General features: G+C 44.9%; 2 protein-coding genes and 1 non-coding gene across 4 annotated transcripts in view; 1 reads left to right on the plus strand and 2 right to left on the minus strand.

Moving 5' to 3' along the window:
* The window catches only part of GOLGA4 (golgin A4), a 107121-nt gene extending 104353 nt beyond the window's left edge, over positions 1-2768 (minus strand). For both annotated transcript variants that reach the window (XM_007462695.1, XM_007462696.1), the window contains exon 1: positions 2423-2768. In XM_007462695.1, coding sequence (XP_007462757.1) covers positions 2423-2494 — 72 coding nt within the window. In that variant the 5' untranslated portion in view covers positions 2495-2768. The remainder of the gene's footprint in view (positions 1-2422) is intronic.
* Positions 2769-29640: 26872 nt separating this feature from the next.
* On the minus strand, positions 29641-60487 carry DCLK3 (doublecortin like kinase 3). Its single transcript, XM_007462721.1, has 5 exons — positions 60439-60487; positions 43329-45157; positions 34127-34259; positions 32690-32857; positions 29641-29834 (listed from the first exon to the last, which is right to left on the minus strand). The coding sequence occupies exons 1-5, from the start codon at positions 60485-60487 to the stop codon at positions 29641-29643; spliced, it is 2373 nt and encodes a 790-aa protein (XP_007462783.1).
* Positions 41262-41334, plus strand: TRNAE-UUC (transfer RNA glutamic acid (anticodon UUC)). The gene has a single exon. It is a non-coding gene; the product is annotated as a tRNA-Glu (tRNA).
* Positions 60488-68234: the final 7747 nt, after the last annotated feature.

Genomic DNA, 68234 nt, shown 5'->3' on the forward strand with positions numbered 1-68234 from the left:
CGTGCGACAACGAAGACCCAATGCAGCCAAAAATAAATAAACAAAATAAATAAATAAACAAATAAATCCAGAACTTCTCAACTTGAAGGGTTCTGAATAGCCGAGGATCAAAACCAGAAAATAATTGTCTATCAGCAGTTGATCACTAACAATTTACTCTGGCATTCTGAATAAATACGTTATCAAAGAGGATTGTTTTAAATCTTTTGTATACAAGGTGATATTATTTGCTCCACATGCACTGTCTCACCAGAGGCATCAACCCATAGAAACTGGGAGCTCTAATACATTATCTTTTAACTAGCTCTCTTACTACTATTCTAAAGACATCCTCCCTTTGTTAAAGCTCATGAAAAAAAGATAATATTACAAATAAGAAAAAGAATGAGCACCTTGGAGCATATTCTTCTTAAACTATTTTCACTATTTCTGTGTGTATACACATACACACATACATACCTTCCCCACAAAGGAAGCCCCTACACAGTTTTTCAATCTGTCTTTTACTACAAGTTAGAGCCTACGTCTCTGTAGGCTCTAATTCTAGCTGTGTGACATCGCGCAGGTTACTTAACCCCTTGGAGCCTCACTCCATGTATGAAAGATTCTCTAAGTTGTAGAGTTATGTGAGAATTAAACAAAATAATACAAGCAAAATGCCTAGCATAGAGGAAGAACCTAATAAATGACGGCATTTTTTAAGGCTGCGAATTAACTAATATAACATGTTTAACCAGTTTCCTAGCGTTGAACATTTTTGGCCAGATTTTACCTATTAAAACAACACTGAATGGGCTTCCCTGGTGGCGCAGTGGTTGAGAGTCCGCCTGCCGATGCAGGGGACGCGGGTTCGTGCCCCGGTCCGGGAAGATCCCACATGCCGCAGAGTGGCTGGGCCCGTGAGCCATGGCCGTTGAGCCTGCGCGTCCGGAGCCTGTGCTCCACAACGGGAGAGGCCACAACAGTGAGAGGCCCACATACCACAAAAAACAAAAAAACAACAACACTGAAGTGAACATCCATGTGGCTAACTGCTTAATACATCCTAAATTTTCTTAGAATAAATTTCTAGAGGTGGAATCCTGGATCAGTGATATGTATAGAGTCCCTTACATTCACTACCACGCCTGTTTCCCCACATTCCTCATCTGTACCTCATTTTTTAGTTTTTCCTTTGTTTCTTAAATAATGGTGTTTTGTAAAATTTAAAAGCTTGTGGTAAATGGTATGAAAAGTAAAATTTTAGTACTGAAATCTTAATCACTATTTACGTTTCACTTGGGAGAATGAACAAGCAAGCTTTCAGTACCATGTACCTATGTATCTCAACCACTGTTTCCCTCTAGGGGAGCTTTACATTTTTAGAGAACAACTTCAATTTACAGTTTCAGAATAAATTCAATAGTTGTTTGATTTAGTAGTTGTTAATTAGTTAGCTATATTTAAAAGCTGTATACGATAAATGTTTGTTAGAGATGTTTAGAAATGCCTCCAAATTAGTCAAAACAGCCCTTCTTGTAGAAACTCTAAAGTTAAGAGAGAGATTTGCTCCATCTGTTGAGACTCTGAAAGGCTGGGAAGGAATTGAGCAGACGCCCTCCCCTTTGCTGAAGGGACCACGTGCTGCCAGCACCCAAACACACGACCACAGCTGCTTAGGAAACTGCTTCTGCTTCTTTAAATTAACACTACTAACACGCCCCCTTTTTCCTGAAAACTGTCACTTCCTGAAGCAACAGCGTTCGTGAAAAACAAATATTAAGGAGACTTTGAAGAAGCAGAGCCGAGCTGCGGACAGGCGCAAGCCCTGCTGGGCCGCGCAGTGTCAGCCCCTCCGCCCGTCCTGGATCAACCAAGTTATGCGGAGTGACTAACTCGTGACAGCCTCGGGCGCTGGACACCGGCCACACCGCCACCTCTTTCAGGTCCCAATGCTCCTGCAAGCAGCCTGGGCAGGAACGGCTCGACCCCTGGCCCTCACGCCTGGACCAGGGTTTGGAATTAGACTTCGTCACGGGCCAGGGGCCCCTCCGTACTCAATCTCAGGTCGGGGATCAGAGAGGGGACTTCAGTCGAGAGATCAGATGTTACAAAGGACCCCGGTTTTCCCATTCCGCTCTCATTCTTGAGTTGGGGTCTCGGATGGTTGGTGGAACCTTCGATATGGGTCAAAAATCATGGAAGATCGGAGCCCTTCTCACTTATTCTCAGACCGGGCTGGGCATTAGGGGAAATTACCAGAGGTCAGGTGTCACGAATCCAGCCTCCCCCAACCAGAAAGGAGTTTTAGGATAGGGGACCCGGGTCAGGAGTCCCGGAGGACCTGGGCCGCCCTAAGCTCTGTCCCAGTCCGGGGTCTGGGGGAAGCCTCAAGTTAGAGGTCAAAGGTCAGGGAACTAGGGGAGCGCGGCGGCCATAGTACCAGAGTAGAGGCCAGCGCCTGCTGGAGCTGCTGCTGCTCCTCGCTGATCTTTTGCTTCAGTTTCTTGAACATGGCGCAACGCGGGTTCCTGAATGTGAATGAGACCTGAGGGCGAGTGCTCTGAGAGACCCGGCCGCGACGGCGACGGAGGGTTCTCTACACCAGGGACCGCGGGGGCCGGGCCTCGCCTCTCCTCCTTGGCCTCGCGGGCGGGTCGGCACACTCGTCCTGCGGGTGTCGGCGTCGCCGCCGCCGCGTCTCTCTCTTCTGGGTGCCACCGGTTGGCCTCGGCCCCCCATCCAGCCCCTGCGGCAGCGGCGGCGGCGGCGACAACGGCACCAGGTGAGCGTGTGCTCAAGGCGCCTGCGCGGCCTACGTGGAGCTCGCCGAGGGAGTGCTACGGAGTGCCGGAGGGGACAAGCTGGAGTCGGGCCCGCACATGCGCGCTCCAGGGTCGCTCCCGGAAGATGCCGGGGTTTGCGCTGCTTATGCTCACTGCGTGCCTAGGTGCCCTCAGATCCGGAGCCCGGGCTCGTCTGAACGCTACGCTGACGCACACCGGGGCTTCGGCGCTGCGAAGTCTGGTGGGGAGGGTGCTGCTTCTGTTGAGGACCGCAAGGCTGTCAATTCTGCCGCAAAGAACCGCATGTGTGGGTGTCCGGGGTGCGAGAAGAGGGGACCCAGGGAACCTGCCGAGGGCTCTGAAGGATAGTGTACTTTTGTTCAGTATTTGTGGTTGGGATTCTCTGCCTTCAGTGTCTCGTACTCCTACTGCTTCCCAGAGGGGCCCTCTTCCCTTCGCTGGACTCATCCAGGGTTCAAGAAGTGCCTGACACGGGGCTCCCAGGGTCCAGATGTTTCTGGCCGATATTGTAAGATTTCAGTCTTTGGACATCGCCTTTATTTATTTTTTATTTCACAGAAATCGTATATTTTCATATATTCCTTCAAAAATCTTTAATTCTAAGTGCCAGGTCCTTGGGGGTCTCTCTCAGTCTTTAATAGAGCAAGTAGACAAAAATATTAGTAAGGATATAGAGAAGTTGGATCAGCTAACTTTGCCTAATTGATCTTTTTCAAAAAGACCCAACAACTGCAGAATACACGGGGTTTTTTGGGAATACTTACAGAACATTCCCCAAGATAGACCATGTGCTAATTCATAATACAGGTCTCAATTAATTTCAAAGGCTTAATATCATGTAGTGTGTTCTCTGACCACAAAGTAATTAAATTAGAAATCAATAGCAGAGATATCTAGAAAGTCCCCAAATATTTGGAAATTATGCTGCACAGTTCCAAATAGTTGATGGGCCAAAAAGCAAAGCACAAGGGAAACTAGAAAATATTTTAAAAGAATGACAATGAGAACAGAGCATAGCAAAATTTGTGAGGTTCAGCTAAAGCAGTGCTTACATGGAAAATAATAGTATTATGTGTTTGTATTACAAAGGAAATAAAGATTGAAAATCAATCATCTAAGCTTCCACCTTAAGAAGTTTGAAAAAGAAGAAAAAACTAAAATCGAAGTAAGTAGAAGGAATGAAATAAAAGATACTGAGCAAAACATCAGTGAAATAGAAAACAGACAATAGAGAAAAACCAACAAGACTAAAATTTGGTTCTTAGAAAAGGTTAATAAAATTGTTAAGCCCCTAGTAAGACTCATAGAAAGAAAAACAGTAATTATTAATATCAGGAGTTAAAGAGGGCTTATTGCCACAGATTCTACAGATATTATAAGGGAATATCTGACACAGATTATCAAAACCCAGATGCCCTTAGGTCAATGAATGGATAAACAAACTGTGGTACTTCCATACCATGGAATGCTACTCTGAAATATAAAGGACAGAGTGTTGATACTCATAACAACCTAGATGGATCTCCTTAAGTTTTGTTGAGTGACCCAAAAGAAGCCATACATATATATCTTGCTCTCTGTACAGTCCCTGCGTCACCTACACCCTACTCACTTGACTGACCTCCCTCTTAATCATAGACCTTCATCAGTAAATGCCTGCATACTTGCCCCCAACCCCAACTAGTGATTGTTCTCATCTTTAGATCAGAATCTCGCCACTTTGATAGTTTACCAAAGGGGAGGTGAGGGGCACGCTCCTCTGCTGGTTTCCTTGGTAACCAATGAGTCAATTCTCCCTATAACTGGTAACCTCCCCTCTGCCTGGAAGCAAAGACTAGTGCCGTGTCCTGCTGCACACAGTGGGGTGTCGCTCCAGGACCTTGTTTCAGACATGTAAGATCCCCCATCCATTAAACCACTGATGTCTCTGTCACTGACTCTGGACTCTCTTTGGTCTTGAAGCTGGGCGAGTACAAGGCTTGCAGGCCTGTGGGATGCAGCCCAACAGATTCCAATTATATGACATTATGAAAAGGCAAAGCTATAGGGAGGGAGAATGGACCAGTGGTTGCTAGGAGCTGAGTGGGCCAGGACTGGCTTGGGGTAGAAGTGGTGTTAACTGCAAAAGGGCAGGATGAGGGAATCTTTGGGATGATGAAACAGTTCATATCATAACTATAGTGGTAGATATCCAACTTTGTGTGCATTTGTCAAAACCCGGAAAACTATATACCACAAACACTAAACTTCACTGTATGAAAACTTTAAAATGGAAATTAAAAACCTGAGGCTCAGAGAGGTTAAGAATTTCACCCGAAGTAACACAGCTTGGACATGGTGGAGGCAGCATTTGAACCCAGAGCTTTCATGGCGCTAAAGCCCATGCCCACACCACCCACCCACACTGCCTCTGGATCCCTTACCATGGTGGCATAGACTACCATTGACATTGATTTCACTATGTTCTCCAATACTTTGCTCCAAAATGATTTACTGATTGATATCCAGTGTCCTCACCAGCATATATTCTTTCCTGGTTGCAAAGAAAGAAAAAAGGAAAGAAAAGAAAAAATATTTTGTACATTGAGAGCACTTATCCACAAATGTGAAAGTGCTACAGCTGTGTTGTTCTTCACATACCAGATTTGCCAACATTTGTAAGGTTGGGGGGGATATATATGTATATAATATATATGCATACATATTTTGGCTATAGCAAGTAACAGATCTGGAGCGGACTGAAATACTTGTATTCCTATCCTGTTTTAATGTACTTCACCAGAACACTTTGAAACACAGTATGTTTTTAATATTTACTTTGCAAAAGAACATCTTATGGCTACGTAAATTAAAATTATATGGGGGGGCTTCCCTTCCCTGGTGGCGCAGTGGTTGAGAGTCCGCCTGCCGGTGCAGGGCACACGGGTTCGTGCCCCGGTCCGGGAAGATCCCACATGCTGCGGAGCGGCTGGGCCCGTGAGCCATGGCCGCTGAGCCTGCGAGTCTGGAGCCTGTGCTCCACAACGGGAGAGGCCACAACAGTGAGAGGCCCGCGTATAGCAAAAAAAAAAAAAAAAAAAAAAAAATTATATGGGGACTTCCCTGGCAGTCCAGTGGTTAAGACTCCACAGGTAACTAAGATCCTGCATGCCACGTAGCACGGCCAAAAACTTATTTTAAAAAATTAAAGTTATAAAACAGTTGGAAGACCTCCCATGGAAGAAAGTTCTGCACATCAGTGTCTAAACTTTGACTGTGACTCTCCCAGGAGTTTAGCTTACTTTTCAGCCTGGGGCCTTTTCTTTAAAGAATTTTTGGGTTTTTTTGGTATCTTTGTTTTTAATTTAATTCCCATGGTAGGCAGAAATAAGGAAACTAAGGAGAAGTGAATGGCTACATTATTATTGCTATTGCAAAACGAAGGGCCAAAAAGTGACCTTCCCAGAGTCATATGATCTCAGTGACCGAAGTGGAAACTGACCTCAGGCTTCTTGCCCTTTATCCTGGTCTCCAACTGTAGTATGTTTCACATTTCCTGTTCTTCTCTGAGACACACCCTGCTCAATTTTTTAACAGTTTTGTAATTGTTTACATATGTCCTAGGGCTGTTTACCCAGCTGATGACTCAACAATCTAATGAGAAGAGTCCGTGGAAGGGAAAACCCAACACCGGGCTGAGAAAAAAAAAATCTTATTTCAAGAATGAGGCCTCTTGGTAACAAAGAGAAGGGCTGAGGGAATGGAGGTGAAGTGTCAAATTCTCTGCTCCTACTGAATAACTATGTGATAATCAGACTCCTAAGTAAACAAATTCACTCTTGCAAATGTTTGGATCCTAGCCTAATGCTCAAGATACTGTGTGGGTGGAAAGGCTGGGTAGTACAATGAATAAGCACAAAGGCATTAAACTCAACTGACTGGGTTCAAGTCACATGTTTGCCATTTATTAGCTCTGTGATGGGGGAAAATGACTGAACTTTTGTATGTGTCAGTTTCTCCATCTGTAAAATGAAGATGTGTCATTGTATCCATCATAAATTTCCCATGAAGATTAAATGACTATTTGGATAATAAGTATCTTGAAAAACAAAAGTTGGATTCATTCCTCACACCTGAAAAAATGAAATTATTAAATCACTAGAAGAAAACATTGGAAGATTTATTTTATAACCCTGGAGTGCTAAAAGCCTTCCTAAGTATAGCACAAAATCCAGAAACCATTACAAAAAAGCAGTTTATATGAAAGGGTTTTTTTTATTCTGAATGCCAAAAAAATGCTATTAAATAATGAAATATTGTGTAATTCATTGTTCTATAGTAATCACAAGAACATGGATGAATCGTACATAATGTTGAGCCAAAGAAGGCAAACAAAAGAATGTATACTCCTTTACTTCATGTAGGCAAAACTAACCTATGGTGTTAGAAGTCAAGAGAAATATTGTCTTGGGGTGTAGGAAAGGCATAACAATCTGGAGGGAAGTTTGAGGTGCCTGCCAGTAGTATTCTTTGTCATTGGTGGTGATGACATAGATATGTTTGAAATATTTCTGTTTCCTGATTGTAGTGGAGGGTACACAGATGTTAGAACACAAAGAACTGTACATCAAAATTAAAATTCAATTTTACTATACATAAATTTAAAAATAATAACAGTTTGCCATGAAAACAAATAAATAGGCACAAAATTAAAAAAGAATGAGGCAGCTCTATGCATACAGTTATGGGGAGATCTCAAGATGTTTCATTAAGTCAGAAACCAAAGCACTCTACAGTGTATACAGCACACTATCATTAATGCGATTAAAAATTATATTCATATATATGTGTGTTAGGTTAAATTGCATGAAGTTGCTGATTTTTAACTTCAAAAATGGCAATTTCATATGGTTCAACATATGTGTATGTATATTTGTAAACACATAGATATTACAGAATATATCTGGAAATACACATAAGAAACCAGTGACAGGAAACAAGGCAGCTGGAAGTATTAGTGGTATCCTTTTTTATCTTTCAAATTCATCCCCCAAGCAAGTATTTACTATTCAAAAATTAATTTTAACATGCAAAAAAAAAAAAGTAGTCAATGGAGCAATACCTTTGAAATTTTGAAGAGAAATTGTTTTCAATCTCATTTTTTTAACATCTTAATTAGAGTATAATTGCTTTACAATGCTGTGTTAGTTTCTGCTTTATAACAAAGTGAATCAGTTATACATATACTATGTTCCCATATCTCTTCCCGCTTGCGGTCTCCCTCCCTCCCACCCTCCCTATCCCAGCCCTCTAGGTGGTCACAAAGCACTGAGCTGATCTCCCTGTGCTATGTGGCTGCTTCCCACTAGCTAGCTATTTTACATTTGGTAGTGTATATATGCCCATGCCACTCTCTCACTTTGTCCCAGCTTACCATTCCCCCTCCCCGTATCCTCTAGTCCATTCTCTAGTAGGTCTGTGTCTTTATTCCCATCTTGCCCCTAGGTTCTTCATGACCATTTTTTTGTTTGTTTTTTAGATTCCATATATATGTGTTAGCATACGGTATTTGTTTTTCTCTTCCTGACTTACTTCACTCTGTATGACAGACTCTAGGTCCATCCACCTCACTACAAATAACTCAATTTCATTTCTTTTTATGGCTGAGTAATATTCCATTGTATATATGTGCCACATCTTCTTTATCCACTCATCTGTCAATGGACACTTAGGTTGCTTCCATGTCCTGGCTACACTTAGGTGCTTCCATGTCCTGGCTATTGTAAATAGAGCTGCAATGAACATTGTGGTACGTGACTCTTTTTGAATTATGGATTTCTCAGGGTATATGCCCAGTAGTGGGATTGCTGGGTCGTATGGCAGTTCTATTTTTTAGTTTTTTAAGGAACCTCCATACTGTTCTCCATAGTGGCTGTATCAATTTACATTCCCACCAACAGTGCAAGAGGGTTCCCTTTTCTCCATCAATCTCATTTTTTTTGAGCCAAATTATTAATCAATCATGTACATGTCCATAAATGCTTAGGAAAACTACTGAAGGATACACATCAAACTATTAGCTTTGGATAGGTAAACTCTGAACACTGGGATTAACTAAAACAGGGGAAGTGCAATATCGCTTTTTGCTTTGTGTGTTTCTTCATGCTTTGAATATTTAAGATGTAAAATATATACAACACCCAGCACCAAAGATGTGGATATTTTACTCCAGAATCTAGAATTTCTAGTCTAGATTTTCTAGGGGGAACAAAAGTCATGGTTTACATTGTTTAGTGCACAGTATTTCACTCCAAATAATCTTATTAAACATCTCTTTTCTCCTCAAACCACCCTACCCGCTGCTCAGTGGTCAGTGTCTTAATCTCCCCTTGCGGACCTCAGCCTTGTTTGCCCCCACCCTCCTCCACCAGCTCCAAGGCCTCTGGCAATCTGTCTCTCCTTTCCTGAAGCAGCGCTTCCCCTGCCCCACATCCCCAGTCTTCCATCCCCACATCTATCACTTAAGTCTGTCCTGGACAGGAGAGGCAATTGTTACAAGAAGTTGATTTTGCACTTAGCCAAAAAAAGTGGTTACTAGGCACTGCCTGCTTTGGAGAAAGAGAGGACATTCTAAACACTAAGTCTTTTTCTGTCATCGATAATCCTGAAAGGATCATACTTTTTTTTTTTTTAATTTATTTTTGGCTGCGTTGGGTCTTCGTTGCTGCGTAGTTGCAGCGAGCGGGATAGCGCTACTCTCCGTTGCAGTGCGCGGGCTTCTAATTGCAGTGGCTTCTGCAGTGCAGAAGCGGGCTTCTCTTTTTTGCGGAGCACAGGCTCTAGGCACACAGGCTTCAGTAGTTGTGGCATGCTGGCTCAGTAGTTGTGGTTTGCGGGCTCTAGAGCGCACTCAGGCTCAGTTGTGGCGCACAGGCTTAGTTGCTCTGCGGCATGTGGGATCTTCCTGGACCAGGGCTCGAACCCGTGTCCCCTGCCTTGGCAGGCAGATTCTTAACCACTGCGCCATCAGGGAAGTCCAAGGATCATACTTCTAATTTAAGAAAATTAGAGCTAAAAAAGAAAGACTTTTTACTGACATTTTCTTAACCATGGAGATTTGTTTTCAACATGTAAGCTAAGGATCTTTAGTTTAACCAGGGGTTCCAGGCACTAGGCTCCTTTAGAAATAGATGAAGAAAATGAAAGTGAATGAGGCATAATTCAAAGAAACAGGCTTGGCTTTTCAACCCAGAGAAAAAAGGAAAGGTGGAACACATTTGTGAGGGTTCGGGATGCTTGCAGCTGCACCTTTTAGACCTTCAGAAGAGAAAGAGCATGTGTGTCCACCTTCTATCAGAGGTCATTACCTGCCAGCTACCCTCCACAGTTCCGATGCCAGCCAGGAGGCGCTGGGTCAACCTCCCCTCACACTGGGCAGACACCAGGGGCCTCTAGACTCAGTCAAAACCTCCACCCACTGCACCTCCAGGCCAAGCTGCATCTTCGCTTGTAAAAGGCTGAAAGGTGGAGAAGCATTCCTTCCCCAGGGAGAGCTCCCACCTCAGACCACCCCAGGCACACCAGTTCCACAGGTCCCCAAAGGGACACCCAGGTGTGGAATCCCCACCTGCCTTGCATTCTCAGCCTCAGCATTGTCTGCACTTCCAGACACAGTATAATTCTCATCCCCTGTTTTGATCATAGGACACTTGAAGGGTGACGGGTTTCAACATACATATACAAACACTCATGAGATATTCTGAATAAATACATTTTCTTTCTCTCAGACTTTGAGATTTACATTTCATTACACAATCATCTCGCAAAAATCATACTCCGTAAACTGCCCTCTCTAAATGTCCCAGAAGTGTGTGATTCTAGAATCCAATTCTTTCTCCCTTTGAAAGGGCATTACTTAGGCTGCAATGGCCCGCTACTCGAACAGTCTTTGAGAGAAAGACAGTCTCTCTCTTGTATCTTTTCCCGTTATATATGAAAGAATTGCCTGTCCTCCTAGGGCCAAGGGACAGATGCCGGGGTGAGATGTAGCTCAGCTGTGTGGGATGACTGTGAAAATATTGACATTCAGAGTCACCAATTGTGACAACTCAGCAGCTGGCCTAACCAAGACTGATCATGGAGGCGGCCAAAAAAATTTGTCCCCAACCTGTTCCCAGATGAATAGGTTTCTGTTGGGGACAACTCCTCTGACCCCCATCCAGCAGCTGCCCGAAAACACTGACTAATTTGTGACTTAACTGACAACCACCAGAGAGAATCGCTCATGTGCAGAGAGAAGGATTGTCCTCTGGAACTGGCCTTTTTCTCTATTCCTAAAACTTGCTCACAATCCCTAGGGTGGAGGACATTGGACTGCAAAGGAAAACACTGTTAGAGTGATGGTTGGTGAGGGCTCATGAACCAGTGGGCTGCCGTTGCCTCCTGGTTTCCAGTATGTTCCCTGATGTGCCTTGTGCAGGTCAAGTAGAGTTCACCTATCTGAGACTGGTGTGCCACCCCTGCATGGTGCTCTGCCTACATCCAGTCCCTCTCCCTGTATATATATCCCTGTACACAGCCTGAGGTTTGGCAACAGAGGGCAGCCCCTGGCCCTGCCACACCTAGCTATTCACTACCCTTAATAAATGTTGCTTGGAATAGAAAAGCAAACATACAAAAGTTCTCAAACATTCTTCCTGCCCCTAACCCCATTTTCTGATACCTCCATGTATCAGTCAGGGTCCACTCAGGAAAACATATCCATGCCAGGTATGAGGAACTGGTTATATAGGTATTGGAAAAACCAAAAAGCCAAACAAGGAAGGCAACCGGGAGATTAGCAAGAGCAGGGAACCGCTACCATCCTTGGGGTTGGAGGAACCAGGGCAGGAGGCAGTGTCAGCATATTCCAGGAGCAGGATTGAAACCAAGAAGGTGGTACCACCTCCCTGGAAACACTCCCCTCCTCCCACTCTCAATCTGCTGCCAGTGCTTTCCCACTGGCAGCACCCAGTTGGCAAGGGAGCCTGGGAAACATAGTTGTAGGGTCAGCCACTTGCAATACGAAGAGTGGAGTGTGGAGCTGAGAACAAACTGGAAAATCACTGGCACATTCTGAAAAAGTCACTTCTGCAACAATTAAGAGCTCAGAATCCTCTATAAGCGGACTCTACACTCTGGTCAGACTGCCTCGCCCAGAGCAAAATTCACAGAGAAAGGGAGTCAGGTGCTGTCTCCAAGGTGGGACCAATGACTTTGCCCATTTGCCCAGGGTTTGCCAAAGAGGGTCCTTGGAAAACGAGTTTGAGGAAATGTTAGCAGTTGCAGAAGCTAGGGAAGGAGGGAAAGTATCTGGGAAAACAGGGTTTTTTAGGGGAGATTAGATAAGAACTGATTTGCATTTTTAGAAGAGAAGCCTGGTTGAGGTTTAGAGCAAGGCTACTCAAGCTTTACTGTGCATGCACATCACCTGGGGATCATGTTAAACTGCAGGTAATTTAGCAGAATGGGGTGGAGCCTGAGATTCTGCATTTCTAGCAGGCTCCTAGGTGATGTCGATGATGCTGGTCCACTGAACACATTGAAAGCAAAGATTTAGGGAGACTCTTGAGTTTGTGTAAATACTGATTGGAGAGATCCATGAGAGAGAAAGTTTTGATCCAGAAAGAGATGAAGATAGAAGAGGCAGTGTGCCTGCGCGTCCCGAGGATCTGTCTCTTGTTTCAAGTACTTGGACAGAACAGACCAGAGATGCCCCTCCTTCCAGCCTCCGACCACCCATCAACTTCTTTTCCATTCTCAACCTCTGGGACTATCTTCTCAGCTGTGCTCTGCCTCAGGGACTAGCCAACACCATTTTTTGTGCTTAGGTTCTCATTGACCAACCATAAGCTCAGATTCGTTAGAATTACTCCACCCAGATGGAGGTCACCATCAACCACCTACTCAACCTACACCTGCAGGCCTCCTTCACCTACCTCTCCCTGGGCTTCTATTTTAGCCACAACGATGCGGTTCTGGGGGGGTGTGGACCACTTCTTTCTCAAGTTGGCTGAGGAGAAGTGTGAGGGCACCCAGCATCCCTGAAGACGCAAAACCAGTGCAGCGGCTGCGTCCTCTTCCAGGACATGCAGAAGCCATCCCAAGATGAGTTGGGTGAGACCATGGAAGCTGCCATGGTCCTGGAGAGAGGAACCTTCCAGGCAGGAAGTCTTTTAAGGCTAATGTCTGCAAAATCTGAGAAAAGAGAATAAGCAATGGCATTTTCCTCTCTGTGGCTTGACAAAGCACAGTGTTGCCCCTTTACAAGCAAGGATAGAATTGAGCTAGTCTTCTAAATATTTGGTGGCAGAATCCATCAGTACCAGCCTATTTCCTTGGTTGTTGTTTCCCTTCTGTCCACAGCTGCAGCCCAGCCTCCTGCTACCAGGTCCCATCAGAGCCTGATAAAGGGGGCAGCTGACTAGTTCCAGACTGACCAGAATGGAGGGTGTTCCTCCATTCTGGATGCAAGGACCCAGTTCTGATCACTGAGCTCTAGGCTCATCAAAAGTATCACATCCCAACATCCCCAGGTGTTCTCATTATTTGGCTTTTGCCTTGTCTGCTTCTGAATTCTTACTCTGGTATGCTGCCTAGGACCTCCTTCTGCCTCTGCCTCTGTGGACCATAGATCTACTCCATCCCTCAGGCCAGTGGCCAGCATCTAACCACCCTCTGACCCAGCTCCTTGGATTTTGCTCATCTAGAATTCCTATCTTTTTGTCATGCTTATTGTAACAGTTTCAGGAGGCTGAGTTAGTAACTTCTTACTCTCCTTTCAAGTTCTGAGCCAACTGAGAGATAAACACAAAAGTAAGACAGATGGAGAGCAAAGTATCAGCTTCATAACAGATAGGAATGATATGAAATAAGTGACCTGTTACATGACTCATACACTTGCCAATAACCTTCACTCCAGAATTAAACTAATCATTCAGCAGAGAAGGAGGCTCAAGCATGCTGCCCCAGCCTCTGAACCCTGATGACCATCCTAGGGCTTGGGCTGGGCAGCAGGCTGCCAACATCATGTCCACATCACCCAGTCCCCGGTGACCATTGTCCCTGGTCAACTTCACCCAGCATCTCCATTGGGGTCCCCTAGAAGCAGAAGCTGAGACAATGACTCAAGTGCAAGTAGTTCATTTGGAAGCTAAAGAAACACCAGTAGGAAGGGAAGTGAGACCGTATGGGAAAGGCAACCAAATAAAGGGGACTTGGACATTATCAAGCCAGTTACCATGGAGACAGCTGGAACACAGTCATGATGGGGAACTCTGGGAGCCAGTGTAGACTTACACTCAGGTATTTCCTCCCAGAGGGATGAGGAGCTTTGGTATTTATACTAACTTCCATTCATTGTTAGTAGGGGATTTCCTGGCAGTCCAGTTGTTGACTTCACCTTCCAATGCAGGGGGTGCAGGTTTGATCCCTGGTTAGGGAGCTAAGATCCCACATGCCTCATGGCCAAAAAACCAAAACAAATTCAATAAAGACTTTAAAAATGGTCTACATAAAAAAAAATCGTAAAAAAAAATTGTTGGTGGAAGGCTAGTGGGGAGAGGGGGAGGGGGAGGGGAGGGACAATAATTCCTGGACACCTGCAGCCTGTCACACAGGTGAGCAAAGTGGGCTTCAGTGGCCAGAGAACAGCCTCAGAGAGAGTTGCTGGTACCGAAAGTCAGACGATGGGCTGATGTACACCGAGGGGATACAATCTGAACACCAACAGTGTCGTTCAGTTTCTGAGTTCTATCTTTGACCCCAAGGAGAAGAATCTGAATGAGAAGCTCCTTCGCTTCCTGCTCAGGGGCAATTATGACTCAGCTCCATACCACCTCCTCCTGCACCAACACCCATCACCACCACCCTGCCCCCGGGGACCAAGCCACTGGTGGATCAGGACAGTGAGGACCTGGCCTCAGCTGGACTTGCTGCTTTGGCAGCCGCTGTTGGGAGACCAGGGAGAGTGCGATCACAGGGCTGTGTTATCTGAGGACTTTCCCCCAGATAGGAAATAACCCCAGATCAAGATATAGAGGCGGAAGGTAAAGATGGGTCATTTCCCCATAACTAGTTGTGAAGCAAAAAGAAATGCTTCTAAAGTAGCAATTAAGGGCATCCCTGGTGGCGCAGTGGTTAAGAATCTGCCTGCCAATGCAGGGGACACAGGTTCAAGCCCTGGTCCAGTAAGATCCCACATGCCGTGGAGCAACTAAGCCTGTGCACCACAACTACTGAGCCTGAGTGCTCTCTAGAGCCCGTGAGCCACAACTACTGAGCCTGTGTGCCACAACTACTGAAGCCGGCACGCCTAGAGCCCGTGCTCTGCAACAAAGAGAAGCCACTGCAATGAGAAGCAAGCATATGCACCGCAACGAAGAGTAGCCCCCGCTTGCCGCAACTAGAGAAAGCCCACGCACAGCAACGAAGACCCAACACAGCCATAAATAAATTAAAAATAAACAAATAAAGTAGCAATTAAGAAAAGAAGTTGTTGGGACTTCCCTGATGGACTAGTGGTTAAGACTCCATGCGTCCACTGCAGGGGGTGTGGGTGCAATCCCTGATTGGGGAACAAAGATCCTGCATGCCATTCGGGGTGTGGCAAATAAATAAATAAATAAATGTTTTAAAAAAGTTGTTCAACCATGCAAAGAGGAAAGACTGAATTATCTTATTCTCTTTATGGAAGATGGTATTACAAAACTGGTGTCATATGAAGAGGTAACCAAAGAGAAGACACACACACAACACAGGAAAGTGCATATGAGCACTTAACTTATACCTTCTTTTTTTTAAAAATAATTTATTTATTTATGGCCATGATGGGTCTTCATTGTGGTGTGTGGGCTTCCCATTGTGGTGGCTTCCCTTGCTGCGGAGCATGGCACCAGATGCGTGGGCTTCAGTAGTTGTGGCACACAGGCTTATTTGTTCCACAGCATGTGGGATCTTCCTGGACCAGGGCTTGAACCCATGTCCCCTGCATTGGCAGGCAGATTCTTAACCACAGCGCCACCAGGGAAGTCCCTTATACCTTCCATCTAGCAGGACACAGAGCCTGGATGAGACACTTCTGGCAGCAGCTCCACGTTCTGCCCAGAGTCACCATCCTTCTGTGACATTCAACACTTTTTCTAGGTCTTACACACTGGGCTGTGTCCCTTTATCCCTTAGAGTCTGCTCTCTGAGCCTCCTCTGTCCCCCCTAAAATCTGAGCATCACTAGAGTGACCCATCCATCAGATATGCTTATACAGTTGGTAAATGTCTGAACACTTGGGGTGGATAGGGATCAAAGGTGCTCCCTAGGAGGAATCCAAGGAGATTCTGAATTCCCAATGTGCATCAGTGGGGAAGGGGTGCTGCCTAATCACTGTGCCCAAAGCACCACATCCCAGCTCCTGCCCACTTGACACCATGGTGTAGTCGCTGTTGGTACAACTCCACCCAGGTTCCTTTACCTAATGATGAATTTGGAGCTGATTGGAGCCACTGCCTTAGAACCACCTTCCTGGATCTCCTGGGAGGTTGTGCCACCACTCCTCACAGGGGCAGTTAACCACTGCCCAACAGTGGCATGCTAAAGCATCAGGGTAGGGCAACTCTGTGTAATGACTGACACTCCAAGGTGCTGTCCAGTAAAATTTTCTGTGATGATAGAAGTAATTATGTCTGCTCTGTCCAATTTGGTAGCCATTTAGCCACATGTGGCTACTGAAGACCTGACGTGAAACTAAAGAACTGAATTAAAATTTAATTCTTTTTAATTAATTTAAATTTTAATAGCTTCATATGACTAATGCCTACCATATTAGACAATGCAGATCCAGAACCTCCCATGGATCAGCTAAGAATCAACTTGACCTGAGATAACATCCTTACTCATTTCTTTCCCTCTTCCTATCCTATTTTACTCCCTCCTTTATTGCTTTCTCCTGAGTGCACAACCTCAATAAATTATGCACACCCAAACCCCTATCTCAGTCTCTGCTTCTAGGGAACCCACCTGAGACACTACGTTGCAATTATTTAATAAGTTACAGAAAGATTAAGCCCCGAATCAAAAATGCACATACACAGTCAGTACCAGTTTGAATGTTTTTAGCAGAAAGCATAAAAGAATCCCAAACTCATCTGGCTTAAACAACAAGGAAAGGAATCAACCTATCCCTCGAAGTCCAAGGATAGGACAGTTCCAGGGTTGGATAATTCAGTAATTCAATGACATCATCAAGGACCAAGTTTCTTCCATCTTGCTGCTCTGTCACCCTGGTGGGCAGCCTTCCTTTTTGGGCTAGCCTCCCCCTCACCATCACAAGGTGGCTGCCCCAGTGCCATCCTTTACATCTAGATACAGCCATGTCCAGAAAAAAAGGCCATCTTTTCCTGTGTCTTTTATTGGGAGCAAGAAAGTCTTTTTCAGAAGCCCTTTGCAAATTTCCCCTCAGTTTCCTTGATCTGAAATGCATCACATGGTCATGTCTAAACCAACCGCAAAGGGGAAAACCATGATTGCCTAGCACAATCCAAACCTGCCCTGTGGGTTCACACCTCTAGTCCCTTCATTACCGATCTTCCTGCATAAGAGATGCAGTATGTGACTGTGTTGCCATACTGATGAAAGAAATTTTCACATACTGAGGTGTGAGAAAGACATTCTGGCTTGTACATGATTTAACTTAGACTTTATGCTAACCCGAACAGCCTGTTTTGTGGCCTATCAGACATACATTGTACATCTGCTTTAACCATTAACAAGAAGAATGCATTTTTAAAAAAATCGAAATGGAGTAACTGTGGTTCAGGCATCCAAAATGGGGCTGGATGGCCGTGGTGGATGTGGTTTCAGATATGTTCCTGCATTACTGAGAACTTGAATTTTCTGAACTCTATCAGACTCAAGGACACCACCAGCCAGTCTCAAAACAATATCTGCTAGCTGCTGCCAGCTGCAACTCTATGGTCTCAAGGTCTTCCCTTGTAACTATGCAACCATTTGGACCAATCCTTGCTAACTATCACCCTTACTTCTTGCCAGCTCCACTCCTAATTCTTGCCAAACACCTTATGTAATTTTGCAGTTTTTTTGTCTTTATGAGCCCCCCGCCCCATTTTGAAGACCAGCAGAACACAATTCAAAGGCTTCTTGAATCTGTGTCTCCCAGGCTGTAGTCCTCAGTTTTGGCTCAAAGGAAACTCTTTTCTATTCCTCTTATACATTGTTTATTGACTATTTTCATCGATGATATGTATGCCTCTTTGGTCAGCCTCTGCCGAAGCACATGGCTGAGAACAGAGCCACCTAAACACAACATACATCTGTGTGAGGGGGTGGGGGGCTGGATAAAATGGATGCTAGAGAGACAACCACAGTACCAATTACAGGTTTCCTTAGGCCAGCTTCTCCTACAATGTGTTCCGTGAACCACTTATGTGAAAATCATTTACAGAGCTTGTTACATGCAGATTCCTAGGCCTAAGCCATTGTCCGATACATGGCAGGAGCTTAAGAGATATTTGTTGGAAGGAAGGAAGAGAGGGAGGGAGAGATGGAGACCCACTGAGTTAGATTCACCCTGGGATGGCTCACTAACGCTGGAGAACAACTAACTTAGGCTGAAAGCTAAAGATTCACCTCTAGTCACTTCATTATGGATCTTGCGGCAGAAGGGATACAGTATGTGACCACATTGCCACCTGTGTGCCTCTTTGCTCTGATGCTCTCAGTGATGTTACGATGACAGGAGTGCTGATCAGCTGTACTTAACATACATCATTAATATGGCTTCCACCTTCACTTGTCGAATCCAGGATTCCTGTTACAACACTCCATGAAAAATAAATGAGCGTGGTAATGCCATCCACTCTGTGGACTAACACATTGAAAAACACCCAAGAAGACATAAGGATGGAGTTTGTGGAAAGCAGCATCTGGGCCTTTTTTTTTTTTTTTTTTTTTTTTTTTTTGGCTTCATCAAGTCTTTCTTTGTCGCAGCACTCCGGTTTCTCCCTCGTTTCGGTGCTCAGGCTTCTCTCTAGTTGTGGCGTGAGGGTTTTCTCTCTCAAGTTGTGGCGTGCAGGCTTCAGGGTGCGTGGGCTCTGTAGTTTGTGACTCGTGGGCTCTAGTTGAGGCACACGAGCTCAGTAGTTGTGGTGCATGGGCTTAGTTGCCCCACAGCATGTGGGATCTCAATCCCCCGACCAGGGATCGAACCCGCGTCCCCTGCATTGCAGGACTGATTCTTTACCACTGGACCATGAGGAAAGTCCCAATCTGGCAATTCTTCAAGTGCCTAAACGTACAGTAACCATATGAGTCAGCAATTCCACTCCTAGGTGTATACCCAAGACAAATAAAAACATATGTCCACAGGAAAATCTGTACAAGAATGTTTATAGCAGCTTTTTTCCCCTTAATAGCAAAAAGGAAAAACAAGGCAAATGTCCATCACTAATAAATAGATAAGTAAAACGTAATCTATTCATACAGTGGAATATTATTCTGCCATGGAAAGGAAAGAAGCACTGACACATGGTACAAAATAGATGAATCTTGAAAACATTCTGCTGAGTGAAAAAAACCACCAGGGAGCCCGCTACTTTTATCTTGATACACAAATTTCTAGGTCCAGCCATTGTGTACCTTCCAAGAGAGGGCTGTGTGATTGAAACCGACTCAGCCAAGGGCCTTCATGTTAGGCCTCAGCCTCTGCTGGTTTGTGGTCCTCAAAGAAAAGATTCTCGACATTGCTGGGGGACCAGCCTCAAGTCTACAGGAAGATGTACTCACACTGAAGGCCTAATAACTATCAGGGAACCTAAATACACCTGTGATTCTATGAAGCAGATTTATATCAGAGTTCTTCTTACAACCCTGAGGCCAATTAATCCCACCAGGCCTCACAACCCTGGCTTCCTGGTCCCATGCTGTGGTAGCCAGCCTCCAAGATGGTCCCCAATGAACTTTCCTCCTGGTAACTGTGCCCTTGTGTCACTCCTTCCACTGAATCAGGGCTGGTTTGTGTGATCAGTAGGATACTGCAGTAGTGATGGCATATGTCTTCTGAGGCTATGTCAAAGACATTGCATCTTCTGCCATTCTCTTCTCCAATCACCCACTCTGGAGGAAACCAGCTGCCATACTGTTGGGACATTCAAGCAGCCCTATGGAGAGTTTCTTATGGGGGAAGAACTGAGGCCTCCTGCCAACAGCCAGGACTGACTTGCCAATCCCATGAGTGTGCCATCTTGGAAACATGTCCTCTAGCTCTGGTCAAGCCTTCAGATGACAGCAGCACAGGCCAGCATCTTAAGTACAACCTCATGAGAGACCCCAGTCTGAACTACCCAGCTATGCTGTTCCTGAAACACTGACCCACAGCGGGTATGAGATAGTAGTTTAAAACAACAATAAACGTTAAGTTGTAGAGTAATTTGTTATGAAATAATAAATATCAATAACTAATGTAACACCCAAAACGCCAGCCTCGCTGGCCACATACAATTTCTTTTCAAATATTTTCCTCTCCAAATCTGGCTGCTATCCTCACAACGCTGGTTCAATAACACCAACCTGCTAACTTTGAGATGCAACACACATTTTGTAGCACTTCCATTACTGAATTGCTCTGCTTTATTTGCCAGTGCGGATCTTGAGAATTTCTACTCCTTGGTTCCCACTGCCTGGCTTCCATGACACAATAGTGATCCGGTTCTACTGATTTTCTATTTCAGGTCTCCCTGCCTCTTTCTTCAAAGAGGTTACCTTTTCTACAGGCCATGTCAATGCTGGTGTCGCCTCAGAATCTATCCTTCTTTTGACCCTGAGCCAACTCTGTGGGTCATCTTGGTGCTCCCTGGCTCCAATGACCATCGCTCCACAGATGGTCACCAAATCCATCTCTCCAGCCTACATCCCACTCCCCACACCCACCCACCCACAGGCAGCGGTGCACTGGAGCCCAGTCATGGCAACTCACGAGAGCCAATGGTACACATCTCTTCCCAACTCTATTTCGCAATGTCATTGGGAGTTTGAAATCAGCCACATGGAAACTGAAATGCAATTTACACCACGGCATTCCACAAAGGCTACCAAAGGGCTTTGTCAAGAGTCAGCAGATAACCACTTATCAGCACATCACTGTTCAACCAGATGCCTCTGCCTTCTGTGTCACATAAACACCTCCACTCAATGTGTCCCAAGCTGAGTTTTATTTTTTCATTCATTCAAAAATATCTGTTACAGTTTTTTCAGGTTCTAATGAAGGAGAGACATTGCCTGCCTTCAAGAGACTCGTACTCTGTTGGATTAAACAGAAGGTAAACAGGTAGCATCTACCACACTGGTGAGACTGTAGCACGGGGGGAAGCTCAAGGGGCTCGGGGAGCTCAGAATTGGGAAGACTTTTTTTGGGGGGCTGTGCCATGCAGCTTGTGGGATCTTAGTTCCCTGACCAGGGATCAGATCCAGGCCCACAGCAGTATAAGTAAGAGTGAAAGCGCCGAGTCTTAGCCACTGGGCTGTCAGGGAATTCCAGGGGAAGACTTCGAAGAGGATGTCTCATCTCAGCCATGACCTGAATCACTGATGCGAAGTTTCCAGAAGAAAGGGGGAAGAAAAGTGTTCCAGGCAAAGGAAGAGAGCATAAAGACTCAGTGTGAAGAGAGAGCACTGCATGTTTGGGGAGCAGCAAATGCTTCAGCAGGGAAGGGCCTGGCGTGAGGTGAGCAGAGGTCAATCCATGAAAGGCTTTATAAGCCCTGACAATTGCCTTAGACTTTTCCTGGAGGCAGTGGTAATTCACTTAAGGTTTTTAAGCCTAATCATATGACTTGATTTGCTTTTTGGAACATTCACTATAGTTGCAATCTCGGAAGAGGGCTGAATAGGACCTACTTTCTCCTTTGAAAGATTTTCTTGCACCCCATTGTTCACAGCAGCACTATTTACTATAGGCAAGACATGGAAGCAACCTAAGTGTCCATTGGTAGGTGAATGGATAAAGATGTGGTCTATATATACAATGGAATATTACTCAGCCATAACGAAGAATGAAATAATGCCATTTGCGGCAATGTGCATGGATCTAGAGATGATCATACTAAGTGAAGGTAAGTCAGAAAGGGAAAGACAGATATCATATGATACTACTCATAAGTGGAATCTAAAAATTGATACAAATGAACTAATTTACAAAACAGAAGCAGACTCACAGACATGGTTACCAAAGGGGAAGGGGGAAGGAAGGATAAATTAGGAGTTTGGGATAAACAGATACAAACTACTATATATAGAATATATAAACAATGAGGTCCTACTCTATAGCACAGGGGACTATATTCAATATCTTGTAATAACCTAAAATGGAAAAGAACATGAAAAAATATATCTATGTATAACTGAATCACTTTGCTGTACACATGAAACTAACATCTTTTTGCAGACCTTGGGGGAAACAGCTCCATCTCCTTTCCTGGGGTTTTCATGGGTGCCATCTGTAGGCTTAAAGAGTGTTCTGGTGGGACTCTGAGGTCAGGCTATTCTGGTGAAAAACTTCAGGGTGAGGTCTATGAGAAGGTTAATCAGCTCAATCCCACTGACAATTTCACCCGGGGCTCCTGCGGGGAGTTAGTCACCTCAAGTCCAAGGGAGCCCCTGGGCCTCTTCATTCAGTTTTCTTCTCTTTCTACCATGTGAGAGGCTCTCGTCTTTTATTGTTCTGCTGTTTTAGGACAATGTTCTTCCTCCTTACCGTAAGTGCATTCATTGTTCCTTCCTCAATGGGGACTTAGCTCTCTTTGAGTTACTCACCTTCCGGGAAGGTGAGAAAATTGGCGTTTTTGTTTTGCATCTTCTTTCTTCTGTTGCTGTTCTCTGTTGAACACTTTAAAAGCAACATCTACCAATTGAGAGGGCTTCATTCCAAACGCACCATCTAAATTTTGCAACTTTCTCCTGATATCTGAGGCAGTTTGCCCCCAAAAGGTCAAATTTAACCTCTGTAATATTTTCAGGGGCCTTGGGATCTGCATTAGGTTGATGTCTGTAGGCCCGATAAATCCTTTGCAAAAATTCAGAGGGGTCTTCATTTGCTTTTTTTATGGAATTTCTTGAATTTTGTTCAAACTCTTGCTTTGGTTCCCCTTTTCAAAGCTCGGCCAAGATGCACTCATAAGTCATGCTCTAATAAGGGCATTCCTCTCTCATTGGGGTCCCAATTTAGTTCAGATTTCGGTGCTGCCAAGTGGGCTTCACGTGTAGAGGATCTTCCCTATAAGGAGGGTCGTGATCTTTCAAATTAAACAAGTCTGAGAAACCCAGCTGGCTGATCATTTGTATTTAGGTTCCCTGTGAGTTAATGGGGGAAGGGAAATTTCCCTGCCCTGGGAGTGGCTCCTGGCCCAAGTTGGGTGCCCTGTCTGGTCTTAGATGGCAATACCAGACCAAGTCCCTGTGCCCCAGAAACTAACACAGGATTTTCTAATTGATCCGTATAAGCAGGGACAGTCCTGAGCCCCAGCGTCAGGAATTGGGGCTGAATAGGAACAGAAGGTGATGAAGGGGTAGATATATTGGTATGGTGGCCAGAGCAGCTGGCACAGCCAGCTCAGCTGGAGGAGTGAAGGTTTGAAGCAACATAATCTCACTCTCATTCCCTTTTCTTATTTTCTCTGATAATAGTACAAATGCTTGCACATAAAAGATTTCATCTTTCTTCCCTGCTTCTTCACAAAATAGCTATAGTCATTCAAAAGCCACTGTAAAACCATAAATAGCAATTGATCATCTCTAACCGCTAAAAGGATGCCTTTTGGAATTAATATTGTTAACAACAATCACTGTTCCATAATCTAGATTTATAAAGAAATTAGAATCCATTAAAAAAAACTAGAAATGTCAAAAAAAAGGGACGCCTTTTTGCTTTGGCATCAACCCATTGGCATTACACTGTAATTGTACTTGATTACTGCTGTGACACAACAATTTAAGATAATTAATAAAATTATGACTGATATCATTTACCAAGATATGCAAGAATTTTAGGAGTTCCATATAATTTCTAAAATGTGTATGTTAATGATATTTACCCATATGATACAATCTAAGAAATTTTACCGCCACTTATTTGACAATGCTTCCCATGTAATTCAACATATCAAATAAGCCTAATTAGTTTACTGTTTCTGAGATGGAGAGAACACAAGTAATTTGAGGGCTTCCAGGGACCCTTTGAAAAGCCTCAATATTAGCTAGAGGTCAAATGAACTTCATTTAGAGTTTGATCTTTGGGAAGTTTGTCAGAAATATCAAGAAGCTTTAACCAGTGATAAAAGATCAATGACAAATACAGATCACTTTAAAGAAACTTAATTACGAAACACAGTTCAGTATTTCAAGAAAACTGTCTTCTTAGAGGACCAAATTCAGGTTCTGTACCACTTTACCTTTAAAATTCATTTTCTTAATTAAGTTCAATCTCATCTTAGCCAATCCCAACCATGCACAAGACTCTTTCAGTGTTCCTCCTCCACAAACCTTCCACAGTTTTCTGTGTCCATATTAATCTGCCCCTCACTTTCTCGTCCATTCAGAAACAACCAACTCTAGGACAAAACCACGTTTTTCCCTTTAACAAAATGCATTTTCATTCCTCATGCTCTTAGCTGAAAACAGACATCCTACATCTTTGCATACTGAAATGTTTCCCTCATAATTCTTAACCTTAAAACCTTAATCTCTAGTGAAAAGAAGCAAGCAATCGTAAACTGTTTATCCTACCTGAATTTCCTGACTAACAAGCTTATGCTTTAGTCTTCCTCTCCTGAGAAGGCAAAGGTAGGTAACTTAGACCTGCCCAGCAAGTAATGTTCCAATATTTTATCCTATTTGAAATGACCCAGATAGTCAATGAATTCTCTTCATTTAGCTTAGTTTAAAGTTACGAAAATCTAGAGAGACTATTTTAGATAGACATTCCCAAAACATAATTATTCCTATACAGTTTACCTAAAACTCTTACCTCATTTACCTCTATTTTATTTACTTAAAGTCTTTGTCATGGGACTTCCCTGGTGGTCCAGAGGGTAAGACTCTGTGCTCCCAACGCAGGGGGCCTGAGTTGGATCCCTGGTCAGGAAACTAGATCCCACATACATGCTGCAACTAAGGAATCTGTATGCCACAACTAAACATGCTGCAACGAAGATCCCACATGCTGCAACTAAGACCCAGTGCAGCCAAAATAAATAAATAAATAAATTTTAAAAATATTTTCATATTGTTATTTTCCTTGCTGACAAACTTTTTAACAGGAATAATAAAGGTCTTATTTGATTTCTAGTAAACTTAGGTACAATGAAAGTACGATACTTAATGTTGATGACTCTAAAGACATATCTGTATTAAACCAACAAGTTTCAGCTAACTTTAACTCCAGATATTAAAGCAATACTGAATATTTCCTAGATCACGTGAACCCAAAAGTCATTCTGGTCAGTCTCTTCCATGTTTGAGTATGAATATAAGCACATAATTTCCCTCAAGCCAATCAAATACAGCCCCCCAAAATCAATTTTGGCAATGTCACACATCTGTTACTCACGTACAAACTCAAACACAGGGACCTCTCAATTCCCATTCCAAAATGTCAGCCATGAATCAGGTGCAGCAATGTAAAACCCACCAGTTACAAAAGAGGTTGGATTCAAACAGGGTTTCTGGCAGATGGGACAAATCACGGTCACCTGTTCAGACGGCTAAACCCTTTTTACTAATATTTACGGAAAAGATACTTCTATTTGTAGCATTTGGGGACTTTAGGAACCAAGTAGAACCTTTCTCTTCTTCCTGGGAATGTCCCGTTCTTGGACAAGAACAGACAGGTTTTTGTCTGTTTCTTTCCTCCATTTGACATCAGTAAAAGTTTAAAATATCACAAAGCTGATTTGGCTGTAAATGGAGAAACAGTACCAAACAAAATGAAACAAAAAACCCAAAGGGCAAACAAAATCCTAAATGAACCCTCAAGTTTGGTCTTGGGTTTTACATATGCCGATGACACAGGAGACCATGAATGACGTAACTGACACAGCAAGGGTACATGGTGCATAGGGTCCCAAGGTAACCCTGCCTAAATCCCTTGTGGAGATCCTAACAGGTACTGTGGCCACACATGGTTACAATGATATAAAGTATCATCTTCCTCTCACCCATGGGTTCATAGCTGTAATCTGATCACTTATCCAAAACACACCTCAGAGGACTTTCTTTAGGGATAGTTGAAACATTTCTTGTTTCTCAAGACAAATAAAACACAAACGGCACATACAAATGCTAGCGTCCAAAGAAACAAACGCCTTCACAAATTGGGTAAAAGTCCAACTCTTTCCTCTCTCCAGCAAGGTACATGAACAAATTGGCTTCTTCTGGAGAAAAAGCTCCAAATGGAGAGGAAATAAAGTTCCTGGCTGTCTACGCCAGCACGACTTACCTTGCTATATCAAGCCCATCAGCTACCAAATGTGGATTCCTTGCCCCAACTGGCAAGAGCTGGGGCAGCCGGTACGGCTTTGGAGAATTTTGAAGGGAAAATCCTCAGGACAAGTGGTCCCAGTAGCTGCTAGGGCCTCACCTGAAAATTTCCCCAACCAGGGCCTGCTGGCCACGAGTAGAAAGGCTCCTGGCTGTCTGGCTTGCCAAAATTTGTTACTGAGTCCAAGCTTGTACTGCTCGCTGCACGACAGGCCAATAAATCGAGAGACGAGTTACTGGGGCAAGGTATAGTGCCTTTATTAGGAAAGCCAGCACACCAAAAAGAGAGTGAACTCATACCCACCAAAAACCGTCTTGCCTGAGTTAGAATTCAAGCTTCTTTTATACTAAAAGGGGAGGGAGTAAAGTTAAACATTTCCTGGTTCCCATCAGCCTCCGGAGGGGATGTGTTAAATTCTTCCTCCCTGCAGTCATTCACAGGTGGGCCTGGTCAGGATGTTTTCTGCGAGTTAAACAAGGGTATTTTAGCTTAACACTCATTACCTGGGAGGCAGGGTTCCCAGAGATGGGCCATTATGTATAATTTAAACTTACAGGCAACATCCCTTTCATGATTACCTTGTAACAGGATACAAAGGTTCTTCCCTATTACACTTTCACTTAGCCTAATTATTTGGAGTTTTATCCATTCTGTTGCATGTATCAGCAGGTCATTCCTTTTTATTGCTAAAGAGTGTTCATTGGATGGACCTACCACAATGTTTTTCTATACTCACCAATTTAGGGACATTCAGATTGTTTCCACTTTGAGGCTACTACAAATAGAGCACCTGTGAATATCTGTGTACAAGTGTGTGTGTGTGGACATATGCTCTAATTTCTCTTGTAAATACCTAGGAGTGGAATAGCTGGATTATATGGTAGGTGTATGTTTAACTTTTGAAGGAACTACCAAATTGTTCTCCAAAAAAGGAATACCATTTTTACATCCCCAACAGTAATGTACAAGAGTTCCGGTTGCTCCAGATCCTCACCAATACAAGGCAGTGTCAATCTTTCTACTTTAGCCAATTAATTTTAGCCATTCTAATAGCTGTGTACTACTATTTCATTGTGGGTTTGACTTGCATTTCGCTAGTGACTAATAATGGAGATACAACTTTTAACAAGTGGAAGACTAAACCTACTCAGAAGACCCCAAGGTGTAAAAAGAGATGTAGGGGGAAAACCAGGAAAATGCATGACTTACGGAAGCCAACTGGAGAAATGATTCAAAGAGAGGTCAGTAGAATCAAATGATGCCCTATGAGGTCTGAAAATTCTCTTTTGGATTTAGTGCCTTTGGTGACACTATCAAAAGATGTTCCAGTAGCAATTGGTTCCAGCTTCCAGCCTCTTTCCACATTTCCAGAATGAGTCCTACTGTACTGACTGTGGACAGCACCCCCTCCTCAGGTGTCTGGGTCCCAGCTCCATGGGGCCCCTCCTCGGACCCCTGAAATCAAAGCACCAGCTGGTACCTCTTTGCAGTCGTTCTAAGTTCCTAGGGGGTGTCCCAGGCTCTGTTCTCTGGGAAGCCAACTCTGAGATGGAGATTAGCACGCAGAAGTTTCATTAGGGAGTGATTTCAGGGCCATCACGCCTGGAAGAGAAGGGAAAGCAGCAGGACTGGGCAAAGGGCTCAGCCAACCCCCACGGGGAGCTGTGAAGCTGGACAGCCCTTCAGTGTTGTCTGGCCGAGCCCTATATAGACCCATCATTGGATGCAGCCTATTCCCAGGAGGGGCGTGTGATCCTGGGTGAGGTGACTCCGGCCAGCTAAGGGCAGTTCCTGTCCCTGGTGATTGCTGAGGGCTATCAGCCAGCATCACCCCACAGCTCATTCCCTTCAGCCTTGAGGGGGGATCTGGGTGGCACAGTCAGAATGTGCTGCAGGGGTTTCTCCTCCAAGCTTCTACATTCGAATCGCCCGAGTCTCTTCCCTTGGCTCCTCATCTAGGAGTTACCATCTCTGAATTACTTCCTGTGTGCTTTCTGCATTTTCCAACACCTGTTCCAGCAATTCCTTATACTAAACTCTCGTGCTGTTCCTGTTTCCTGTCGGATGCACTTCCTCCACTGAGATGACACCTACACTGTGAGGGAAGGGATGGGAGGGGTGAGAAACCTGCACTTTGGGGCTGATTCTGTGTCCTCTTGACCAGGTTACATATAACCTAGAAAGGTCAAGCTGGGAAATATCAGGATGGTGTTTTGCTATCAGCTCATACGTACTCCCAGGGTCATCTGTTGGTACAGAAGAGTCCGGAGTGAAATAACCAACATGTCCTATGCCCTCCACAGTCTGCCCTGCAGATAGGAACATGCCTGAACATTCTGAGCTCCTTCCAGCCCAGGTGTAACATATCGACTGCGTTTCTGACATAGTAATGCACTAGATGGCTCCCTCGTGATCTGAAAATGTTAACACAGTCACACCTGAGTGCCTAACTTCACGTAGACGGGACTCAGACTCAGGGATCATCGGCTGCAACGCACTCTAAATGGGTCCTGAAGGGGCGGGAATAAATCAATGATTTCTTTTTTTTTTTTTTGGCCATGCTACGCAGCATGCAGGATATTAGTTCCCTGACCAGAAGGCGAACCCGTGCCCCCAGCAGTGGAAGCACGGCATCTTAACCACTGGACCGCCAGGGAATTCCCAATGATTTCTTCTTTCCATTTCAGGCTGCACCAAATCTGATTTTCAGTAAGGCTAAAATGCTAGAGACCAAGACCAGCACATCCTAAACAGACCTGGCCAGTTCATCAAGGGTCCATCAGCACATTTATACGTAGTCACAGTGGTTTCGGGAGGCATGTCTGAACTATAACTCTCTGGCTCTCATCACCAGCATTAAGAAGTAATCAGAATACAGTTACTTCAGTCATCCAGAGCACATTTTATTAACACAGAAGGACCACGATTCAGCTTATTAATCTCACAGGGGGAGTTTAGACCCTGGTAAGCACCACTCATGTAGTATACTACGAACTTGATTACAAGGAGGAAGCAAAACACATCATTATTACCAAAAATTCCTCACTGAGAACAAGTCTCCCCCTCAGCCCCCCCAAAATATATTAAAGGCTTCAAATCTAAAAATATGTTGCAACATTTAACATTGACTCAAGTTTATTTTGTAAAATAAGCTTTAAAATATACTGAGTGTCTTCTCTCCTTCCCCTGATTCTCCAATTATGGGAGGAAGGCTTTTTCACTGTTTTTCTCCTTGACATCTATCCTTTTCTCTGTCCCCGAGCAGAACCGAGAGCCGAGCAACTGCTGAGGCCGTGACTATGACGCCTGCTCTGCAGCCCTTGAGTGCTGGCTCCGGAAGTGGTTCTCGCTGCTGGGGGGCCCCTCCTTTTGTAGCTTTGTCCTTCTGGTCTTTCCAGCAGTTTCAATCCAGGGATGCTGAAGGACCTGGTGGGCTGTGTAGCGCTTTTTGGGGTCTACCACCAGCAACCGGCTCACCAGATCTTTGGCAGCTGTTGGAATGACAGAAAGACGGAAAAATGAGATGTATGCAGGTGGTTTGAAGTTCTCCTTCCCCATACAGGAAATAAGGACACAAACTTTCCTGTTAGCACTGTGGCTGGATCAGAGAACTTTCTGCCACGGTGGAAACTTTCCAGATCTGCGCTACCCGCTTGGGACTACTGAGCATTTGAAATATGGCTGGTGCGACTGATGAACTGAACTTTTTTTTTTTTTGGCTGCACCGAGCGTCTTGCGGGATCTTAGCCCCCTGACCACGGATTGAACCCCAGGCCCTGGGAAGTGAGAGCACAGAGTCCTATCCACTGGACCACCAGGGAATTCCCTGAACTGAATTCTTATTCCATTTACTTTTTTTTTTTTTTTTTTTTTTTTTTTTTGTGGTACGCAGGCCTCTCACTGCTGTGGCCTCTCCCATTGTGGAGCAACAGGCTCCGGACGCGCAGGCTCAGCGGCCATGGCTCACGGGCCCAGCCGCTCCACGGCATGTGGGATCTTCCCGGACTGGGGCACGAACCCGTGTCCCCTGCATCGGCAGGCGGACTCTCAACCACTGCGCCACCAGGGAAGCCCTCCATTTACTTTTAATTAATTTACAGTTACATTCAAATAGCCACATGCAGCTAAGGGCTACCATGTTAGACATAGAGCCATGAGGTCAGGCCTGCAACTATCACCCATGGCGCCGCCCAGCCCAAGAGGACACATGGAGGCCACATAGTATACATCTACATATTTTAAAATTTGTAAATCAAACTATCAAGTTGTTAAATAAAATATGTCCAATCTTCCTTCCTAAATTGATAAATATACCTCCAGACTGACAAAACTGAAAAACATGGGCAAAGAGATCTAAGTAGTAAATAATGAAATTCAAAATGAATTTCATTTTTTGCTCAAGACCATGACTGATTCTAGAGAGATGTGGGGACAGCTGGTGGGTCAGGTGGCAGACGGGGAGGAGAAAAGATTTCTCCCTGGCCCGCTGGCTCTCCCAGGCCGGCTCCCTGAGCCTCTTAACCAATTGCTCAAGAATACACGGGAGGGAATTCCCTGCGGCCCAGTGGTTAGGACTCCGCGTTTCCACTGCAGCAGGGCACGGGTTCAATTCCTGGTTGGGGAACCAAGGTCCCTGCAAGCTGTGCAACATGGCCAAAACAAAAAAAAATACCTGATGTAATAAAGGCATGAATGTATATATTTTTTTTAAAAAAAAGAATGCATGGGGAAAACGATACCCATGTTTATTTACCTTTATTGGGGGTCAAGGTCAGCTGTTCACCCATCAATTGCCCCGCTTCTGTGGCCACTGTCCAGCCACCTCTTGAGCACGGAGACCACAGGATTTCTCCTACCCCACCCCATTCAAACTGGGCAGATTCCGCCCACAATGTACCCCTTCCCCATTCATCCCAGCATCACTCCTTCAAGGTCCTCGGAGGACTCAGGGGGTAGAAGCCCAGGTTTAAACGGAATTCTCAGTCTCACATGCCTGTGTGTGGACAGTTGGACACCCCACCAATATGTCTGTGCTCCCCCTACGCCCCCCAAACAGCTGCTCCTTGGCAGCCTAGGGCACTGTGGGGAGGGGCTGGGAAAAGAGGTCTCACAAGCCTTGGAAGTGGGCTTGGGCCATTTGTGCAGGAAATTCTGGGGTCCCGGTTAAGTGGTCTAGAACGGGGAGCCTGGGCTCTGGTGGGGGGCACAGCCTCTTGTCCCCAGAGTCTCCTCACTTCTGGGGAGACATGTAACCAGAGCAGGCCCTCTAAGGCATGGGACTCAGGGCAGGGGCCACCATAACCAAATCTAAGAACAGTGTTGCATAGAACTTTCTAAAACGATTTTTAGTCCTTCAATTCCCAAATTGCCACTGCCTTGATCAGCTCAAGACCCTTACCCTACAGGCAGCAAGGTACCCTCTGCCCACCTTATTTAAGTGGAAAAAAATGAAGCTCTTCCCTTCCCGCAAGCCCGAGCCCCAGATGAGGAGGCAGAGCTGAGGACAAGGGCAGATGAATAACTTATCTTAGATGATGTGTTTAGGGGAAATTGGGGAAAAGTTATCACTCCTACTCTACTTTTTCAGCTAAAGACTCAAAGACTCAAAACCCCCAGTGATCTAGTTCTCAATTTTACAAGGGCAGTGGGTAGTACATACAAATCAATAGAAACAAGGGGGAAAATTCCACTTGAAAGGGCCAAAAAGGAGGAGGACCACACATGCTTCTGCTCCACTGAAAAGTACCTGAGACCTTCTCCCTTGACCTTCCAGAGCCCCTGTGCCCCAAGTATGCCCCCATAGGACCCTGATTATCCACAGGTAAAATAAGCATCTCCAGTCTGTCCAATTCCCAAACACTTCCGTATATGAGACGGCGGATGGCTTTTTTTTTTTTTGGCTGCACTGCACGCCTTGTGGGATCTTAGTTCCCCAACCGGGGATTGAACCTGGGCCCTCGGCAGAGAGAGCGCCGAGTCCTAACCACTGGTCTGCCAGGGAATTCCCTATGAGATGGCTTTGATCTTTCCAAATGAGGATTACACATTTCTGATAGTTTTCAGTTTACTTTTCAGTTCTGAGGTTCTTTAATTGGCTTCAGGAAAAGTATTTGGTGACTACAACTGGTGGTGAGAATCTTTTGTTATATCTCAAAGCAAGTCGTGTTTGGAATGCTATGGAAATCTACACGAATCTAGCAGGAAATAAAGGATGAAGCACAAGATGCTGACAGCCCAGGTACCACAGTGGGTTCTCTGGGTGGCATTTTACACATCTGACCTGATCCCCGGAGGGGCTCTATCTCTCCATCCCCTTCCCTCCTGCCTGGGAAGCCCCAGGTCTCACCGTCAGAGATATTGTCCCAGTAAGGAGCCAGGAACTCGAAGTGGCCCAGCTGGATGATGTTAAAGAGCTCATCCTGGTCCCTCTCTGGGCTGCGGAATGGGGGGAAGCCGCACAGGAGGATGTAGAGGATAACGCCTGCGGCCCACATGTCCACCTCCAGCCCATAACCTGTGCAGCAGAGGCAGAGACACATTATCTCACCACTTTGGCTGCCATCTCTGTATCGAGGGGTATCAAAAGCACACGTTCAGCCAACCAGACAACTCTGTGTATCCACCTAAATATCTCTACAGAGTCAGTGTGTTCAAAGTCTAACTCACACCATCCCCATCTCCCAAAAGAGCTTACCTTTCCGACACCCTGTGTTAGTTGGTGCGAACCCTACCATCCTGACTTCCCAGAGTTCACGCAGACTATTTGCTTTCATTCCTCTCTTATCCAGCTCAGTAATGCCTCCATTAAAATGTCTGTAGTCGCTCAGTGCTCTCTTGTCCCACTGTCACCACGTTACCACAGCTACTATGCTGGCCACACCGAGTCCAAACTCACTTGTGGGGAATCCAGACTCAACCTACCCATCCAACTGCAATTCCCTCTGCTCCACTGAGGCTGGTCTTCTCAATGTCTCTACCACCCAACCTCCATGCATAGTCTAGTCTCTGCATGTTGGCTTCCCTGATGCTTCTGCTGCTGGGACAAAATCTCTCCCTCCTCCCTACCCCCAGACCTACAACCCATCCAGAGCCTTCCCATCTTTAGCCATCATAGGGTGGCTAAACTGATTTCTCCTGGAGTGCAAGGATGGCTAAATAGGCATTCACATACTTGGAGCCATATAATAATAATAATAATGATTTCCTTGTATATCCTTTACAGAGTGTGTCACTAAAATAGCCCACTGGACCCTCATACAATATACAAGCCTGTAATAAATATTATTCATTGGGTTTGAAATGGGACCTCCTTTTCCTCTAAATGCAAGGTTGGTAAAGGAATTTTTAAGCCAATTACCATAAGAACCATTCCAATTGTCTCCATTAGAGGTAACCTTGGGTGAGTGGCCAAATGACCTTGCTTGCTTGCCTGCGTTCCCCACCCAATTCTCCACCATCTTCCATCTCACCGTCCTGCCAACACACGTGCATGCATGCGTGTGCATGCATGCGCACACACACACACACACACACACACACACACACACACACATATACCACAATCCCTTCTCTGTAATAAGGGCAGCCCTGGTGAGGAAAAAGTGCTCATGCTTTGGTCAAGAAGACCTATTTCAAATATTTCCATTAACATCTAAGTACAGCTTAGTGCCAGCTCTGAGACTTTCCACTGCTCCATGTTGAAAAATGTAAAATTTAAATATTAAAAGTTAAACCTTGGTTAGTAAGTGAGCTGGAGTCCCACAGAGCAATGTGTAACCCTTACCTTTCTCAGAAAGAATTTCAGGAGCTACATAAGTCGGAGTCCCACACACAGTAAATATAGGTCTCACCACATGCTTTGCAAGACCAAAATCAGCCAGTTTCAAGGTGGTAGATTTGTCCTCATTTCGCTGAACCTGTAAGAAATCAAAATCCCCAAACCACCAAAATTGTGATGAGAACAAAGAAGGAAAACTAACAGGACAACAACCATGCAAGTTCAGGATAAGCAAACAATAAAACACAGGAGCTTATAGATTGACCCAACACTGACAAATCCAACTTGATCTCAGTGACACGTGCTCACTAAAGAACCAATGAGTTAGATTTTCTCTGCTGTCCAATATGGTAGCACCATATTGCCACAGATGGCTATTTATTTAAAATTAATTAAATTAAAATCTAATTAAATTAGAAATTCAGTTTCTCAGATCCACTAGCCACATTTCAAGTGTTCAATAACCATCCATGGCTAAGGGCTATTATATTGGATCGTGCAAATCTACAACATTTCCATCAGTAGAGAAGAATCCACTGGGCAGCACTGAGTTTGAACAAGGATCAATGATATTTTTGAGCACAGACTAGCTTTAATGAGAATTAGAAAATGCCTGTGGATAATGTAAAGTCGGAGCAGAGAAAAAAAGAAGTGGGAATTGGAATGAAAAAGTAGACAAGCAGTGGAGGCTAAAATTATATGGTTTACCTAGCAAACACTTCTGTCGTGCTTCTTTTTTTTTTTTTTTTTTTTTTTGTGGTACGCGGGCCTCTCACTGTTGTGTAGAAGCTGATGGCTCAGGCCAAAGTGAGCTGAGTGGTTCATTTCAGTGCTATGGGAAACTCACTGGGATTAGCCTGGGTGATCTCAAGTGTGACTCAATGGAGCCACCAGGGCTACAGGAGAAATTATCAACCTGTCTGCAGGTGCACGCCCTTGCATCCTCACTGGAACGGGGCCAAGGTTCCCAATGCACCGACCAGCACTTGGGGGGCTGGAGGGCATTAGGCAGGGCTCCGGTTCTCCCTGTGCTGCATCAGACCCACACCCGAAAATGCAGGGCAGGCAGCCACTCCCCGATCTCCTCAGCCAAGGGTAAGTGCTCCAAACCTGCTTTGGTTCCTGCCAGAGAGTTTACATCTCTGTAAGCAGAATGTGTCTTAACTACTGAGCCCAAGTCACTGCTGGGCAATCTAATCAATATCTTCATAATTAACCTAACCTAATGGAAATCATAGATGTAGAACTAAAACACACTTCTGCTTTGGTCTGTGTATCGAGACAGACAGAGCCCTAAAGGAGACTGGAGAGGTAATTATTAGAATAATTTACACTAGAAAATCTACTTTGGAAGGCAAGGACAAAAAAAAATGTGTGCTGCCTTAAGTTTCCAGATGGACCATCTACATGAGTCCCATTTGCTGGGTGACTGCTGAAAAAATCTGTCCCTCACAAATATTTGTAAATATTCCCAACCAAATGATCAGCATTAAAAGCATTTGGCTGATTGAATACACCAAAATAAACTATGAATCCCTATGCAAAATGACGAGCATTTCCTTCCTCAAACCCCCCCATCCCCCCAACCCCCGATTCCAAAACCCGACTCCACTGAGTCAGGAGCAGATGAAACATGATGGAGACTTGGCCTTTTATCTATTTTGAAGTTTTTCATGATATTTATTTTGAAAATGTATTATGTTAAATGTCCAGATGCTGATGGATACATTTTCAAATACCAAATCTGTTTTTAAAAATTATTTTATGGCCTTCCTAAAATAATATTATGCTGCTTCTTGTCTCCATAGCTTTTCTCTTTGAGTCTCAGGATGATGAGACCCATAGGAGAACCCGAGGGTGGTTAGGATCCACAGAGTCATTTGTTTCTTCCAGAAAGTGAGAACTGTTCTGTGTTTTTGTTTTTTGCAGTACGCGGGCCTCTCCCTGTTGTGGCCTCTCCCGTTGCGGAGCACAGGCTCCGGATACGCAGGCTCAGCGGCCATGGCTTACAGGCCCAGCCGCTCCGTGGCATGTGGGATCTTCCTGGACTGGGGCACGAACCCGTGTCCCCTGCATCGGCAGGCGGACTCTCAACCACTGAGCCACCAGGGAAGCCCTGTTCTGTGTTTTTAATTCTTCTGTCTCCAGCCTCTGCTGTCGGGAGTTATGTAACATTTTTTAATTTATCTTTTAATTTAGTTTATGTATTTGGTTGCACCAGATCTTAGTTGCAACAAGTGGGCTACTTAGTTGCATCATGTGTGCTCCATAGTTGTGGCAGGTGGGCTCCTTAGTTGTGGCATGCGAACTCTTAGTTGTGGCCTGCATGTGGGATCGAGCTCCCCAAGGGATCGAAGCCAGGCCCCCTGCATTGGGAGTGTGGAGTCCTAACCCCTACACCACCAGGGAAGTCCCAGGATTTATGTAACATTTTTCAGAGCTGTCAGTGTGACTTGAGGCTTATTTACTTCGCCTACATGAGCAGCTTAACTACATTTAGGGTCACACACTGACAGTGTGAATTTTGTTTCTGGTTTTTTTGGTTTTTTGTTTTCCAACAGGCACCTCATATTCTTGGCTTCAGAACAGTTCTTATCTTAATCCTTGAATTCAAATGACTGACATCCTCCTGGAATAACTCTTCCTTCTGGTATTTGTGCAACTTTTTTTTTTTTTAATTTAAGTATAGTTGATTGACAATGTTGTGTTAGATTCTGGTGTACAGCAAAGTGATTCAGTTTTATATATATATATATATATATATATATATATATATATATTCTTTTTCATATTCTTTTCCATTATAGTTCATTGCAAGATATTGCATATAGTTCCCTGTGTAGGACCTTGTTGGTTGTCTATTTTATATACAGTAGTGTGTATCTGTTAATCCCAAACTCCTAATTTATCCCTCCCCCTACCCTTTCCCCTTTGGTAACCATAAGTTTGTTTTCTGTGAGTCTGTTTCTGTTTTATAAATAAGTCCGTTTGTATCATATTTTCGATTCTGCATGTAAGCGATATCATATGATATTTGTCTTTCTCTGTCTGAATTTCTTCACTTAGCATGATCATCTCTAGGTCCGTCCATGTTGCTGCAAGTGGCATTATTTCAGCCTTTTTTATGGCTGAGTAATATTCCATTTTATATATGTACCACATCATCTTTATCCATTCATCTGTCAATGGACATTTGGGTTGCTTCTTGGTACTGTAAATAGTGCTGCTATGAACTTTGGGGTGCATGTATCTTTTCAAATTAGAGAATTCATCTTTTCTGGATCTACACCCAGGAGTGGGATTGCTGGATCATATGGTAGTTCTATTTTTACTTTTTTAAGGAACCTCCATACGGTTCTCCATAGTGGCTGCACCAATTTACATTGTGTGGAAATTCTAAACCATCAAAGTCTCCACCCAAACAAGAAACTTGTCTTCAACATCTTCCCACCAGACTATCATTCACCTCTGGTTGAAATCTCAAGATGGAAAAGATCCCATAGCTTCACATGGCAGACCATCCAGATCATAGTCAGATTAACTTGTGAGGAGGTTCACCCCACGTTGATCCAGAATACCACCTCCGCCCCTTTTTTCTAAATCTGCCCTCTGGGAAGGACACACCACTTCCAAAGATGGGAAACAAGCACCAGGATTCCCCCCAGGGTGCTCTGGTTTCTCTAACAGTCTCCCAGGTGGTACCAATGCTGCTTCTCTAAGTTCGCATCCGAGAATCCTCAAGCTTATCCTTATAGGATCAGGTCTCCTGACCCATCATCCCCTTCTCACTCCTCCCTACGCTAAGTACAGCTCTTGAACCAGCAGCACAAGCATCACTTGTGAGCTTGATGGAGACCTCAGGCTACCCAAGATCCACTGAACAGAACTGCATCTCTATGAGACCCCAGGGCGATTCTTGTGCACTGTAAAGTTCTAGATAATCCCTATTTCATTGACGCCTCTTTTAACAAAGAATGCCCAGAAATGAACACCATATACCACGTATGATTTGAACAAATCAGTGAGCCTCGGTACCCTCAGCTGACTAGGCACTGGGTGGCCATCAAGGCAAAGACCCCACTAAATGACCCACTTCGACGCCACAGCCCCAGTGCACACATCTGACCTTGCCCTCACCCCACATCTCTGTTTCTCTATCTACAGGTTTATCTAAATTCATTGCTCTGGGTCACATTCCTTCTGGGGCTCATTTTCAATTGCCCTCTAACTGAAAGGGTGTTAGAGATTAATTTACATGGTACTTTCATGACTCTTGGTCCATCTGCATCCATCATCCCTTTTTCTAGCCACACCAAAGTACCCTGCTTTGAATCCAGACAATCTACATTTACATACATAGCAGCCAGATCACATCTGTACAGTCTCAAAGCTTCAAAAGGAATATTTCCTTTTCTGAGCCATTAACAGCCTCCTCTCCTTCAAGCGCACATCAATTTAAATGTGATCTTTCAAAGATCATCTCTGAACAGCAGATGGAAGCAGAGTACAGACCAAACAGCAAGTGGCTCCCCCTAAGAAAAGGGGTAGAGCTTATTTATCTTTGTCATCTTCTTACTTGATCCTTCATACTTCCTCTGGCCTCCCTCCAAGTTTCCATTTCCAACTGGCCATGAGGACGGAAATGATCTTAGAAACCAATTCACATGGAAATGCCAATGCCTAAAATCAATTTACATTTCAACAGCAAAAGATAGCGTAATACAAAGAATGACTGAAAAACTCAGTGGGGACAAAGTTTTCCCAGGACCTGTCACATTACTGGCCTGTGACATGCCTTTGGTGTCTACACTTCATCACCTCTCTGGCTCCTGTTTGCTTTTCCCAGGGCCCAGTCAACACCACACAGCACATTCCAACCTCTCCAAGGGAGCACATGCTGGCAGAAGAAGCAATTAACACTGATATTTCTTCAAGCTGGAAATTCTCATAATTAAAAATTTTTTTGCAAGATTTCAGGAGTCTAAATAGCCCTAAGGGAAGAGGGGCACTAGCATCTTATCAGGGAATGTGATCACTAGAAATAGATAGGCTCAGTAATACAGGCCTAAAATTTTACTCTAGGGCCCAATTATCAGATATAAATATTTCTGCTGGTGAAAACAACATGGTAAGCTTGCTAGATCCATTAAGAGTTCCTAGCACATTCTGGAAGTCTCTAAAAGCAGCCACAGTCAGCCACGTAATCAAAAGTTAGTTCTAACATCATCAGTCTCCTAAGTTTAGCAAAGTATTGATACAGACAGTAGCCATCCATTAAAGGAAGAAACAATTATTTTGATGATACAGAAGTCAGCACAAGAGCGGAACACACCAAATTAAAGTCAACTAAAGAACATTAATTGATGGACAGTAGTCACCATGGTGATATTTACTAATATTAACTCTCAGAAGACCAGCCAAGTTTGCAACATAATTATCCTCACAACAGGTTTAGAGATGACACCTTCTAAACTCAGACAATGAGTCTACTGTCAAATCTAACACTCCCCAGACCTTCGTCTGAAAAACCACAAAGAACTTATGTTAGGTAGCATTTAAAGTCTGACATAACAATATATTCAACTTTACTCATCTGGAAAAAGGACAGACACGATTTAGAAATGTGACAGGCCCACTCATTCTGAACACCACCAGCTGACAGATTATCCACAAGACAGAAAAGATGTTACCCTATGCCGCCAAAGATGGCTCAGATCTGTAGCTTTTTGCACCTTCTGAAGGAGACTTACCACCACGAAAGAAAGTTTTTATTTAAAAAAACAAAAAGTAGGCTTTCTTGCTTGGTGCTTTGTGACCACCTAGAGGAGTGGGATAGGGAGGGTGGGAGGGAGACGCAAGGGGGAGGGGATATATGTATACAAATAGCTGATTCACTTTGTTATAAAGCAGAAACTAACACAACATTGTAAAGCAATTAAACTCCAATAAAGATGTAAAAAAAATGATACAATAAAAAAGTGGGCTTTCTTTAAAATCAGAAAAAAAGGGTCGAAATATCAATTACAATTAACATCAATAAACACCTCATGTATTAGACTGAAAAATTATAGCTCCGCTGCAGTTTGTCCTCTCTCTCAGGACACAAACACACACTTCACTGCCTTTACGGGCACTAAAACACATATGAACTGACATTTAAATCCATGAAGGTGTCGCCAAATGACTTCTCAGAGGCAGCTAGCTTGTCCACACTAAATGCATTCCTTGCAATTTTTTATTTCCTGAAGCAAATCTCTCCATGCCACCTTCAAGTGCCGACTTTCTCCATTTTAAAAACTGCTGACAAGTCAGTCCCTTAACACAAGTGAGAGTCCCTATTGCCCAAGAGATGGGCCAGCTTGACAGATTGGTACCAGGACCCTGTGGAGAAAATGCAAGCTCAGATGACTGTCCCCAAAAGAAAACGATCCTATAGGGTAAAGGATCTCACTCCACATCCTCGAGAACGTGTATCACTGTTCTGATGCTTTATTAAGCACAGGCCCAAAATGTTCTGTTCATGGGACCCACCCAGGCCTCCAGTCAGAATTCCTCCTGCTTACGCAATTTGGTGAAAACATCAGAGGATCCGTAAAGAACACTGCTCTGTCACGATTCCAAAGTGCCATTGTAAACAGGGTCTGGCACATCACACATGGGAAAAACTTGGGCTCAGACCCAAAAGACAGAAACAAAAAGCAAGTGAAAAAAGGATGAGGACACTTAGCTCATGCAAAAATGGAATTCTTGGGCTTCCCTGGTGGCACAGTGGCTAAGAATCTGCCTGCCAACGCAGGGGATAAGTGTTCGAGCCCTGGTCCGAGAAGATCCCACATGCCGCGGAGCAACTAAGCCCGTGCTCCACAACTACCGAGCCTGCACTCTAGAGCCCGTGAGCTACAACCACTGGGCCCGAGTGCCACAACTACTGAAGCCTGAGTGCCTAGAGCCCGTGCTCCACAGCAAGAGAAGCCACCACAACGAGAAGCCCGTGCACCGCAGTAAAGAGTAGCCCCCACTCGCCGCAACTAGAGAAAAGCCTGCGTGCAGCAACGAAGACCCAACACAGCCAAAAATAAAATAAATAAATTTTTTAAAAATTGTTTTAAAATATGATTTTAAAATGGAATTCTTAGGGAATTCCCTGGTGGTCCAGTGCTTAGGACTCGGCACTTTCACGGCCGTGGGCCTGGGTTCAATCCCCGGTCGGGGAACTAAGATCCTGCAAGCTGTGCAGTGCGGCCAAAAAACCCAAAAAACAAAAATGAAATTCTTCAAAGGGAGATTTATTCCGTGGTAATTCAGACCATTCAGGCAACCAGTCAATGATCTGCAATTCTATGAATCTGGACAAAAACAAGGCTGCTTGATTTAGGGGTCAATGTAGACCTCACTTCACCAGATAATTAGCTCGACTCACTCAGAAATCATTCTGCTTGTGGGAGCAGCTTACAGGCAGATGAATGTACTGGGATGATGTTTCCAGGCCGGCTCTACAGCCATGAAATTAAAGGAAACAGGTTAACTCCTTTCCCCTCCACTGCCCCCACCCCCTCAAAAAACAAAAAAACTGGCTCATGAAGATCACTGTCTCCATTTACTATGGCTTCATGTGCAGCAATCTGGCTTTGGATTCTTCCTCATGATGTCCACCTTAATATCAGACTCATTCCTAACATAGTAATAATGAGAGTAGCTGCCACTGATGTAATGCTTGCTATCTGCCAGGCAGCATGCTGGGGTCTGTATTTATTCTTTCATCCAACTGATATTTATTGAATCTCCACTATGTGACAGAACTGATGTAGTTTTCAAGGTACAGTCTGAATAAAACAATGTTCCTGGGGTCATAGAACTTTCCAGGAGGAGGAAAAAGAAAATAGAAGAATAAATATGGAACATATCAGGTGGTGATTGGGGCTACAAAGAAGAAAGTGGGACAAAGGGGCCAGAGAGTGAACACGTGAAGTGCACTGTCCTAACAAAGCCCACCAGGAACACACTTGAAATTCAGGAACACACTGGGTTGACTGACTCATTGCAACAAGGGAGATCCCCAACACCTTGGGGATCCAGGCATCTAAGTGAGAGGGTGTTCAATGAACTTGTAAGAGGTGGACTGTGTTAGGTGATTTGGGAGAGGGTTCATGAAAGCAGGATTTTGCTCTGAACTGGATACTGTCAGGAAGTGAGGGTAATTCTATGATTGGGAATCTTGGTAATTCTTATCTAGAAGGTGGGAGGAAGGTGGGGCAGTGAATCATAGTCACCCAAAAGGGAAAATGTAGCCCCATTTGTGGTCTGGACAATCTTGTTCTTACCTGGATTTGGACATGATGATGAAGAGGTCTTGCTTTTGTCTGGATCCATCATGGTCCTAGAGTGTCCTTATTTGATGTTGGTGCTTTGGGAGAATGTTTACATCCAAAAACAGAACAGCTGAGCTGTGTGTGCCAGGCCAGCTCCCATGCTCAATCCTCCCTCAACCTTCTAAGGCAGGTACTATTACTATTTCTCTTTTATAAGTGAGGAAACAAAGGCCCAGAGAGATGAAAGGACTGATGCTAGAGGCTTTCGGGATCTTAGTTCCCCGGCCAGGGATCAAACCCAGGCCCCCTGCAGTGGAAGCTTGCAGTCCTAACCACCGGACCGACTGGGAATTCCCAGTACTGAACCTTTTGAATTCCTGTGGCAAGACCTCTTCTGCAAAAGGGCCAGGGGGACTTTTGGTGGAAGGGTGGGCTCAAAGACTGCAGGGGGAGCTGCTACCAGCAGACACCCCTAGCACCTAGGCCAGAGGATGTGCAAATGCCCAAGAAATTAAGTCCACCTGATCACTGTCAAGGTGAAAATATTTTTCTCCCAGGCATGAGGAAACAGTTTCCATTTTGTTTAAGTTGGAAGACTTCTTTCTCAATAATTTAATCAAAACCCATTTATCTCTGCAATTTATGAACTACAACCAAAGTTTTAAATACTGAAACGAGTATGTTAAAAAAAAAAAAAAAAAAAAAAAAACAAAAAAGAATGGGAGAGGCCACAACAGTGAGAGGCCCGCATAACGCAAGGAAAAAAAAAAAAAAAAAAAAAAAAGACCATAAAGGTAATGCTCTAGTGCACAAGGGTACCAGAGTAGGAGCCCGTTCGGACTTCCTGTATCCCATGTTTTATAACCTCCCTCTTCCACCGCAGCCAGGGTGGGGCTTACCAGCAGGTTTTCCGGCTTGAGGTCCCGGTGGACGATGCTCTTGTCGTGCATGTGCACGAGCGCCTTGCACAAGTCCATGAGCATGAGGGCAGCGTCGCGCTCCGGGAACTTCACACTTTCTATAATGGCATCGAAAAGGTCCCCTCCCCGCACGTACTCCATGATCAGGTAGATCTCCGCGTCCGTTTCATACACTTGATGCAGTTTCACGATGTTGGGGTGAGAGAGGCTCTGGATGATCAGGATCTCGCTGTCGACCATGTCCTCCTTCCCCTTGAGCTTGGACTTGTCTATGATCTTCATGGCGTAGGCCTGCTGGGTGCCGCGGTGCCTGCACTCCTTCACCACCGCGAAGTTCCCGTCCCCGATCACGCGGCCCGGCTCGTACTGCTTGCGCACATCGGCCAACAGGATGCCCGCGGGCCGCCGCCTCCTGCCCCCCGGCCGCTCCGCCTTGCTCTCCTCCGGCCTCGTCTTGGGCTCCTTTTCTACCCTGGCCGCCGGCTTATCTCGGGAAACCATCCTCCTCCCTCCGGACGCACCCGGCTTTTTCTCCTTTTGCGCCTCCTGCGCATCCCCTCTGGTCCTGGGGAGCTTCTCTGGGTCGAGGTCAGCAGGACGCTCCCTCCGGAGCCAGCCTCCCTGCTTGCTCCTGCCCACGGTCCTGCTGTCTTTCTCCTCTCTTATGGGCTGGGCTTCCCCGACAACGTCCCTCTTGGCCTTGGCTGCTGCTGGGCCATGACCTTCCTGGCCTCCTGGGTCTCGGTCCTCTTTCTTGTCGGTGCTTTTGCTGGGTCTCCTCGGCTCCTGAGGCGGGTGCCCGGTACTGCTCCGGGTGCCCTCCTTCCAACCTTCCTCCCCACCCTGGGGCTTCTCCTCAGGGGACCTCCTGCAGCTCCTGGCCCTCACCAGCCTCTCTATGTCATAGCTGGGGCACTTGCCCAGGTCCAGCTCGCTGGTGCCCAGAGAGAGCCGCTCCCTCTGCATGCTCTGCTGGAGCTCTCTTTCCCGCTTACACTTCTCACACCTGATTACTTCCCCCGACGTCTTTTCAATCTCCACCCCCAGGTGCTTCTCTCCGCTAGCATGCCTCTCCAGGGTGGCATCCCTGGGCACCTTGCTGCTGGGTTCAGGCTCCCACTTCCCCCTCACCCTGTCCTCCACGGGGGTCCTCCCCTGATGTCTGATGGCAGCCTGGGACCTGGCAGCCTCACCACAGCTCTTGGTGGTCTCGGTCTCCCCACAGTGGTGACCCCCTTTCAGAGCCTTGCTATAAAGCCTGCTTCTCAGCCTTGGAGAGGGGACCCGGCTGTGCTGGGTCAAGGTCAGGGCCCGGGCTTTGCTGGGGTACAGTTCCTCTATAGCCACCTGGATGTTCTTCAGCGTCAGTGGCTCTTTGCCCACGGCTATGAAAGCATCCCCTTCCCTGAAGAAATCAGACACACTCCTGATTTCCCTGCCCTTGAGGTTGAACAGCTTCCTCACGCGGTCACTCTTCCATCTGGGAAAGCCCAGGGCCTCTGAGACGTCGGCCAAGAGCTGCTCGAAGGTCTGCACTGACCGTCTATTAAGGAGCAGCGTGATCTTGCGGAGGGGTTGCCCACCCAGCTTGACCACGGTCACGACCCTGGGCTTCAGCAGGCTGCTGTCAGCGTGGACAGGGTGAAGGCTACCCTGGGGGCTGAACATGGGCACCAAGGAGCCTCGAGGCCCCAGGAAGGGTTTCTCCAGGCTCCCTCGGCCAGCAGGCAGCCACGTGCCCTGCAGTTTCCACTCCGTGATTTTCGAGCTTAAACATTTTAGAGAATGTTCACAGAGACCTCGATGTCCTGCAGGGGAAAAAGGACAAAACAGTATTAGTCCAAGGGGTTCAAACAGCCTTCTGGGGTCTTCCCTGGTGGTGCAGTGGTTGAGAGTCCGCCTGCCGATGCAGGGGACACGGGTTCGTGCCCCGGTCCGGGAGGATCCCACATGCCGCGGAGCGGCTGGGCCCGTGAGCCATGGTCGCTGAGCCTGCGCGTCCAGAGCCTGTGCTCCACAACGGGAGGGGGCACAGCAGTGAGAGGCCCGTGTACCGCAAAAAAAAAAAAAAAAAAAAAAGTAGCCTCTGACCTTCACCAAAGCTTTACTAAAGAAGACTGATGCTGTTACAAGTTAGAAGTGTGCTTGCTGAGGATCTGCTTGAAACAGTGGAGCCTTTACCGGTTAGGCCAAGAGAGACGGGGAGTGCAGAATGGAGTTGGCACTGGGCCTGAGGTGCCTCCTCAGGCCTTAAGGGGAGCAGGGAGGACCACGCCTTGGGGTCCCCTCCCAGGTAAGGCCTAACCCTGGATGCAACTCGCGCTACCCTAAAGTAAGCTGAGCTTCAAGAATCTACAGCTGAGATAAAAGGTCCAACGTTTGCTGCCCAGGAAACACCAACAAGAGGTCAGAACTTTCTGGAACTTTAAAAAACCCAAATCTTTTTTTTTTCCCTGCTAAGTCAATAAGGCTTTATTTTTATCTTTTCCATTTTTTAAAAATTAAAGTATAGTTAATCCACAATGTTGTGTTAGTTTCAGGTACACAGTAAAGTGACCCAGGCACACACACATATACGTATCTATTCCCTTCCAGATTTCCCCTCACCACTAAAGAATCCAAATCTTACCCACGTCTTTGCCAAGAACAGTTTTTCTCAGCTTGACTTTCAACCCACTCAGGGTGAGGCAAGACGTGAAGAAGTTATGATCGCAGAATTTGAGACAGATCTGGATTTGAATCCCGGCATGGCCACTGATTCTTTGCGTGAACTTGGACAAATTACCCACATTCTGTTTTTTTTTTTTTTTTTTTTTTTTTCCATCTATGAAGTGAGAATGATAACACCTTCCTCCCAGGATTTTTGTGAAGAGTAAATGAGAAAATGATTACAATTCACTTGAAGGAGTGCTTGACACACAGAAAGGGCACAGTGATAGCCAGTTATTAATATTGTCCTTATGATTTTTTTAAATATAGATTTTATTCCTACAGTTCAAATTTATTTCCCTTTTTTTTTTGCAATTACTTTATGTCAAATTTTTTGCCACACGGCATATCGGATCCTAGTTCCTCAACCAGGGATCAAACCCGCACCCCCTGCATTGGAAGCACGGGGTCTTAACCACTGGACCACCAGGGAAGTCCCCTGTCCTTATGATCTTAATATCTCTTTTGTATGATCATTTCATTTTGGTAGCAAAGGAACTCATGGGCCAACATGACAAGGTGGTCTTCTCCAAATGGTTTTTCCTTTTGGTATTAAAAAAAGGAAAGAAAGAAACCAAGGTCATATTAATATTAATAGTATATTAATAATGAGAATGTGCTCATTCTCATGGTGTTTCCTGATAAACTGAATAAATGAATAAAACAAGACTCTGTATTTCCTGGTCAAATGTACCCAGCCTTACCTCATTTTATCGTGTTTCACTTTATTATGCTTTGAAGATATTGCATCTTTTATCAGCTGAAGGTTTGTGGCAACCCTGGGTCAAGCAAGTCTATCAGCTATTTTTCCAAATAGCATTTGCTCCCTTCGTGTCTCTATGTCACATTTTGGTAACTCTCACAATATTTCAAATTTGGTCATTTGTTATATCTGTGATGGTGATCTGTGATCAGGGATCTTAGATGTTACTCCTATGACTCACTGAAGGCTCAGATGATGGTTAGCATTTTTTACCAACAAGGTATTTTTATATTAATGTATGTACATTGTCTTTTTTCCCAATTTATACTTTCTTTTTTAAAATTAATTTTTGTTGGAGTATAGTTGCTTTACAATGTTGTGTTAATTTCTACTGTACAGCAAAATGAATCAGCTATACTTATACATATATCCCCACTTTTCTGGATTTCCTTCCCATTTAGGTCACCACAGTGCATTAAGTAGAGTTCCCTATTTTATACATAGTATCAATAGTGTACAGGTGTCAATCCCAATCTCCCAATTCCTCCTACCCCATCCCCTTTCCCCTTTGGTAACCATACATTTGTTCTCTACGCCTGTGTCTCTATTTCTGCTTTGCAAATAAGATCATCTATACCATTTTTCTAGATTCCACATATATGTGTTAATATATGGTACTTGTTTTTCTCTTTCTGACTTACGACACTCTCTAGGTCCATCTGTACATTGTTTTTTAAGACATAATGCTATTGCACACTTAATAGACTATGGTAGAGTGTAAACAAAACTTTAATATGCACTGCAAAATCAAAAAATTTGTGTAACTTCCTTTATTGGGATATTTGCTTTATTGCAGTGCTCAGGAACCAAACCCACGACAGCTCCAAGGTGTGACTGTACTTGAGACAAAAGTGGTTCAATCTCCTTTTCTTATCCAGGTCAGGAAAGGAAACAGGAAGATGACAGAATGTGGGATTCAGTTAAACCATGAGAGTGGTTAATTATTAAAGTTGCCCCACAGGATCCGTATGTCATATCCTACGTGCAGCAATCTGCCATTTATGCTTCCTTTAAAAAGAAGATAAAAGTGATAATTTTTTTAATACCTTTATTGGAGTATAACTGCTTTACAATGGTGTGTTAGTTTCTGCTGTATAACAAAGTGAATCAGCTATACATATACATATGTCCCCATATGTCCTCCCTCTTGCGTCTCCCTCCCACCCTCCCTATCCCACCCCTCTAGATGGTCACAAAGCACCGAGCTGATCTCCTTGTGCTATGCAGCTGCTTCCTACTAGCTATATATTTTACATTTGATAGTGTCTATATGTCCATGCCACTCTCTCACTTCGTCCCAGCTTACTCTTCCCCCTCCACGTTTCCTCAAGTCCATTCTCTACGTTTGCATCTTTATCCCTGTCCTGCCCCTAGGTTCTTCAGAACCAATTTTTTTTTTTAGATGCCATATATATGTGTTATCATATGGTATTTGTTTTTCTCTTTCTGACTTACTTCACTCTGTATGACAGACTCTAGGTCCATCCACCTCATTACAAATAACTCAATTTCATTTCTTTTTATGGCTGAGTAATATTCCATTGTATATATGTGCCACATCTTCTTTATCCATTCATCTGTTGATGGACACTTAGGTTGCTTCCATGTCCTGGCTATTGTAAATAGAGCTGCAATGAACATTGTGGTACATGATTCTTTTTGAATTATGGTTTTCTCAGGGTATATGCCCAGTAGTGGGATTGCTGGATCATATGGTAATTCTATTTGTAGTATTTTAAGGAAACTCCATACTGTTCTCCATAGTGGTTGTATCAATTTACGTTCCCAAGAACAGTGCAAGAGGGTTCCCTTTTCTCCACACCCTCTCCAGCATTTATTGCTTGTAAATTTTTTGAAGATGGCCATTCTGACTGGTGTGAGGTGATACCTCATTGTAGTTTTGACTTGCATTTCTCTAATGATTAGTGATGTTGAGCATCCTTTCATGTGTTTGTTGGCAATCTGTGTATCTTCTTTGGAGAAATGTCTATTTAGGTCTTCTGCCCATTTTTGTATTGGTTTGTTTGTTTTTTAGATATTGAGCTCCATGAGCTACTTGTAAATTTTGGAGATCAATCCTTTGTCAGTTGCTTCATTTGCAAATATTTTCTCCCATTCTGAGGGTTGTCTTTTCATCTTGTTAATGGTCTCCTTTGCTGTGCAAAAGCTTTTTAGTTTCATTAGGTCCCATTTGTTTATTTTTGTTTTATTTCCATTTCTCTAGGAGGTGGGTCAAAAAGGATCTTGCTGTGATTTATGTCATAGAGCATTCTGCCTGTGTTTTCCTCTGAGAGTTTTATAGTGTCTGGCCTTACATTTAGGTCTTTAATCCATTTTGAGTTTATTTTTGGGTATGGTGTTAGGGAGTGTTCTAATTTCATTCTTTTACATGTAGCTGTCCAGTTTACCCAGCACAACTTATTAAAGAGGCTGCCTTTTCTCCATTGTATATTCTTGCCTCCTTTGTCAAAAATAAGGTGACCTTATGTGTGTGGGTTTACCTCTGGGCTTTCTCTCCTGTTCCATTGATGTATATTTCTGTTTTTGTGCCAGTACCATACTGTCTTGATTAATGTAGCTTTGTAGTATAGTCTGAATTCCAGGAGCCTGATTCCTCCAGCCCCATTTTTCTCTCAAGATTGCTTTGGCTATTCAGGGTCTTTTGTGTTTCCAAACAAATTGTGCAATTTTTTGTTCTACTTCTGTAAAAAATGCCACTGGTACTTTGACAGGGACTGCATTGAATCTGTAGATTGCTTTGGGTAGTATAGTCATTTTCACAATGTTGATTCTTCCAGTCCAAGAACATGGCATATCTCTCCAGCTGTTTGTATCATCTTTAATTTCTTTCATCAGTGTCTTATAGTTTTCTGCATACAGGTCTTTTGTCTCCTTACGTAGGTTTATTCCTAGGTATTTTATTGTTTTTGTTGCAATGGTAAATGGGAGTGTTTCCTTAATTTCTCTTTCAGATTTTTCATCATTAGTGTATAGGAATGCAAGAGATTTCTGTGCATTAATTTTGTATCCTGCTACTTGACCAAATTCATTGATTAGCTCTAGTAGTTTTCTGGTAGCATCTTTAGGATTCTCTATGTAGAGTATTATGTTATCTGCAAACAGTGACAGCTTTATTTCTTTTCTGATTTGGATTCCTTTTATTTCTTTCTCTTCTCTGATTGCTGTGGCTAAAACTTCCAAAACTATGTTGAATAACAGTCGTGAGAGTGGACAACCTTGTTTTGTTCCTGATGTTAGAGGAAATGGTTTCAGTTTTTCACCATTGAGAATGATGTTGGCTGTGGGTTTGTCATATATGGCCTTTATTATGTTGAGGTAAGTTCCCTTTATGCCTACTTTCTGGAGAGTTTTTTATCATAAATGGGTGTTGAATTTTGTTGAAAGCTTTTTCTGTACCTATTGTGATGATCGTATGGTTTTTCTCCCTCAGTTTGTTAATACGGTGTATCATGTTGATTGATTTGTGTATATTGAAGAATCCTTGCGTTCCTGGGATAAACCCCACTTGATCATGGTGTATGATCCTTTTACCGTGCTGTTGGATTCTGTTTGCTAGCATTTTGTTGAGGATTTTTGCAACTATGTTCATCAGTGATATTGGCCTGTTGTTTTCTTTCTTTGTGACATCTTTGTCTGGTTTTGGTATCAGGGTGATGGTGGCCTTGTAGAATGAGTTTGGGAGTGTTCCTCCCTCTGCTATATTTTGGAAGAGTTTGAGAAGGATAGGTGTTAGCTCTTCTCTAAATGTTTGATAGAATTCGCCTGTGAAACCATCTGGTCCTGGGCTTTTGTTTGTTGGAAGATTTTTAATCACAGTCTCAATTTCAGTGCTTGTGATTGGTCTGTTCATATTTTCTATTTCTTCCTGATTCAGTCTTGGCAGGTTGTGCATTTCTAAGAATTTGTCCATTTCTTCCAGGTTGTCCATTTTATTGGCATAGAGTTGCTTGTAGTAATCTCTCATGATCTTTTGTATTTCTGCAGTGTCAGTTGTTACTTCTCCTTTTTCATTTCTAATTCTATTGATGTGAGTGTTCTCCCATTTTTTCCTAATGAGTCTGGCTAATGGTTTATCAATTTTGTTTATCTTCTCAAAGAACCAGCTTTTAGTTTTACTGATCTTTGCTATTGCTTTGTTCATTTCTTTTTCATTTATTTCTGAACTGATCTTTATGATTTCTTTCCTTCTGCTAACTTTGGGGTTTTTTTGTTCTTCTTTCTCTAATTGCTTCAGGTGTAAGGTTAGGTCGTTTATTTGAGATGTTTCTTGTTTCTTGAGGTAGGAGTTTACTGCTATAAACTTCCCTCTTAGAACTGCTTTTGCTGCATCCCATAGGTTTTGGTTCGTTGTGTTTTCACTGTCATTTGTTTCTAGGTATTTTTTGATTTCCTCTTTGATTTCTTCAGTGATCTCTTGGTTATTTAGTAGTGTATTGTTTAGCCTCCATGTGTTCATATTTTTTACAGATTTTTTTCCCTGTAATTGATATCTAGTCTCATAGCGTTGTGGTCAGAAAAGATACTTGATACAATTTCAATTTTCTTAAATTTACCAAGACTTGACTTGTGACCCAAGATATGATCTATCCAGAGAATGTTCCATGAGCACTTGAGAAGAAAGTGTATTCTGTTGTTTTTGAATGGAATGTCCTATAAATATCAATTAAGTCTATCTTGTTTAATGTATCATTTAAAGCTTGTGTTTCCTTATTTATTTTCATTTTGGATGATCTTTAGCACCCCACTAAAGTCCCCTACTATGAATGTGTTACTGTCAATCTCCCCTTTTATGGCTGTTAGCATTTGCCTTATGATAAGTAATGAGGTGCTCCTATGTTGGGTGCGTAAATATTTACAATTATTGTATCTTCTTCTTGGATTGCTCCCTTGATCATTATGTAGCGTCCTTCTCTGTCTCTTGTAACAGTCTTTATTTTAAAGTCTATTTTGTCTGATATGAGAATTGCTATTCCAGCTTTCTTTTGGTTTCCATTTGCATGGAATATCTTTTTCCATCCCCTCACTTTCAGTCTGTATGTGTCCCTAGGTCTGAAGTGGGTCTCTTGTAGACAGCATATATACAGGTCTTATTTTTATATCCATTCAGCCAGTCTATGTCTTTTGGTTGGAGCATTTAATCCATTTACATTTAAGATAGTTATCGATATGTATGTTCCTATTACCATTTTCTTAATCGTTTTGGGTTTGTTATTGTAAGTCTTTTCCTTCTCTTGTGTTTCCTGCCTAGAGAAATTCCTTTAGCATTTGTGGTAAGGCTTGTTTGGTGGTGCTGAATTCTCTTAGCTTTTGCTTGTCTGTAAAGGTTTTAATTTCTCCATCAAATCTGAATGAGATCCTTGATGGGTAATCTTGGTTGTAGGTTTTTCCCTTTCATCACTTTAAATATGTGCTGCCACACCCTTCTGGCTTGCAGTGTTTCTGCTGAAAGATCAGCTGTTAACCTTATGGGGATTCCCTTGTATGTTATTTGTTGTTTTTCCCTTGCTGCTTGTAATATTTTTTCTTTGTATTTAATTTTTGACAGTTTGATTAATATGTGTCTTGGCATATTTCTCCTTGAATTTATCCTGTATGGGACTCTCTGCGTTTCTTGGACTTGATTGACTATTTCCTTTCCCATATTAGGGAAGTTTCCAATTATAATCTCTTCAAATAATTTCTCAGTCCCTTTCTTTTTCTCCTCTTCTTCTGGGACCCCTATAATTCGAATGTTGGTGTGTTTAATGTTGTCCCAGAGGTCTCTGAGACTGTTCTCAATTCTTCTCATTCTTTTTTCGTTATTCTGCTCTGGTAGTTATTTCCACTATTTTATCTTCCAGATCACTTATGCATTCTTCTGCCTCAGTTATTCTGCTATCGATTCCTTCTAGAGAATTTTTAATTTCATTTATTGTGTTGTTCATCATTGTTTGTTTGCTGTTTAGTTCTTCTAGGTCCTTGTTAAACATTTCTTGTATTTTCTCCATTCTATTTCTGAGATTTTGGATCATCTTTACTATCATTACTCTAAATTCTTTTTCAGGTAGACTGCCTATTTCCTCTTCATTTGTTTGGTCTGGTGCCTTTTTACCTTGCTCCTTCATCTGCTGTGTGTTTCTGTCTTCTCATTTTGCTTAACTTACTGTGTTTGGGATCTCCTTTTTGCAGGCTGCAGGTTCATAGTTCCCATTGTTTTTGGTGTCTGCCCCCAGTGTGTAAGGTTGGTTCAGTGGCTTGTGCAGGCCTCCTGGTGGAGGGGACTGGTGCCTCCACCAGTGTGCTGGTGGATGAGGCTGGATCTTGTCTTTCTGGTCGGCAGGACAGTGTCCGGTGGTGTGTTTTGGGGTGTCTCTGACATTATGATTTTAGGCAGCCTCTGTGCTAATGGGTGGGGTTGTGTTCCTGTCTTGCTAGTTGTTTGGTATAGGGTGTCCAGCACTGTAGCTTGCTGGTCATTGAGTGGAACTGGGTCTTAGTGTTGAGATGGAGATCTCTGGGAGAGCTTCTGCCGTTTTGATATTACGTGGTCTCTGGTGGACCAATGCCCTGAACTCGGCTCTCCCACCTCAGAGGCACAGACCTGACACCCCGCTGGAGCACCAAGACCCTGTCAGCCACCTGGCTCAGAAGAAAAAGGAGCAGAAAAATAAATAAATAAACAAATAAAATAAAATAAAGTTATTAAAATAAAAAATAATTTTAAATTATTAAAAATTAAAAAATTAATTAAAAACAGAAAAAAAAAAGAAGAGAGCAACCAAACCAAAAAATAAATCCACCAATGATAACCAGCACTAAAAACTATACTAAAAAACAAAAACAAAAAACGGACAGACAGACCCTAGAACAATAACTCTAAATACTAAACTAAGATAAACATAAAACCAAAAACAAATTAGATGCAGAAAGCAAACCCCAAGTCTACAGTTGCTCTCAAAGTCCACCACCTCAATTTTGGGATGATTTGTTTTCTATTCAGGTATTCCACAGATGCAGGGCACATCAAATTGATTGTGGAGATTTAATCCACTGCTCCTGAGGCTGCTGGGAGAGATTTCCCTTTCTCTTCTTTGTTTGCACAGCTCCCGGGGTTCAGCTTTGGATTTGGCCCCGCCTCTGCGCCTCTGCGTGTAGGTCGCCTGAGGGCGTCTGTTCTTCGCTCAGACAGGACGGGGTTAAAGCAGCAGCTCATTAGGGGCTCTGGTTCACTCAAGCCGCGGGGAGGGAGGGGTATGGAATGCGGGGCGAGCCTGCGGCGGCAGAAGGCGGCATGACATTGCAACAGCCTGAGGTGCGCCATGTGTTCTCTCCAGGAAGTTGTCCCCGGATCACAGAACCCTGGCAGTGGCGGGCTGCACAGGTTCCTGGGAGGGGAGGTGTGGATGGTGACCTGTGCTTGCACACAGGCTTCTTGGTGGCTGCAGCAGCAGCCTTAGTGTTTCATGCCCCGTCTCTGGGGTCCACGCTGTTAGCCGCGGCTGGCGCCCGTCTCTGGAGCTCCTTTAAGCGGCGCTCTGAATCCCCTCTCCTCCCGCACCAGGAAACAAAGCGGCAAGAAAGTCTCTTGCCTCTTTGGCAGCTCCAGACTTTTTCCCGGACTCCCTCCCGGCTGGCTGTGGCGCACTAGCCCCCTTCAGCCTGTGCTCACGCAGCCAACCCCAGTCCTCTCCCTGGGATCTGACCTCCGAGGCTCAAGCCTCAGCTCACAGCCCCCACCCGTCCCGGCGGGTGAGCAGACAAGCCTCTCGGGCTGGTGAGGGCCGGTCGGCACCGATCCCCTGTGCGGGAATCTCCCCGCTTTGCCCTCCGCACCCCTGTGGCTGCGCTCTCCCCCGCGGCTCCGAAGCTTCTCCCTGGCAACACCCCCGTCTCCGCCAGTGAAGGGGCTTCCTAGTGTGGCAACTTTTCCTCTTTCACAGCTCCCTCCCTGAGATGCGGGTCCCGTCCCTATTCTTTTGTCTGTTTGTTTTTGTTTTTTTCTTTTGCCCTACCCAGGTATGTGGGGAGTTTCTTGCCTTTTGGGAGGTCTGAGGTCTTCTGCCAGCGTTCAGTGGGTGTTCTGTAGGAGTTGTTCCACATGTAGATGTATTTCTGATGTATTTGTGGGGAGGAAGGTGATCTCCACGTCTTACTCCACCATCTTGAAGGTCTCCCCCAAAATGATAATTTTTAAGTGCATTTGAATTGTAGCAGAAAGTCCAGTTGTGCCAGCATGGGCAATTTGGCCCAGCATATTGACACAGAATTTTTTCTGGTTTTTAATTATAACATACAATCTGTTCTGAGATGATTTCCATCTAGACACAGGTGTCCGATTAGATGACAAGTGGTGGCCGGTACTGATCGTCCCACATGCTGAGGATTTATGAGCTTACCAGTCCTGTTTACAGCTAAACTATTTATTTATGTACATCTGTTGTTCCTTTCTTCTCACAGTCTCTCTGATCTGCCTTCATTTTTGGCTGAGAGGGTTGATGCTGAGAGAGGAGAAGAGAGGTCTCCAGCAGTCACACTAGTTCATGTTTCCTCAGGAAACAGGAAGGATGCCAAGGAAGGTGACCTTCAGATGCATGTGTGCAAAGGGACTAAGTCTTCTCATTTGTTTTCCTTAGGGTGCTTCTCACAGAGTGGGACCCTTAATACATATTTGTCAGGCTAAGGAAAGGGAAAAGAATTCTCTATTCCAGGGAAGGTTCAGGGGAGAATCAGGAGGACAAAGGAACATTCTGTGAATACCCTAGGGATGCAGGAGAGTTTATGGAAGGGGGCTCAGGAGGGGCCCAAAGGAGGTCCAAGGTGGGATGTCAGGAGACACACACCAGTACTCTTGGAACAGGACAGACACTGTGGATCACATGTTGAGTGGTGACTTAGGACAAAAGAGGCAAGTCGTGATGAGACCTCAGGGTCCCAAATAGTGAAACTGTGCGCAGTTTGAGTGTAATGACAGATGACTAGGCCCTGTGCTACCCAGAGTCTGAGGGCAGTGGCGGGGGGGAGGGATGGGCACGCTCTGGGATGCTTGTGCCCAGCCAGTTTCTGCAGACCCTAGCTCAGAAGCTGTCCTCATTCCCGGCGGTTAGGAGAGCACTCTGGGCACACTCCATCCCTGAATCCAGGAGAGGCTCCACAGGAGTGGCCCCATCCCAGGGTGCGGACGCAAAGGATGTGAAGACAGTGCAGCTCAGCCTCTATCACCACCGTCACGCATGCGCAGCCCACTGCCCAGGCATTCTCAAACTCACTTAAAGCCTCTGTAATCTGGGGCCAGAGTGAGAACTCGGTCCGTCTCCTTCCCAACATAATTAGGAGCTACAGGAATGGCACTTCTGGTTCTGTCTGCATTGTGCTACTGGGGAGTCCTGGGAAAACACAACCTCAAGGTGCAATTATTATTATTATTATTTTGGCCGCACTGCGGGGCCTGTGGGAACTTCGTCCTGCGACCAGGGATCCAACCACACACCCTGCAGTGGAAATGCAAAGTCTTAATCCCTGGACCACCAGGGAAGTCCCAAAATGCGATTATTTTTATCTTCTCTTCCACAAGCCCTCCTTCCTCCTTTAAAGTTCTTGGTCCAGAGCAAATTTTTCTCCTTTAGAAAAAAAAATCAGGAGATTCTGACTGCTTGGTCCATAGGCAGGGAGAGCAAATATTAGGGAGAGGAAGAGCCTGGCACGTCCCTGGGGCCCTGGGCTCAGTCTCCCAGGAACAGTCCCATCTCCCAAGGAAAACAGCACCCTCAAGGCCTCTGGGGCTGGCTGTAAGCAGCGCTATCCCAGGACCTACCCAGATAACCTCACTGTGTCCACTCGTCTCCAACAACAACTTACAAAATCGATTAAGTGGAACCATATGAAATGACCAGTAGTTCTACCAATTACCCCCAAATGGAAATTTCATACGGCTTAACCTAACATGATCTAGGATAATAACTCCTCCTGTGTCCCTACACCAACAATAAATAGTTACTTGAGGTATAGATAGTAAAAATTAAACATCCTAATCCCCAGTCCTCAGCCAGTAGCCAGCGGCTTCCAGGAAAGGGTACAGAAAAAGGTGCTCTTGTAGCATCATTTTTTGGTTAATTTCACACAGCAACATAAGTTGACTCAACTTGACAATACTGCTGCTTTTGCCTCAAATGCCCCCAATACAAATGTCTACAGCGTTTTTCCCCAGCACCCATCACGCCCGTGCATGCAGCAGAACTTTCACGAAGCCACTCCTCTGCTCAAGAGCCTATGGTGGGGCTTCCCTGGTGGCGCAGTGGTTGAGAGTCCGCCTGCCGATGCAGGGGACACGGGTTCGTGCCCCGGTCCGGGAAGATCCCACATGCCGCGGAGCGGCTGGGCCCGTGAGCCGTGGCTGCTGAGCCTGTGCGTCCGGAGCCTGTGCTCCGCAAAGGGAGAGGCCACAACAGTGAGAGGCCCGCGTAATGCAAAAAAAAAAAAAAAGAGCCTATGGTGGCTCCTTAGTAGCAGCTTTGAGGGCCAAACCCTTGACATGGAAGGCGCTCCCTCACCCAGCGGCCCCTCACCCATCCCAACCCGACTCCACCGTCACTCTCCCACCCATCCAAGCCTCACCATCATGTAAGACCTGAGACCCGTATCCACCACCAAACCCTCCCTGACTTCACAAGTTCACAATCAGAGCTCCCTCGTCTGACTCTCTGTTCATTCATGAAACATTTCATTTGAACGCTTGAGACCCTTCCTTTTGCACACCTCAGCTCACTGTTACTTTATCTTCAAAGGTGTAAGTATTCTCAACTAAACTCAGGCTCTCCAAAGGCAGAGACTGTGGATTATGCAAACTCTTCCTCTGTCCTAGTACATATGATAAGCACATGAGATTTGGGAAACCCGTTTTCAGTCCTAACATCAGCACATATATCATGTCTCAGGCTTCTGGCTCTCCTTGTAAATAATTGAGGGTCATTAGTTTCCACATTGGTAGATATCCCACAATAGACCTTAACTAGACGAAACAAGTAACGTTGGCAGAAAACACGATCACAGACATCCACTGACTACGAGTAAATGTGCCAAGGTAGCATTTGTCAAGAACAGCTAATACGGGCAGGGAAGAGCAGCGTATTTCTTCAGAGTTTTGTGAAAGCCTCATTTTAGAGTTGCACAAAGAATGTGAACATGGGGTCAGAGGCTCTAATTTAAATCCTGGTCCTACCAGGCTCTAAGTAGCTGTGTGACCTTGGGAACATTATGTGATATTTCTGAGCCTCAGTTTCTACATGGGCTAAACTTGGTACCTCACCCCTGCCTGCTGCTTAGCATAGAGTGGGCACTCAGACTGTGTTTATTTTCTTCCCTCTCCCTCTCCAACCTCTTGTAATCTTGGTTTTCCCCCAAATCCACGTACATGTCAAGGGCAGAGTACACGATGCTAAATGTGACTCAGCAGGGAGAATCTATCATTTATGTAGTGACTGAAATAGAAAACCAGTAGGGACAGGATATTAAGAGAAACACTTGGGCAGATCTAAGCATACGGCTCCTGTGGGGAGAGAAACTTCACGTTCACTGAAGACAAGCACTGAATTACCTGACTGGTGTGAGCCAATGAGCTCAGTTACTGCATAAGCATTTTGCTGTTATTACCTCTAATGGGTTTGGCTCCTAGCAACTGTGCCTCCTATCTGATACCACAATTCAGATGAATTAACATAACCCAGTTTCACAACGGTCATCTCTATGTGTTTCCACTGAAAAGGCTACCAAAATGACTGGAAATCACATGAACCCAGTTTCTTTTCTAATCATTTATTATTCCTTTGTTCAGGCTGCTAATCATCAAGTTTAGGGTCAAGACAAAGTAATGAAAATATACTGCTAAAATGAAGCTTTTCCTTATCTTCTTTCATCAGAACAAAGGGAGTGTACCTTTTCCTAGTCAGTTTTTAAAAATTGTTTATTTATTTATTTATTTTATTTGGTTGCGCTGGGTCTTAGTTGCAGCAGGCGGGCTCCTTATTTGCGACACTCAGGCTCCTTAGTTGTGGCATGCAAACTCTTGGTTGTGGCATGCCATGTGGGATTTAGTTCCCTGACCAGGGATCGAACTCAGGCCCCCTGCATTGGGGGCATGGAATCTTAACCACTGCACCACCAGCCAAGTCCCTTCCTAGTCATTTTTTAACCATAACCCATATGCCTAATTACACCACAAAGAAAAACTACGTCCAAGGTCAGCATCCACTTTGGAATTCTTGCCTTGGCTCCTATAATAACATGCTAGAAAAAGAAAAGGGAGAATCACACCCAAATTGCTATAGGATATAAATAATACATAATCACTCTTTAAGCATTTACTAATCCTGAGTATTAAAAGAAATGGAAATTGGTGTTTTAAAACATCTGGTAATATGCAATGCAACAACACAAAAATGCCTGGAAAATAAAAGTCAATGTAATGCATCTAATGACATGTAATCCCCCTTCCTAGCAGGGAAGCTCCACTTGAAATACTTTCCCTTTTATCAACCTTTCATTCCTTAATGGTGTCACCAGACTTATGGCCTCAGTAGGCAGTGCTAAGAGACGATTCACCTCCATTCTTCTGTGGGAGATGGAGTGGGACTGGCTGAAATCATTTTCCTTTTCACTGAGTAATCATTTGTCCTGGGCTTTTTCCAGGGCTTTGTTTGGGAACAAACTCATTTTGCTCATATGCAAATCTGAGGCAGGAGAAACATTTGCGAACTTATATTTGATTATGCAAACATCCCAAGGAGGATTTCCTAAACGAATAAAAAATTGGAACGCAGCCCTTTACTAAGCCTCGAAAATGCTACTGTTTTGTAACTGGGAGGCCTGGCCAATGGCTGTATTGATCAAAACTGGGGAAATTAACAAGGGTAAGGTAATGAAATGAAATGCCATGCTATTTATTGTCTGTCATCACTGATGACACTCTAATTAACGTCATCGCTACCTAATCTTCTTTATTACCAGGAGGACATCAACCAAGCCATCAGAAACAGAGTAATTAAAAAGACGTTTTCCAGTTCTCATCTCAGAAGTGCCCCAGTTTTGGGTTGTTTTTTACCTGCTGACCTTCCCATGCCAATTCCCCAAGTGCCTGTCAGCATGTTGGCACAAGAGCCCTCTATGGTCTCTCGGTGAGGGATGTTTGCCAGTCCTTGTTACAACAGATACCTGATACATTTTTTCTAAGCTACTTGCTGATTTAACGATGACCTTTACTGTCCCAGCTACCTTGAAATTGTGCTGCATTTTATGCAGTGCCTCTGTTGTTTACAAGGGGATTCTAAAGTGAACGAGCTTACATGTCGTTCCTCGTTTTCAAAGCTAATCTCTGACCACGCTCAATAATTCTCATCCTCCCTCCCTCAGTTTTCCGCTCACCCTGATCTGGTCCTGCATATTCTACCCATCTCATAATCACATCACAGTTTCCACTTCCTCCTCTGCTAGTTTTATTTTGTCTGAAGAATCTTCATACTCCATGCAAGCCAGAAGGTATTCTCCTCTCTCCCCAGATGTCCCAGGTCACACCAAGACAAAAAGGACTGACGACCGAAGTATGAATTTTTCCCTGTTGTCACTCACCTGCCTCCTTTGAGCATCCTGCCAAAGTGGCAAAGCCAGCACCTCCCATTTCCGATATACCGTGTTCCACAGGGCAGGGCTTCTCAAATGCTAATGTGCACACACACCACTGGGGACCGTGTTAAAGCGCAGGTCCCAATTCAGTCAGTCCAGGTCGAGGGTGGGGCTGAGATTCTGCAGCTCTAACACGGTCCCATGTGATACAATGCTGCTGGCCCAAGGACCACACTTTGAGAAGCAAAGCTATAGAGCTAAGCTATAGAGAGAAGTTCCAAGTATCCTTCCAGGAATGCTGGTCAACCATTAGCATTTTGAAAGCGGCCCATAAACGATTCCCTAAAGTAGTGTTATAACAAACAGTATCTTTATTTTCATAATGTGAATAAGTGATGTGTGATAGGTAATCAAAACAGGACATCACTCGTGCAGTGGAACACAAAATCCACCCATGATTTCCTTGCCAAACGGTTTTCTTTCAAGTACAGCAAACAGAAACGGGGGAGGGAGCGATGAAGGATTTGGCTACCCAGAGTGGACCAGCAGCATCGGTATCCCCTGGGAGATCATTAGAAATGCAGGATTTCAGACCCCACTCCAGACCTACAGAATCAGATTCTGCATTTTAACAAGATCCCCAGATGATCTGATGCACACTGAAGTTTGAGGAGCACTGCTTTGGACTGTCTCTTACTTCATCAAACCAGTTAGTGGAACCAAAATATACAGAGCACAACGGGAGGGATCAGAAGGTCCTTGGACTAGTACATATCCATTTGATTAACCCCGAGAGCATGGCAGTGTGACTCAACCAAATCCAAACTGGGGTCCAAGGCAGCCAGTGGCCCAGGGCTGGGACCTATTTGCACCAGTTGCCAAATGGGCAGGCAGGGAGTGGGCGAAGGGGGCAAAGGGGATGCTCTGTGCCCGGGTGTAATGGACACCTGGGAGGAGATCAGGCCCGGGAGCAATGACAAAAGAGGGGACAGCTTGGCATCTAAGCCCTGCCCTCCAAGCCTTGGAACACAGGGTTAGGGATGGACGCTGAGGGAGATGTGTTTTGAAAGCCTGTGTGAGGCACTGGGACCCAAATGCGGAGGTACAACAGAGTAAGCAGAGAACCAGCCCCCTGCCTCCCCAGCACAGCAGGAGGGGACAAGGCGGTGCCCTGGGGACACATTGGCAGCCAGGCGACAGCGAGGCCAGAGGAGGTGAGGAGGGACATCATGACCGGAGGAAGAAGAGGAGCCACAGTGCACCTGAGCGCAGGTGACGTCCTCCCCGGGGGACTCCAGGGACTTGGGCTGAGGTCCTGTGAGAGCAGGCGGGGCCGCTGGGACTCCACGCTGGGCGTTAATGTTAACATGGCCTCGTTTGCTCCCAGGCTGGTGAGGCCTCGGACATGCCAGTGACCACGACAATAACCTTCTCTCCAACTGCAGGTCCTCCAGGTGAACCCTTCTCCCGCCTTCTGATTATTCCGTCACGCGAAGCCTTCACGCTCCTCTTTTTGCTTTTGCTGCCCTGTGTGCCACTGTTGTCCCTCACGTTGTCCTCCTTTGTGACATCCGATAGCGGTTTGCTTTGACTGAGGCTTCCCCTGGGGACAGCTTTTCTTTCGGTCTGACCCCTGGGTTTAATGTTTCCTCCCAACAGTTGCCAACTCACCCACGATCACATCCCTGGGATGTCACCACTCAGTAAAATTCCAAGAGGGCACGGCTCCCAGGCCGGGCTGTGGTTTCCTATGATCTGGATTTTTTTTTTTTTTTTCTGTACGCAGGCCTCTCACCGTTGTGGCCTCTCCCGTTGCGGAGCACAGGCTCCGGACGCCCAGGCCCACCAGCCATGGCTCACGGGCCTAGCCGCTTCGCGGCATGTGGGATCTTCCCAGACCGGGGCACGAACCTGTGTCCCCTGCATCGGCAGGCGGACTCTCAACCACTGCGCCACCAGGGAAGCCCTATCATCTGGATTTTTAATCCCAATTGTCTGTTACAGATCAGAGATTCATAATAACCTTGATGTGGGCTGAGTTTTGCCTTTCTCAGTACTGTTCAGGGAGGCTCAAGGGGGTGTGTTTATTTGGAGAGGGAGCACTAAAGTACATCCCACCTTGGGACCTTTCTCCAGCTGACTTGATGCCTGCAAGGCTTCCTATTTTCCTCCTTCTGTCTGATTATCACACCCCAAGGCCTTCACCAGCCTACTGATCTCCACGGGACTGTGTCACAACAACATTCAAACACCGGGCTAGACAGAGCTGTATCACACTCCATCCCTATAGGTGAGGCTGCAGAAATCATTCTAAAAGCAAACTGCTCCATCATCTTTTTTGTAGAGAGATGAGTACTTCTCATTCATTTCTACATCTCTGTGCTTTGGTTGGATGGATCTTAGATTGATGTAAAGGCACCTGGAATATTTGCACCATCTGCCAGTGCCACCCTGCAGACTCTCACCCCTCATTATCAGATGCTTATCTGAGGGGCAGGCACAGAGCTCCACTATCCATTATTGGGACTTCCCTGGCAGTCCAGTGGTTAGGACTCTGCACTGTCACTGCCAAGGGCTCAGGTTCAATCCCTGGTCGGGGAACTAAGACCTCACATGCTGTGCGGTGTGGAAAAAAAACAAAAAACAAAACCCTGCCATTATTGGAAGGACAGAGGAGGCAAAGAGCTTGTGGATTCTTTAGAAAGTGGTTTTTAAACGATTTTGACTTCTTGGTAAGACAACCTCCACGTACAACGTATAATTAAATAGCAAGCGAGTAAAACAATTTAAGAGGAAATGTTACAAAAATATACATACTTTTCATTCATATTCAGGAGAAGTGACACATTTGGAAAACACGGGGGCTGCTCATGTAAAATAATAATAAAGGAACATGATGAATAATTTTGAGCCAATAAATAAGACAACTTAATGAAATGGATGGATCCCAAGAAAGATACATATTATCAAAGTTCACTCAAGAATAAATAAATACCCTAAGTATCTGAGGCTTAGATACACCAGGCTGAGGAAGCACTTTACATAAATATTAAAGGCATGGTCATTACATGATTGATTGGATTTACTGGTAAATTGCTTACGTGGAAATATGCATCCTTTGTAAACAAAAGTAATGCCATGGGTCCGATCTAAGAAAGATGCAAAGGAGGATCTTAAGAAGGACCCGTGTGTTGGACGCAAAGGCTGTGTGGGTTAAAATCTTTGAGTGTTCGATCTGAAAGGGCCAGTAGGCCAACACCCTCAATTTTTAGATACAACTGCTGACCAGAGAGAGTAAGCAATTAGCCCAAGGCCACACAGCCAGTTAGTAAGAACTGAAAGAATTCTTCCACAGATCCTGAATCTTTTGGAGCAATGGTTCAGACAGGTTTGGGGGAGTTATTTGTAACCATGGAATGAAGCAAAGCTCACGGGATCATCCAGAGGAAATGGAGCCGGACTCAGACTCATCAACAGGCAACAATACCTACGCAAAGCAGCCTCACTTTAGCTTTACTCCAATTATTAAGCCATCCAGCATCCCAACTTGGCAAAATAAAGTCACCCAGTGTTCCTGCAGCTGGCAATAAACAAGTGAGCTCGTCCCTGATATCCCCGTAGACAGGATGATCTAAAAAAACAACTCCCTGAAGTGAATTAAGATTCCAAACAAAGAAGAGTGACGCTAAGGGAAAGCAGATTAAGGTACAAACTTTTCTTCCTTTAGGGAATTAAAACTGGGTTTGGTTTTCCTCTCATTGGAAAGTAGGGGAAATCACAGTGCCAAGATCCTGACTGCATCCAACAGGTTCCGTAAAGCTCTACCAGTGGCCCCAATATCCACCCTGAGTGCCAGCGCCAAGGGGGGGGGGCCTCGCCTACACCTCTGCTGTCAGAGTACCTGGTGGTCCTCATTGCCATGGGAGCCTGCATGGCTACCACCAGCCCCACCTCCCAGGATGGCTACAAAGACCATAGCAAGATGACAGGCAGAAGGTCACCTGCATATAGTAAGCATTCAGTCCCTCGTGGTTAAATCAGATTGACAACGGCAGCACCAAGGCTACAGCTCTTCTATTAAGAAGCCAATCTCAGTGCGCAGAAACTTAGGTGGTTCACTCAAACAGACCGACTGCTGCATCTAGGCTTTTTGAGAGCATCATTTACAAATATTTCCACAAAGACTGCTGCCTTCCGAGCCTTGATAGGGGTAGACCTTGGCAGCTCTGGCTTCTCTGGCTGTGGTTAAGCTTCCTTCAGGATCCCTTGCAATGCTACCTCTTGGCGTTTGCCCAAAAATATGATTTGCAGGGATGGAGTCTACTAAGTAAATGGGCCTTGCTTGGCAAGAGTCCAAACACCCAGCCCTGATGCCAGGCATGTGTGGCAGACCGTCCATAAACAGGTATTGCATGCATGAACCCAGTAAATCCATGGTCGCGTGCAGGAAAACAGCCTCGCGGTTGAGTTCACAATCCTCAGAATGGGCCGGGTGATCAAAGCAATCCTGTACTCAGGATTTTTCAGCTGTTTCTGCCACCAAATCTATCGAAAGCTACTCAGTCATCAACACACTATGGGGTCAGCACAGTCATGGACCCTGCAGGTGCCCACCCAGGTGCTCTCACCAGGCAGCGGCTGCCACTCACCAGCTCTTATGACTGATGGCGACAGGAAGGGTACAAAAGACAGGCTCCTTAGCCCACGGTAAGACCAGCTCCTTGGTGCAGTGCAAGCCCCAGAACTCCCAGCTGAGACCACATCCTTGCTTAGCTGTGTCTCCCGCTCACCTCGCTCCCCTACCCGCTTCTCCTGCCGGCCCTCCCCCCAAAATCACATGCACAAGAATCCCAATCTCAAGTTCTGCTTCTAGGGAACAAAGACCCACACCACTGCCCCAAATTATGAGAGGTCTTTATATTTTATTTTATTTTATTTTGGCGGGGGGCCACGCTGAGCGGCATGTGGGATCCTCGTTTCCCCAACCAGGGATGGAACCCTCACCCCCTGCATTCAAAGCGCAGAGTCCTATAACTACTAGACCGCCAGGGAAGTCCCAAGAGGTCTTTAAATTTAAAAAAAAGAATGAACACTAAGTGTTTTTGTGTTCCGTGGCATTTTCCGAATTCGTAAGTAGAAGGCACTCCTTCTCTTGTGTTTCATTAAAAACAAAAGGCAGTTAATTACCCAGAGGTGCCTGGGGTGTCTTCAAGCTATTTCTTTCACACACCGTTCTTATCTTTGTTCAGGTCTGCGATGGATCTAGTATCATTTCTCCAAGAAGCCTTCAGCCCACTCTCAGTAGGTATGAATATGTCTATGTAACACGTATGAAGACCCTCAACCGGCTCCACCTCCCTTCTTCACTCATCTTGCTTCTTTTTCATGGAAACTTACCGCTATTGGTGTTACAACATTTGCTTTTGCTCTACAACATTTACAGATGCTTTAATCTGTCTCCCCAGCTCTCTAGGTCTGTTCTGATACAATAGCCATCAGCTACATGTGGCTATTTTCACTTTAAATTGAAATGAATAAAAATTGCTGTGCCTACCACAGTGGCATATAGTAGACGCTCGATAAATATATGTGAGCCAAAAGAAAGGGTACAAATGAACTTATTTACAAAACCAAAGTAGAGTCATGGATGTAGAAAACAAACTATGGTTACCAGGGGATTGGGGCGGGGGGAGGGATAAATAGGGAGATTGGGATTGACATATACATACTACTATATATAAAATAGATAACTAATAAGAACCAGAGGTATAGCACAGGGAACTCTATTCAATACTGTGTGATGGCCTATATGGGAAAAGAATGTAAAAAAAAAAAAAAAAAAGAGTGGATAGATGTATAACTGATTCACTTTGCTGAACACCTGAAACTAACACGACCTTGTAAATCAACTACACTCCAATAAAAATTATAAATAAATAAAGGTAAGTGAAAGAATGGTTCCTGGTGATCATCAGTGATTTCCTAATACCTAACTTTGTAACTTTTTACCCTTTATCAGAACAGGATGGAGAAATGAAGGATGGGCTAACTTAAGTGTTGGCACCCCACAGGGACAGGGCTGATGCTATGTGTCAGGTAGGTGCCTCAAGTGATAAATGCCAAGAAGCTCAGTGGCTACCATAATAAAAGGTTCTTGCTCCTATGAAATCTCATGTGGACTAAGCAGCCTTCCTCCACAGCACATCCTCCCCGGTTGCCGCAGTGGTGGGAGAGACACAATGGCAGTGCCTGCTTTCACGAGAAGTGACACACAGCACTTCCAACCATAGTCCAGTGGCCCCAACCAACCCAAAGGTCTTGGGTTGGACTCTCCACAAAGCAGAGGCTGGGGAAAGGATTTGGGTTTATTGGGGAGGTGATCCTGGGATGTACTGGAGGAGGCGAAAGAAATGAGGCAGTACAGCATCACGAATGAGCAGGTTACTGCTGTGAGCAACCTGGACTCAGCTCTGCTGGGAACCTCTGGGGAGAACAGGTAGAGCATGCCCAAGGGTTGGCCCACCAGTGGGGCAAGGAAACTGTGATATGTATCCACCCATTCCCCTCTATCAGTGGTTCAGGGCTGCTTCTAGGAGCACTATCTGCCCAGAACTTCTGGCTTTCCCCAAGAATGGTCCAACCATGCCCCTGCAACCAGAGAAAGCCCTCCAGTAGGATTGCAGTGCATTGTAGGGGAAACATCAGAACGAGGACTGTGGGCAGGGACTTATAGCATCTGCTAAAGAAGGGAAGCATGTGGATATCTGGAGAGCACCAGCTGTCTCTATATAAAGACCCAAGCTCCAGAGGATTCTGGTTGTAACCAATCCGAAACCAACAAAGCATGTGAATGAAACTGAAAAGCCAGCTTCATCCAACCCATTCCTGGAAAGACACTCCTAAAACCAAGGCTATTATTGCTGGGAGATCTGCTCATCCAATCGGCCCTGAGGTCCAAAGATGCTCCTTGAAGGGTGCCCTGGACTAGTCTGTGGGTGTGGAGATGGCTGTTAGGAAAAGTACTCCACAAATGTGGGGGGATTCCAAGCCTGTTCACAAGTAGTATGTGGTCTCTGGGGGTGACCGGTAAGCACTTGCTTACAAACCATTTATCACAAGTTCCAAAGAGACGGAGCAGAGGAAGGGCACACGTATCCCTGGAGGGCCCGGGAGGTGCTGCCATGAAGGTGATGCCTATGAAGAGGCCAAGAGACAAGTGGAAATTTGTCAGGCGTGAGGACAGGCAGGATGGAAGCCACTTCCAGCAGCTTGGTCCCGTTGGTGTGTTAGGTTAGTAATTCACACAAAGAGGAAATACCAAGCTACCTTTTAAATTAATTAATACTGAAAACTTTCATTAACACAAGATTTCACTCTAACCACCAGAGATTTGTTTCTGTGACATTTTTACTTGTGTGTTGGTGTGGCCTCGTGTTTTCTGCCCTCTGCTTCAACAAAGTGCAGTTTCCATACTTCTTGTTATGGGATTACCTAGAGACCATTTAACTGGCAGCACACCTGCTCTCTCCTCAGAGAATTTTGAGCTTCTCTGTCCAAAAACACAGAGTGGAAAGTGAATCGTTGGTGCTCTTAAAAACTGAAGGCAGGGCTTCCCTGGTGGCGCAGTGGTTGAGAGTCCGCCTGCTGATGCAGGGGACATGGGTTCGTGCCCCGGTCCGGGAAGATCCCACATGCCACGGAGCGGCTGGGCCCATGAGCCATGGCCACTGAGCCTGCGCGTCTGGAGCCTGTGCTCCGCAACGGGAGGGGCCACAGCAGTGAGAGGCCCGCGTACCGCAAAA

This window comes from Lipotes vexillifer, unplaced genomic scaffold (assembly GCF_000442215.2).
Source record: "Lipotes vexillifer unplaced genomic scaffold, Lipotes_vexillifer_v1.1 scaffold539, whole genome shotgun sequence".
In the NCBI taxonomy this organism is placed as follows: Eukaryota; Metazoa; Chordata; class Mammalia; order Artiodactyla; family Lipotidae; genus Lipotes; species Lipotes vexillifer.

What these genes read in the sequence shown, in the direction of transcription:
- DCLK3 (XM_007462721.1), bottom strand. Translation starts at nt 60,487, where the DNA reads ATGGGAGGTGCTGGCTTTGCCACTTTGGCAGGATGCTCAAAGGAGGCA. An exon ending in AGGATGCTCAAAGGAGGCAG is followed by an intron (nt 45,158 to 60,438) that starts GTGAGTGACAAC and finishes TTTCCCCTGCAG; the next exon opens with GACATCGAGGTCTCTGTGAA. An exon ending in CTGGGACAATATCTCTGACG is followed by an intron (nt 29,835 to 32,689) that starts GTGAGACCTGGG and finishes TCATTCCAACAG; the next exon opens with CTGCCAAAGATCTGGTGAGC.